Source organism: Molossus molossus, unplaced genomic scaffold, assembly GCF_014108415.1.
Source record: "Molossus molossus isolate mMolMol1 unplaced genomic scaffold, mMolMol1.p scaffold_m16_p_13, whole genome shotgun sequence".
Lineage (NCBI taxonomy): Eukaryota > Metazoa > Chordata > Mammalia > Chiroptera > Molossidae > Molossus > Molossus molossus.
Window position 1 is genome coordinate 18019599 of NW_023425348.1, and position 65751 is coordinate 18085349.

Consider the following 65751-nt stretch of genomic DNA (forward strand, 5'->3'; position numbering starts at 1 on the left):
CAGAAAAAGACACTACAAAGAAAGAAAGCCACAGGCCAATATCCCTGATGAACATAGATGCCAAAATCGAAAAAAAAAAAAAAAAAAAATACTAGCAAATTGGATCCAGCAATACACCAAAAAAATTACTCACCATGACCAAGTGGGATTCATCCCAGGAATGCAAGGCTGGTACAATATTCGCAAATCAATAAACGTGATACACCACATAAATAAAATGAAGAATAAAAGCCACATGATCATATCAATAGATACTGAAAAAGCCTTCGACAAAATCCAGCATCCATTTCTGATAAAAATGCTCTGCAATGTGGGAATAGAGGGATCATATCTCAACATAATAAAGGCCATATATGAAAGACCTACAGCCAACATCATACTCAATGGGCAAAAACTAAAAGCATTTCCCTTAAGAACAGGAACAAGGCAAGGATGCCCACTTTTGCCACTCTTATTTAACATAGTACTAGAAGTCTTAGCCACAGCAATCAGACATGAAGTAAAAATAAAAAGGATCCAAATTAGAAAGGAGGAAGTGAAACTGTCATTATTCGCAGATGACATGATAATATATGTAGAAAACCCCAAAGTCTCCCTCAAAATTTACTAGACTTAATTAATGAATTTGGCAAAGTAGCAGAATACAAAATTAATGTCAAGAAATCAATGGCATTCTTATACACCAATGATGAACTCACAGACAGAGAAACTAAGAAAACAATCCCATTTACCATTGTGGCAAAAAAATGAAGATACCTAGGAATAAACTTAACCAAAGAAATAAAGCACCTATTGGCAGAAAATTACAGGTTATTGAAAAAAGAAATAGAGGAAGATATAAAAAAGTGGAAGCACATACCTTGTTCATGGATTGAAAGAATTAACATCATTAAAATGTCCATTCTACCCAAAGCAATCTATAGATTCAATGCAATCCCCTTCAAAATACCAATGGCATACTTTACAGAATCAGAACAAATACTTCAAAAGTTCATATGGAACCAAAAAAGACCTTGAATAGCCACAGCAATCACGAAAAAGAAGAACAAAGTTGGAGGGATCACATTACCAGATTTCAGGTCATACTACAAAGCCACTGTAATCAAAACAGCCTGGTACTGGCAAAAGAACAGGCATATAGACCAGTAGAACAGAACAGAGAACCCAGAAATGGACCCAAGCTAATATGCTCAATTAATATTTGACAAAGGTGGCAAAACATACAGTGGAGTAAAAACAGCCTCTTTAATAAATGATGTTGGGAAAATTGGACAGCTACATGCAGAAAAATGAAACTAGACCATCAACTTACACCATACACAAAATAAACTCAAAATGGATAAAAGACTTAAATGTGACTCATGAATCGATAAAAATCCTAGAAGAAACTGTAGGCAACAAAACTTCAGACATCATACACAGCAGAATTTTCACTAAGGCAACAGAATCAAAGGAAACAATGAACACATGGGACTACATTAAACTCAAAAGCTTCTGCACAGCGAAAGATACAATCATCAAACCGGAAAGGCTACCCACTGTATGGGAGAGTATAATTGTCAATGATATGTCAGATAAGGGGTTAATTTCTAATATATATAGAGTGCTCATACAACTCAACAAAAGGAAGACAAAGAAACCAATTAATAAATGGGCAAAGGAACTAAATAGACACCTCTCCAAACAGGACATACAAATGGCTCAACATCGCTAATCATCAGAGAGGTGCAAATTAAAACAACAATGAGGTATCACCTCACACCTGTCATATTGGCTACGATCAACAAATCATCAAACAACAAGTGTTGGTGAGGGTGTGGAGAAAAGGGGACTCTAGTACACTGCTGGTGGGAATGCAGACTGGTACAGCCACTATGGAAAACAATGTGGTGTTACCTCAAAAAATTAAAAATTGAACTTCCATTTGACCCTGTGATCCCACTTCTACGAATATATCCTAAGAAGCCTAAACCACCAATCACAAAGAATATATGTACCCCCATGTTTGTAGCAGCACTATTTACAATAGCTAAGATCTAGAAACAGCCCAAGTGTCCAGTAGACGAATGGTTAAAAAAGCTGTGGTACATATACACAATGGATTACTATGCAGCTGTAAGAAAGAAAGATCTCTTATCCTTTGAAACTACATGGAGGGACCTGGAAAGTATCATCCTAAGCGAAAAAAAAGCCAAACAGAGAAAGAGAGGTATCATATGATATCACTTCTTTGTGGAATATAATGAACATAATAGTCTGAGAAATGGGGTCGTCCCAGAGACGTGAAGTGGGGTACAGACTGACAATCCCCAGAAAAGAGGGTGGTGGGGGAGAGATAAACCACAGAACTTATATGCATGTATGCATGAACAATGGACATGGACAACAAAGCTGGGGACAGGGCAGGAAGGGTGGGGGAGGGCGGAATCAGTGGTGGAAAAAGAAGAAACATCTTTAACAAAAATAAATAAATTAATTAATTAAAAAGAAACAAATAAACAATAAAAATAAATAAATGAATTTGTGTGTTAAAGGATGGTAACTTATAGGGAAAAAAGAAGAGATAAACTGGAGCAGAGTAAGGGGTATCAGGAGGGTTGAAGGTGGGGGACAAGTGGAGGTATTAAGTAGGGTAGTCAGTGTCGTGTCCCTTGAGGAGGCCTTTTTGAAGCAGCTGTGAGAAGACTAGTCAGGACTCGAAGGAGAGGACCTTCTGCCTGTCCTTCACTATGCTGGAACCGTGGGGCAGCCCTAGGAGAATCTGAATGTGTTATGGCATCAGAACTAAGGTTTGGTGACAAAGAAGTGGGGACAGTCTAGGGTGCGTGGCAGGTAAGTGGTGGATATCGGTACCTTTCATACAGACAGAAGCTGTGGGAAGATGATTAGTTTCTGGGGGAAAGATCATGAGGTCTTCTGTTCATCCTGGAACTTAGGTCAAAAAGACATTCCTCCAGGTGTTTTATATGTAGGGACGTTATCTGTGAGATTTATCTTTAATTGTGTGTTTTTTTTCAATCAATACATAGGTGTTTTTAACAGTTGATTACTCCTTATGTAACCTGTGAATATAATAAAAAATGAGTATCTGTGAAAGAAATTCTATAGAAGTCCAAGATCATGCCATTCAAGTTATTAGCCTTTAACTACCTCTTTTGGTCTAGGGTTAAATTTTAGAATATTTAGGCTTTAGGCTAGGATGTATAGAGTGATTTCAGTCATGCCAACTAATGTTGCTTTGATTTCCTCCTATTGCTCCCATTCTTTTGTCTCCATCACTCCATAGGCACCTAGTTGTCTCTCTGGAGCCTTGTGGACTAAGTATATAATCTGTCTTCACTTAGCAGTTACCATCAAAGATAGTTACCATAATCCGCCCCTAGGTCTCTTCTTCTCCTGTGTAAATAACACTAGTTCTTTCAACTGTTCTTATAAATCATGGCATATTTCTCAGAGCCACTCCCAGTCCCACCACACTGGTTACCTTCTTGCAAAGATATTCCATCGTGTCAATGTCTGTCTTAAATCTCCAGACATGGTCTAACAACACAAAATGCAGTGATCCTGTTGCTATTAATGCAACCCAAGGTTACATTAATGTTTCAGTTAACATCAGCATATAATTTTCTTTTCTTTTTTTTTTTTTTTTATCCTCACCCGAGGACATTTTTCCATTTTTTGTTCAGGTAGAGTGGGAGGGAGAGAGAGGAACAGAGAGAGAGAGAGAGAGAGAAACATCGACGTGAAAGGAGCACATCGAGTGGCTGCCACCCGCACGACCGACCAGGGCCGGGGACAAACTGCAACCGAGTTACGCGCCCTTAGTGGGAACCGAACCCGGGTCTCTCTGGACCGCAGGCCGACACTCTAACCGCTGAGCCAAACCGGAAAGGGCAGCATATAATTTTCACATGGTCAACTATCATACCTAGTTTCTGCCATCATATTAACAGTGGGGAGGTTACAACCAAGGACAGACCCTTTCACCCACTACGAGACACAACCAAACATTCTTTGGAGGTAGATGTTCAATAAGCAATGCATATTCTAAACCTCACTATTATCCAGGTATTTTCATCTTGTTTTCAAAAAGTATAAAAGAATTTATCAAATTTTAGAAGCAGCACGTTTATGTCATCCCCTATTCTATTGGAATTTTTTGATGAAGCAAATAGAACAGTTTTATGAGACTCCTCCTTGAAAATCCATGCTGACTTCATGTGACAAACCTTGCTTTTCTAAAGCTACATATTTAAAAATCCACTCTAGATTTAGATTCAAGTTGACGGCATATTGAATAATCTGTAACTTCCAGAATTTATTTATTCTCTCATTTTGAATTCAGAATATTTTTCAAGTTTCACCACTGTCCATTACCACAGGTGTAGGGGGAGGGCAGTGCTCTGGTGATTGAGAAACCATGGTGTGAGACCAGGTTTGCTCCTAGCTTGCTGTGTAACTCTGAGCAAGTTTCTTGACCCATTCATAAAAATGTAAGGGTTTGGACTATAACCAGTAGGAGTGCTTCTTGCTCAGTTTCTTTAATAATAAACTATCTTTTGATAATAAGCTATTACATTTTTCTGATTTTAATGTATAGTCCTCGAGTGAATTGCTTCCCCTTGTTAATAATAGATGTGCCACCCTAAAAAGTGGTTTAATATCCAGGTTTGTTTTCTTTAAAAAAAAAATTATTGATATATAATCCACATACTATAAAATATACCCACATGAAGTGTACTATCTAGTGATTTGGGGCATAATCACAGAGCTGCCACCACTGCCACAGTCTAAGTACAGAACCTGTTCAGTGCTCATTCTCTCATGGACTTGAGTGGCAGCACACTCGGGAGTCTGGACATGCTGGAGTGACAGGCTGAGACCCTTCTTTGGACTGTCTCTCCCATTTCTAGATTGTGTGGCCTCATTCAGAAGCATAGCTGGTACGTAGGATAACATTGGCTTGCTCAGTAGGAATGAAAGCTCTTGGAAGTATCCATAGACCTTTTTCATGGGTTCACTATATGCTATTCACTGTTTTCACAGGTAGTAGAAATTACATGACTGTTGCAGTAGCCTAAAGAAATGGACTCTGTATATCACAGGTACTATCCCCTATTCTTCAATCAAAACACACTCAAGTCTCTCAACTCATGAACAAATTTATTATTTTTTTTTGAAATATGTTTTTTAATTGATTTTTAGAGAGAGAAGAATGGAGAGGGAAAGAGAAAAATATCGATGGGAGAGAAACTTTGATTGGCTGCCTCCTGCACGCCCCCCACTGGGGATTGAGCCACATCCTGGGCATGAGTCCTGACTGGGAATCAAACTGGTGACTTCTTGGTGCTCAACCACTGAGCCACACCAGCCAGGTAATAAACATTTATCAAAGCTACTATGTGCCAGGTTCTGGAGATTCAGGAGTGGCTAAGACAGTCAAAGTTTAGCTACTATGTCTCTTAGAGTCCAGTTGGAGGAGAGAAGCAAGAAACAATAATTAAAATCATATAATTTCAGATAGAGATAAGCACTATGAAGCAAGTAAAAAAGGGTGATGTAATACAGTTACTAAGGGGTGTACAATTATGCAGTTCAGAACCATTTTCATACCTGTTAGTTCAGTCAGGCATCACAACCTTTCTGTGACATGGAAAGGGCATGTATTACTATAATTCCCATTTGATCATTAAGAAGCCAAGGTGCAAAAAGGTTGGGTGACTCCAAGAAAGCCTCATAGCTAGTGACCGAGAGAGCTAGGACTTGGGTCTGGTTGTCCAACTCCAAACCAGGATGTGTTCTACTACGCCGTTCAGGAAATAAAAATGGTTCTGCAAATTATGGTGCGTCAATCCCCTGGAACATCATGTCAGCATTACAAATGGTAATTATAGAGACGTGATTATGATATAACAATAGGGAAAGATACAAAAGTACATATCTATCATGTATAAGAATCTATACAAATAAGAATGCCTCTATGTACAAGGACTGGAAAGTGACTCACAGAAATGAACATAGTTTTGTTTAGGGGTGTTTCTTTTTCTAGTTTCCTAAATTTAAATTTAAATAAGTTTGTACCTAAAATAAAATTAAGACACTAGATGAAAATTATTTTGACTATAACAAAAACTAGTAAATTGTAGTTTCTATAAAGATCAGTTATATTCTATATTTTATGTCTATCTCTCTATACTTAGTCACCATAACAGTGGCAGGAGTAACAGAAACATCTGTTGAAAACGAAGTTTATAGAAGACAAAGGGTCAATTACTTGATCCTCAAAAATGGGTTTATGAATGGCCAGCCTCCTAATGGAGAAATCACCTGGATCAGAAAGGAAACTCTCAAGGACAATATCCTTTCTTGCAAACAAAGAAATAGGAATGAGAGAGCCTTTCTGTTCACAGAACACGCCTGTTTCCTGAGCAGAGGCTTTGCAATCACACTAAGACTATCCAACAAAAGACTTGCCAGCTGAAGCCTCTCACTGGCCTCACTGGACAATGAGTGCAATGTGTAAATGGAAATTCTAGTGGCACACAAATAGATGCCACACACGTGGGTGCTTCGAGGAACCTTGAATACAGGGACAGTTTCCAAAGGTGGGCAAAATGTAGGGAAACCACCAGAGAAGGGGGACAGTGCAGTGGCCTGGGGCATTTGCAGAAAGCTGTTGTTATCACCCCCAGGCTGAAGGGCCAGGAGCCTTGAGGAGAGGGCTGCCTATGGGGGAGGTGGCCTTTGCCTTCCCCAGTGGGATTTTGGCAGATTAAATAACTTTCCTTCATGCCTCTGCCAGTTTGACTCTCTTCTCAATGTTCTTTGACAGCTGAGCTCAGCAGAAAGCAAGAGAGGCAGGAGTGGTCTGGTGTGATCCTTACGGGTTAGTCCTCTGCTGGCACAGAGCAGCAGGAAACTAGTGGAGAGTAGATTTGGGGTGGGGGGTGGGGCAAAGATAAGACATGAGGGAAGTAGGGGAAGATTCATCCTGTCCCCTCCCTTCTTCACCACCCCCTTCCCCCTTCCTCCTCGACTCCTCCATTCCTACTACTAGGTACTTGGTGGGGTGTGGAAGGAAAAGCAAGGCAGTAAGGGAGTAGAGTCCAATACTCAACTATGTACAATCTCTGGGTCCTTATGACATAAGAGACAACTGCTTTGCACCTGTGGCCTAAGGACATGGGCTCTGAAGCAAAACTGTTGGAGTTCAAATCTCGCCTCTGAAATTTACTGTGATTCTGTGCCTCTTCCTGTTTTTCTTCACTTGTCATTTAATTCCATTTAAGAAAAAAAAAGTACTTTAAGAGTACACAGTAAGTATTACCAGTTTCTGTCTGTAAATGGGGATTATTTTTCCTATTTTTTTTTATGCTGTTATGAGAATTAAATGAGATAAAACATATGAGAGGACTTCAAAGATTATTGAGCGACATATAATAACATCACAGGCTTCCACTTTCCCTTTTCCTATCCCTCTTTCTCTCCCTTCTTTTTACATCCATTGAGTAAATAATCATAGAGCCAGTGGGGATCAAATAAGGTCCTTGTTATCCTGTGGCTCACATTAAATGGGGCATGAGGATGATAAGAAAACAACCAAATCAATGGGCAAGGTAATGTCAAGTGGTGGCAGGTGCCAGGGAGAAAATACAACAGGCAACTGGGATGGAGAATAATAGTGGGCATTTGGGTAAAGGAAGTACTTAGTGTGGTCAGGAAGGTCTTCTTGGAGTGGGAATTTGAGTTGAGACAGGAATGATAAGAAATATTCTGGCATGGGAAGACTGGGGAAGAGAGGACTTGGTGGAAGATCTAAGCTGTGGGAACAGAAGTGCAGAGTCTCTGACACAGGAGTGAGCTTGGTATGTTTACAGAACTGGGAGAAAGCCTGACAGTTTGGAGCCTGGGAGAGGATGGAGAGAGATGGTCAGGAGTTGCAATTGTAAGGCACTGAGTAAGGGCACGTCATGATCTGAATCTGTTTCTTAATCTTGCTTAGACAGTGTCAAGGTCTGTGTGAGGATAAAGGTGATATAGGAAATCATCTAGTGCTGCTCTGCAAAAAGAGCCACCCCTGAGAGCTGAGACAATGGGAGAGACGCTTCCCAGGGAGAGGACACTGGAGCTGAGCCTTGAGAAGGAGAAATGGCACGTTTAGGAAGCTGGAGGCAGGGCGTTCTCAGCACGAGGCGAAGAGCAGCTGGACATGGAGAGAATGCACAGATCATTTTTGGAGAACAGAAAGACAGAATCTGGTCATCAGCACTGAAGGTGGGTGCTTGGAGTTGGTTCTCAGATCCAGGGAGCAGATTTGCAGGGCTGAGTCTGAGAGCCGAGCCCTCACCCCATCTTCCAGTACACATGCCAGTGTGTGCAGTGACCGTGGAGTTTGACTGAGATCTTAGGCTCTTGGACAGAGGCTAGTTATGTGCCCACTGGGTCTTGACTTCTTTCACACCCTCAGTTGATCCCCAGAACATGCCAGTCACCATCCAAACGAGGATAAATTATTATATTTTCAAACAGTAAATGAGAATTTTAGCTAGTGTCACATGGTGAAAAGAGCCTTGGAATTTGAACCTAGTTCTGCTCTTTTAGCTTTTTAAACTTTTGCAAACCACTTAATTCCTCTAAGTCATATTTTCCCAGTTTGTAAAATGCACACATTACCTACTCTCCAGGATTGTTGAAAGTATCCAGTGACATAATGTATAAAAAGCTGTATTTCCGTTCCCTCTGCTCCACCTTTCTGTAGCCATTTTCCATGTATAAGTAGATTCTGAAGCTTCCTGGATATTGTGTTTCTGTCCAAGAGGCCATGCCAGAGAAGAGCAGGTTTCCTATGGATTAAACCTAGCTAGCTCCTCTGCCCAGTAGCCTTCCTGCTGGTCAGATATCTGAAGCAACGTGTTTATTCTCCAGAGTAACAGCAGATGCTCATATCAACAGAAGGGAGAGAAAGGGTCAGACATTTTAGAATAGAACACAAGGTCAAGGAGCCCAGTTTGGCCAGTGAACATGACCTCTCACAAATATTTTGGAAACCCAGTTGTAGAACTGGATCATTGGCTCATAAACTCTGCTTCAGGTACAGTTTATCCTGTCCCAAGAACTTACAGAATGAAATAATGGATGATCTTCATGGAGGAAATATTATATCCATTGGCATGGAATGTTTTAGTCTGGTTGCTTTTTTTTTTTGTATATTTGAATGGATTCTTGCTGCACAAAATATTTCATTCCAATTCCAGCTAAGTGAGTTGCTAAGGTGAAATTGTTCTTTGTTCACAATTAATTCCCTTCATAAACACACTGGGGAAAAGAAAAAAAAAAGGCCCTAGTAGATATTAGTGTTTTAAATGCTGTGACTTTGATTCAATTTAATTTTCTCCCCATGGCTTTAGATTGAAGGACTTCCAAATCAGGAGTTGCCTCTGGTAAACGTAGTTGCTTTCCCCTGATAAAGGAGCGTGAGCTCAGAAACGAGGGCTGCAAAGTGCAGGCAACCTGGGCTGGGTTCCTGGATCCCGGGTCTAGGCCTGGTCCTGTGACTGCCAGTCTGCTAACCTCTTCCTTAATACCCCTGTCTCTTCATTATTAAATATAGGAAAGGTAATCTCTAAAAGCTTTTCTAGCACTAAAAGGTTACATTAAACAATCGTGGCAACAATATTCAGAGATTATCATTCTTGCAGAGTTCTGGAGTACTCTGGAGGGGAAGGTGATTTGCTATGTTCACCAAGTACTGACTGTGACTTTGGGGAACAGAATAAACGTCCCTGAGCTGTGCTTTCCCACCTGTCTAGCAGAAGTCATTGTACATTCTCCGGGCCACCTCTCAGAACTATTGTGAGGATTGAAAATCAAAATAAGGTAATGAATGCAAACAGCTAAGCTAAGGAACACCCCGGAGAGGTGAGATGTTGAGAGTCTCTCGATGGGAGTGTGAAGTTAGGGCTGGGGTGGAGATGTACAGGGTAACTGGTGAGTCCACAGGATACCAGGAAAAATGACAAAAGCTGCTTTCTGTGCTAGAAGCTGCATGGCCAAATTGTCCTTGCCACTGTGACAGCCACACAGAATGGAAGATTCAAAGTTGCTTTCACATGAGTATCTGAGTTGACCATATGCTCTAAAACATGGGGCCCCTGCAGTCTGTCTTTAGGGGGCAGTCATACTGTTTGGTAGACTCCTCCCTCCACTTCATAACCTTGCCCCTTGTCCCCAGGTGTGTGTAGGTAGAGCAGGTTATTGAACAACAAAGGTACTGTAGGGTAAAAAAATCTCAAAAGATCAAGGAGAAATGTGAAGGATGCTTGTGAAGAGGAAGATGTTCTCACTCCCTCCAGCCATTACCCATCTTTTCTTCTCCTCCTTAAGAGGAGCTCTGTGTTATGTTAGTCCTTTGTGGTTTACTATGGGGGTGCTGTTTTTCCTTTGGAAGAGCCATACAATTAGGTATATTCTTGTGAGCAGGAGTATGGTGTCTCCTGAAGTGGTGCTCAGCCTTATTTTCTTGGATTTGGACCACTAGGATTCTAGGCTAGCTTGAGAGCATTCCCCAGGGCAGCAGTCTTTCCTCACAGGAAAATGCCCTTCTCTGCTAACTTTAGAGATCAGAAGATTGTTTATTGTGGGAGGTGGTGAGTCCCTTGTTCCCTATGAGCCACCTCTCTACCTCTCTATTGATGTCCTTCCTGAGTCACAGTCCCATCTGTCAGGGTGGAGACTGGGTGGCAAGAATAAAAAATCAGCTGTTGTCCATTCTCCATTCTTTGTCCAGAATCATCATCATTGGAGCAGACACCATTGGTTACATTTCCTGTTTCCTCTTTGCTGACAGAGCCCAGATTTTGTTCTGATATCCACCATCCTTTGTACAGCCATAAGCCCGGAGAAGGTGAGCCTATCTTCAGGTTAGTGCATGCTGATCATGGTATTTCATTCTTCCTATTAGTGATGGGTTTGTGCATAGCATGTGACTCAGTCCTGGTCAGTAAGATATGGGGTGGGGGTTACTCCTGGGAAAGGTTTATCTTGTTCTAAGAAGAGAGAGAGACATGGGAAGCAAGGATCCTTTTCTTCTGTTGGACTTTGTAATGCCTCCATGTGCTCACTGGGATTGCAGCAGCCACCTTGGGACCATTAAGAAAACTGGCCCCAAAACAAAGCATATCAGCTAAGGATGGCAGAGAGTAGAAAGCTGAAAAGAACTTGGGTCCTTAGCAATATAATCAAGCCACAGAAATAACCAACCCAGAAGCCACACTACTTCTGGATTTCTTTATTTAATATAATTTTTTGATTGATTTTTTTAGGGAGAGAGAAAGAGAGAGAGAGAGAGATAGAAACCTCATTGCGAGAGAGAAACATCAATCAGCTGCCTCCTGCATGCCACCTCCTGGGGATCAAGCCTGAAACCCAGGCATGTGCCCTGACCAGGAATCACCAGGACCTCTCAGTCCATGAAATGACGCTCAATCCACTGACACACCTGCCGGGCTGGGTTTCTTGATTTTTAAAGCGAGGCAAGTGAGGGTTCTCTTTCATTTGCAGCCAAAGGAACTGGACCTATATACACATTGGCACCAATGACATGTGGACTATGGGATCAGTTATCTGTTCTTCTCAGGGCTAAAGGCAATGTGCTAGGTGTATTAGGTGCTAGGTGTATTGAGTACATGATGACAGAGCATGGTGAAAGAGTTCATTGAATTATCAACTGTGGTCATGTGAAATGGAGTGCCAATTAAAGACAAGGCTTTGAGAGACCTGGTAGCAGCTACCATGCAACCTGACCAAAACCTTGATAAAATCATGTTATATAGGCCAGGATGATGGCGTTTGTGTGAACTGGACAACTTTAAGTGGGAGAATGTCAAGCTCAAATTTCTAATTCAGGTTCAGACTCAAAATCAGAAATTACCTAAGTCTAATTTATCTAAGGTTGAAAGTCTGAAACCAAATATCAGACTTGATCCTACAGATTTCTGAATTACAAAGCCATTGTTATTACTGCTTTACTAGGTTTCTTATGTGAAGTGAGGGCATGCACTGAAAAGAGGTATGCTCTCAGAAAATATGGAGACCTATGGGAAGAGCAAGATGGTGTATTAGTGTGGCTTCTTTAGAGAGAGATTTACTGTAAGAAACTGGCTCAAGTGAATTCCAGAATGGTAGCAGAATGAATGGAAGCTACACAGACCATCTCCCGGGACCAAATTGGAATCACAAGTAAAATAAAGACAAATCATTGGTAAAAAGCAACAAAAAAGCAGCTTGCAAGGACCATATAACCAGGGACACTGAATCAATCCTGGTAGGATTGTGGAGGCATGAGAGGGGGGCTGGGAGCCCACAGAAGCAGTGGTCTTAGCTGTGAGCAGCACCGTTGGGGTTAAAATCCCAAACCGGTCCCACAGCACAGAGGGCTGGGAGAGAGCAATAAAATAGCCACAGCCACTCACCTTGGGCTCTGGCAGAGGGAGGGTGGGTGGACAGGATTAAAACAATGTGGGGACACTTGGGATTTGGAGGGTGCTCAGAGCATTTACTGAGTTGTGGCCACACAAGATGGTGGCCATCTTCTTCCCAGGGCTCTGGGGGAGGCAGTGGCCCCCTCCTCCTTCAGATATTCAACCCCACCCAGGTGGGACACTGAAATGCAAATTGAGGCTCCTTAACAACCAGCATCTGCCCCATCCTCTGGAAATCCTCTTACTGAACACCTGAGGAAGTTTTTCATTCAACTGAGAAACCAAGGCTCTTCAAGTTACCACGACTAAGCCTCCAGGTAAAAAGCTATAGGACAAATGAACCATTCATGGGCTTGCAAATCTACCCAGGAAAGTAAGACTTGACATTTGTGTTTAACGTGGGTCCTCCCATGCTCATCCAAACCCAGTACAGGGAGCCACAAACTGAAGAACACCAACACCCACAGAGAGAGTTTGGCAGCTTCCAAAATCCACTGAGATAGCCAAATGGTGAAACAAATAAACAAATCCCAAATGAAAGAACAAGAGACCTCTACCAAAGATGAGATAAATGAAATGCAGTTAAGCAAGCTATCAGAGGTAAGGTTCAGCACCATGATCATGAGTAAAGACATCAACCCCATGAGTAAAGACATAGAAACATTAAAAATCAACCAATTGAAAATGAAAAACCACCAAGAAGAAATGAAAATGACATTGCAGAAATAAAGAACACATTGGAAGGAATAACCAGCAGAGTAGAGGAAGCTGAGGAGCAAGTCAGTGAATTAGAAGACAGGGTAGAAAAAATCAACCAATCAGAAAACCAAAAGGAAAAAAACAATTAAAAAACAGAAAGAGAGCTTAAGAGAACTGTGGGATAACTAGAAACATAATATTTGCATTATAGGAGTCCCCGAAGAAGATGAAAATGGGCAAGGGTTAGAGAATATATTTGAAGACATAGTGATAGAAAAGTTTGCTAACTTGGTGAAAGAAGAAGGCATTCAAGTTGAAGAAGCACAGAGAGCCCCAAGTAAGAACACATACAGGCCCACACCAAGACACATAGTAATTAAAATGCCAAAAATTAAAGACAAAGAGAGAATCCTAAAGGCACAAAAAGATAAGCAACAGGTTACCTACAAAAGAATCCCCATAAGGCTGTCAGCTGACTTCTCAACAAAAACACTACAGGCCAGAAGGGAGTGGCTTGAAGTAATCAAGGCCATGAAAAACAAAGATCTGAATCCAAGACTACTCTATCCAGCAAGGCTATCATTCAAAATAAAAGGTCAAATAAAGAGCTTCCCAGACAAAGAAAGGCTAAGAGAATACATTAGCACCAAACCAGCACTGCAAGAAATGTTAAAAGGATTTCTGTAATTAGTAGATGAAATAGGAAAAAAAATATAACCACACTAAACAAAAATGGCAATAAATAAGTACATATCAATAATCACCTTAAATGATTGAATGTTCTGATAAAAAGACACAGAGTAGCTGATTGGATAAGAAAGCAGGACTCATATGTATGTTTTTTTCAAGGCACCCCCCTCACAACAAAAGACTCACATAGGTTGAAAGTGAAGGGATGAAAAAAAAATCTTCCAAGCAAATGGAAAGAAATGCTGGGGTAGCAATACTCATATCTGATAAAATAGATTTCAAATGAAGGCCATAATTGGAGACAAAGAAAGTCACTACATAATATTGAAAGGATCTATCCAACAGGAAGATATAACCTTGGTAAATATATATGCACCCAATATAGGAGCACTAAAATATATTAAAAATCTACTGGAGGACTTCAAAGGAGAAATCAATAGCAATACAATCATAGCAGGGGACTTCAACACCCTGCCGACATCACTGGATAGATCCTCTAGACAAGAAATTAACAAGTAAACAGAGACTCTAAATGAAACCAAATGGACTTAATTGATATGTACAGATAATCCCCCCCCCCCCCAACTACAGAATTCACATTCTTCTTAAGTGCTCATGGGACATTCTCAAAGATAGACCACATGTTAGGGCACAAACTAAATCTCTACAAGTTCAAGAAGATTGAATTCATATCAAGCATCTTCTCAGATCATAGTGGCATGAAACTACAAATCAATTGCAACAAGAACATGCAAAGACATTGGAACACATGGAGGCTAAATAGCATGTTTTTAAACAATGAATGGGTTACCAAGGAGATCAAGGAAGAAATTTAAAACTTCCTGGAAACCATTGAAAATGAGCACACAACACAAAATCTATGAGATGCAGTGAAAGCAGTTCTGAGAGGGAGTTCATAGCACTACAGGCCTACCTCAAGAAACAAAAAAATCTCTATTGGCCTATCTAACCTCACAACTTAAAGAACTAGAGTGCAAACAAAAAGTAAACCCCATGGCAAGTAGAAAAAAGAAAATAGTAAAGATCAGAGCAGAAATAAACAACATAAAGACAAACAAACAAACAAACAAACAAACAAAAAAAACAATTCAAAGGATCAATGACACAAAGAGCTGGTTCTTTGAAAAGATAAATAAGATTGATGGCCCCTTAGCTATACTCACCAACAAACAAAGACAACCCAAATACACAAAATCAGAAATAAAAGAGAAGTAACAACTGACACCACAGAAATACAAAGGATTGTTAACTAATAATATGAACAATTATATGTCAACAAATTGAACAATCTAAGCAAAATGGACAACTTTCTAGAAATACATTGTCTCCCAAATCTGGACTTGAAAGAGATAGAAAACTTAAAACCACCAATAACAACTAAGGAAATTAAAGATGTAATCAAGACTCTCCCAGCAAACAAAAGCCCAGGCCCAGATGGCTTCACACGAGAGTTTTACTGAACATTCAAGGAAGAACTAACACCCATTCTCCTCAAACTATTCCAAAAAACTTAAGAAGAAGGAAGACTTCCAATCTCGTTTTATGAGGCCAGCATAATTTGAATTCCAAAACCAGAAAAACACACTACAAAGAAAGAAAACTACAGGCAATATTCCTGAAGAGTATAAATGCCAAAATCCTGAACAAAATAATAGCAAATCTGATCCAACAATACCGTAAAAAATTATTCACTATGACCAAGTGGAATTCATCCCAGGTATGCAAGACTGGTACAATATTCGCAAATCAATAAATGTGATACACCACGTAAACAAATGAAAGATAAAAACCACATAATCATATCAATAGATGCTGAAATATCATTTGACAAAGATTGACACACATTTATGATAAAAATGCTCAGCAATGTGGGAATAGAGGTATCCTATCTCAACATAATAAAAGCCATATATGAAAGACCTACAGCCAACATCAAACCCAATGGGCAAAAACTAAAAGCATTTCCCTTAAGAACAGGAACAAGAGAGATGCCCACTTTTGCCATTCTTATTTAACATAGTACTGGAGGTCTTAGCCACAACAATAAGACATTAAGAAAAAATAAAAAGGATTCAACTGCAAAGGAAGAAGTGAAACTCATTATTTGCAGATGACATGATATTATACATAGAATACCCTAAAGACTCCATCAAAAATCTACTGAACTTAATAAATGAATTTGGCAAAGTAGCAGGATACTAAATTAATGTCAAGAAATTGACGGCATTCTTATACACCAATGATGAACTCACAGAAAAAGAAACTAAAAAAAAAAAAATCCCATTTACCATCATGGCAAACAAATTAAGATACCTAGGAATAAACTTAACCAAAGAAGTACAGGACCTATTTGTAGAAAACTACAGGATATTGAAAAAAGAAATAGAGGAAGATATAAAAAAGTGCAAGCACCCACCTTGTTTATAGATTGGAAGAATTAACATTAAAATGTGCATAGTAGCCAAACAATCTACATTCAATGCAACCACCATCAAAATACCAATGGCATATTTCAAAGAACTAGAACGAATACTTCAAAAGTTTATATGGAACCAAAAAAGACCCCAAATAGCCACAGCAATATTGAAAAAGAAGAACAAAGTAGGTGGAATCACAGTACCAGATATCAGGTTATACTACAAAGTGACTGTTATCAAAACAGCCTGGTACTGGCAAAAGAACAGGCATATAGACCAGTGGAACAGAACAGAGAACCCAAAAATTGACCCAAGACATTATGTTCAATTAATATTTGACAAAAGTTGAAAGAGCATACAATGGAGTAAAGACAGCCTCTTTAATAAATGGTGTTGGGAAAATTGGATAGCTACATACAAAATAATGAAACTAGACCATCAACTTACACCATACACAAGAATAAACTCAAAGTGCATAAAAGACTTAAATGTGACTCATGAATCCGTAAAAATCCTAGAAGAAAATGTAGGCAACAAAATTTTGTAAACAGCAGAATTTTTACTGATACATCACCTAAGGCAACAGAAACAAAGGAAAAAATGAACACATGGGACTACATCAAACTAAAAAGCTTCTGCACAGCAAAAGAAGCAATCATAAAAATGGAAAGGGAACCCACTGTATGGGAGAGCAAATCACCAATGATACATTAGATAAGGGGTTAATTTTCAAAATATATAGAGTACTCATACAACTCAACAAAAGAAGACAAAGAACCCAATAAAAAACTGGGCAAAGGAACTGAATAGACATCTCTCCATATAGGATGTACAAATGGCTTAGAGACATATGAAGAAATGCTCAACATCACTAATCATCAGAGAAATGCAAATTAAACAATGAGTTATCACCTCATACCTGTCAGAATGGCCGCCATCAACAAATCATCAAACAACAAGTGTTGATAAGGGTGTGGAGAAAAAGGGACTCTAGTACACTGCTGGTGAGAATGCAGACTGGTGCAGCCACTATGGAAAACATTATGGTGTTACCTCAAAAAATTAAAAAATGAATTGCCATTTGACCCAGTGATCCCACTTCTAGGAATATATCCTAAGAAGCCTGAAACAACAATCAGAAAGAATATATGTACCCCCATGTTTATAGCAGAACTATTTACAATATCTGAGATCTGGAAACAGCTCTAGTGTCCATCAGTAGATGAATGGATTAAAAAAGCAGTGGTACATATACACAATGGAGTACTATGCTGTTGTAAGAAAGAAATATCTCGTATCCATTGAGACAACATAGAGGGACCTGGAGAGTATTATTCTAAATAAAACAAGCCTGGTAAAGAAAGACAAATATCACATGATCTCACTTATTTGTGGACTATATTGAACATAACAGTCTGAGGAACAGGGTAGACCCAGAAACATGGAAGTAGCATACAGACTGAAAACCCTCAGAAGTCATGGTGGGAGCGGGGGAGGGAAGAGATAAACCACAGAACTTATATGCATGTACGCATAACGATGGATATAGACAACAAAGCTGGGGACGGCATGGGGGAAATGGGGAGGAGGGTGTCAAGGGGGAAAAAAGGAGAAACATCTGTAACAAAAATAAATTAATAATAATAATAAAAGAAATTGGCTCAAGCTATTATGGAGGCTGCGAAGTGCTAAGATCTGCAGTTGGCAAGATAGAGACCTAGGGAAGCGATGGCATAGACCTAGCCCATATCTGAAGGACTAAGACCAGTAGAGCTGGTGGTATAGGTTGTGGTTTAAGTTGGAGGCAGGAGAAGACCAGTATCCAGCTTGTAGACAGGCAAACAGAGTGAATTCATTATTCGTTTTTTTTTGTTCTATTCAGTCCAACAGATTGGGTGAGGCCCACCCACATTAGGGTGGGGAAATCTGCTTTACTCAGTCTACTGACTCAAATGTAGTGTTACTAGAAACTCCGTCACAGACAGAATGATGTTTAACCAAATATCTGGGCACCTCATGGCCCAGTTAAGCTGACACATAAAATTAACTATCTCAGGTGTTTTAGAGTCCTCTAAGATCTCAATTTCCCCTGAGTCTTTCTTGCTCTGAAAACCTGAAGGAGCTTTTTCCTATCTAATCAGACTGTTTTTCCCTTATTAAAAGCTGTGCAATGACCTAGCAAGAAACCAATTCTCTTTCCCAATTGCACCAATATCCCCAACCCCTACCAGGTATCGAGTCATATCCCAGAATGTATCAGCGGGCCAATTACAACATTAAACCCGGAGGGAGATTATTTTTACACCAAATGCAATTGTAAGAATATGCTAATTAGTTCAGCAAAATCTAGTAAAGGTCAGTGGAAAGGAATTCTGAGCATACAAAATCAAGGAAAGATTAACTAATTCTAAATGAAACTGTATTTGTTTATATGCATGAACCAAGCAGACATTCTGAATTCAATATGTTGGCGCAATGTATTCTACAAAATCTGTGTGCCATACTAAATGAAAATAAGTAGCTAGTTGCTAGTAGTTCCTTGCTATAATAGTGAAGAAGGAATTCAAAGATATTAGGAAGATAGTAATATTAGAATAGATTTATCCAGGAAGGTTAACAAACCCACATCATAACTATGTGTCCCTTAAGAGGACCCAGAAGATTAAGAAATACATTGCTTAGGGGATCACTTGCATCTTTTCAAAGCAGTGCAGTGACTATTCTCTGTAGGATAGGGACACTGGCTTTTATTTTCCTGTGATATCTGAAGAGAAGTTATATAATGAGAGTTAAGAAAGAAGATATATAAAAAGCACTTTGGAGAGCCTAGAGACTTGATATAGTCACTGTGGGTAAAGAGGAAGAGAGCTAATTAGAAATACGTAGGAGAATTGCCCAGCAACATTGGGACCTGGTTGATGTTGGAATATACGAAATGCTGGTGGCATCAATCCACTTTGGGGTGTGTGTGTGTGCACTTTTCTAGTAGCACTCAGCAACAGAATTATAGGAGTTGAGAGTTAGGGTGGTTAGAATGATCTGTGGTTGATACTTTTCTAAATATGTATAAGAAAATGGCAAGTGCACGAGGGAGTTGATGGCATTGATAGTTCTAGTATCAGGTTATGAGGAAGGGGATGGACTAGGAGGGGAGGAGCCAGAAGAGAGCTGTCAGAAGGAAGTAGAATGATTAAAGTATTAGCTATCTTGATGAGTCTGAAAATGGAAGATTAGATGTGATAATAGAATGGGAGAGGTTGACTAGGTATTTACCAAACCTGTTTCTTCTTCCTTCTAGATGAGAGAGATTATTTCCCTGTTTTTCTTGTGAACTTATGTTCTGGACAGTAGACTATGGTTTGAACTGTTCTGTGTCCATACTAGACCCTATCCATAGAAAATTCCATGTGTAATCCTCCCCACCCTTTCCCTTGTGAACCTTGAAAGCCACATGTTGAAGATAGTGGAGTCACAAGATGAGTTAATAAGGAACTTTTGAGCTGCTTTCATAGGCAAGGTAAGACTTCCACAAGAACTCCTTCTTTCCAACAATTACACCTAAAAATCTGCCTATACTCTACCGAAACCACCTTTGTTTCGGGTCCCTCCCATTATAGTAGAAGAGCCACCCCCTCTTCCTAGCAAAACTCAGCCCCTTCCACTGTATTTGGGTTTCCATTTCCCCCAGCTTCTCAGAAAGTGTATATTATTATAACTTGTGTATTAAAGCTGTTCTTCCCTTTTAACTTTTAAACAGTGTCAGATGGTTCTCATTAACAAAAGCCAAATAAAACTGTTTCTACCTCCATGATCTCAATCTACACCCACTTGCCAAAAAATGAGTCCCAATACTTGGTGTTCTCACTTCCACCTCCATCCTCAACATTCTCTGGCTTCAGACTCCATCACACCAACAATCAGCTCCCACAAAGGTCACCAATGACCTCTCTGTAGTTAGCCCCAAAGGATGTTTTCAGTCCTTACCTGTTTGAGTCTTAGCATCACTCAGCACTGCTGACACTTCCTTCCTTTTCCCCTTGACCTTTGTGTTGTTGTCCCCTTGATTTCCCCCACCACCTGGCCTCTCCTTCTCTATAACTGTCTCCTCTACCACCAGTATCAGAATTCTCAGCTCTTCACCCCAGCCCCCTCCTCATTTCCTGTTCTGAATTTTCAGTCTAGGGTGGCAGTACTCAAACGTGACTGCACCTGGAAAATCACATGGGGAACCCTAAGAATCATATTAATTCCAGGGTCTCCCCACAAGATGTTTTTATGTAATGGTTTTTGTGAGCAACCCAACCATTTGGGATTTTTGAAAGCCTCCCAGAGCATTCTAAAGTGCAGCCCAGGTTTCGAATCACATCTTTTGGTTATGTCATCCTCACCATGGCTTTTATGACTACCTTGTTTCAGATGACTGAACAGTTTTTATCTCCACCCTAGAAATTCCAAGGAACCTTCCCACCTTGCCAGGCTCACCGCATATCACACACCCCTTGGCCCCTTGCCCTCCCTCACACTCATGTCTCAAATTCTCTTCTGCTCTGGCCTTTGTACCTGAAGCTCCCCCCTCCTGGACGGCTCATCCTCTTCTCCTTTATGTAGTTAACTCTTACTCTTCCATGCCATTTCCTCCAGGAGCCAACTCCGCAAAGCTCCATGTACATCCTTTCAAAGCACTAATCACAGTTATAATTTTAACTTTATTTGCATGATCACATTTAAATCTGTCTGCCTTACTGGGCTGAAGCTGCACATTTTTGTTGTTGTTGTTGTTGATCATTTTACCTATTTTGTGAAATATAAGATGCTGACTGTAAGACACATCATTATTTTATGTCTTACCAAAAAAGTAAAGACACTGACAAGTATAAGGTGGCCATTTATTTAAGACAAATATGGGTTTTAGGTTTTACAAAGTAAAACTATATATATATACACATACATACATACATATATATGTGTGTGTGTAAGTGAAACAATGTATTACTAGAGCATCACAAAATGATTAGTTTATAATAGGCACTTAAATATTTAAAAAGCAAAAGAAATCTTGGAGTTTCTAGTATCAGAGGCTTATGGAGATAATGGGAAAGAGTATTTGAAAGTTGGGGGATCTTGCTCCTTGCTCTTGGATGCAAAGACTGCTCAAAGGAGCTCATAATACAAAATGCACTTTTAAAAAATGAACGTTACTTTTTAGAGAAGTTTTATATTCATAGCAAAGTTGAGCAGAAAGTCCAGAGTTTCCAGATGTGCCCTGCCCCCACCCATGCATGGCCTTCCCAGGTGTCATCTTCCCTAAAGGGGTGCAGTGGGCCCATCAGAATCACCCCACACCCATAGTTTACATTGCCGTTCACTCTCAGTGTTGTACATTCGATGGGTTTTGACAAATGTGTAATGACATGTGTCCCTCATTATAGTATCACACAGAATAGTTTCGCTATCCTAAAAATCCTCTGTGCTATACCTATTTATTTCTCTCTCCTCTCTAAGCCCTGGCAACCACTGATCTATTTACTGTTTCCATAGTGACAAAGTGACAGTACAGTGGTCCAGGAACTCAAACCCACACAGTCCCACACTGCTGGAAAGTCCTTGCTTATTCACTCCGAAAGCAACACATTTCCAAACTGACCCTCCAGGAGTGACTGGCGTCCTAAAACCGACCATCTCTGAGCTATGATTTCTTCACTTTTTCACCCCCGGCCTCTCCAGCTCAGTCTTCCTAATAGCAGTCTTCTTGTTTAACATTATTACCATTTATTTCCTTTTAATCTCAATCTATAACTCAGAAAGATTGGAAGGAAAGGAGATGACATAGCCTCTATTTTAAAAAATTGATATCTTGTTTCCAGCAACACGAAAGCCACATAGAAGGCACTTTCCAAGAGAGAAGAGGTAATTCTGCTCCCTCAGAGACCTGCAGAGAAAATAAATCTGTGCGTTACTGTTGTTATCTGGAGTGAGCAGGGAGCAACTAAGCAGGGTATAGAATGAGAAAATTAGATACTTCTGAGTGAAGTCGTCTGTGTGATTTCATTAGTCTAGTGGAAGTGAATTACCAGAATTTGGGGCATTCATTATTCAAATATAAACATGAATGTGAAATACTAGGTCATCTGTGTTTTGGGGTTATTTTTCTTTCTTTTTCTTTTTCTTTTTAATGACCCATGCTAATACTTTCTACATTGAGGACCACAAAATGAAAATTTCTTTATTTTCCTCTAGGATCATCAGCGAATTTACCAGATAGATTAAAGAAATGTCCATGTTTCTCTGTTTACAAAATAATGCATATTATGAGCTCTGTAGGTAACAAATAATTGATTCTGTATTTATCTCTTTTTTCCCTCCCTCCCTCCTTCCTTTTTCCCCCCTTTTGCACACTGTGACTTCATGTGCATATTTGATGGGTTTCCTTTCAAATATAGAGAAGCATGTTTTTTTTTTTTACCCTCACCTGAGGACATTTTTGCATTTATCTTCAGATAGGGTGGGAGGGAGGAAAAGAGAGAGAGAGAAACAAGTGGCTGCCACCCACAGAACCCCAACCAAGGCCGGGGACAAACTGCAACTGAGGTACATGCCCTTAGTGGGAACCGAACCAGGACTTTCTAGGCCATGGGCCGACGCTCTAACTGCTGAGCCAAACCAGCCAGGGTGAGAAGCATGATTTTTAAGTAGCCCTTTTAGACATTTGAAACATGCAGAAAAGGCAAAAATTAAAAGGTAGAGACTTGAAACAGCAGGCAGGGGGGAAGCATGATTTAAACAGCTTCCAAGGTGCTTCATTTTATATCAGTTGTAAATGATCTTGCTTCATATCTGTGTCCTTGCTCTCTACTTTAAAGAAAGAAGTTTGGTAAGTCGTTCATTTCTTTTTTTCCATCCACTAACATTTAGTTATTAATCACACTGAATTTGGAGGGTGGGAGCAGAGAATAGCGATGGAAATCGAAGTTTTGTGGGTTTTTTTTTTCCTAACGCATTGTCCTGTGATTGGAGGGCGCTCTGTGTTTGCAAAGCCCTGTGATGCAGACTTCTGACTTCCCTCCTTTGTCAGCCCTGCTGAGGTAGGTCATATTGTAGAAACCAGCACCCTAATTCTCGAAGTCTTAAAGCAGCAAAGTTAGTTTATTGCTTAGGGACCATACCCATCTTAGAACATGAAGGTGAGCTGCTTATCATTGACACTGAGGACCAGGCTAGCAGAGACTCCATCCCAACACATTTGTATGAAAACAGGGGGGAAAGCCTGAGAGCATGGCCGTCATGCCTGGTCAGAGCAGGGCAGAGGGACAAGTTTGATGTTTTGTGGTAGAGAGGGGCTGAGTTTGTGAATAACCACACCATCTCCATGATCCCACACAGGCAAGAGACCTGAAACTCAGAGACTGAGACCTTGCACAGGATCGCTGGGGTAATTTGAGGTCTTCAGACCTCGGTGTTGGGTGTCACCAACTCCAAATACCTGACCTATATTTTTAGCTTCCTCCTTTATTCTGGAGGATTACCTGGTTCTTCACTATCAGTGAACATCTTGTGTCTTATAAAACCCTTTCATTTCAATGTTAAAATTTTATCTTTTCTTTTTCTAATCCTCACCTGAGGATACTTTTTATAAAAAACATATATCTTCAGATAGAGCTGGAGGGAGAAGAGGGAGAAAGAGAGAAAGAGAGAAACATCAGTGTGAGAGAGACAGACAGATTGGTTGCGACCCTCACAACCCCAACTGGAGCCAGGGACAAACTGCAACTGAGGTAAGTGACCTTGGCCAGAATCAAACCCAAGACTCTTTGGTCCACGGGTGACACTCTTATTTGCTGAGCCAAACAGGCCAGGGCAAAATTTTATCTTTCCTAAGACCCTCCATAGCACATAGATGTCATGCAATTTTTTGGCTTACACTGCCCATCTGACTCTAGAGTCACATCACTGAGAAAACAGCTGTCCGATCTAATTTCAGAGAGCTGCAAAGACTCCATGAACACCCTCCAACCCTGCTCCTTGAAGCATGAAACTTCCTTAATAGCTGTTATTATTAATAACTCTCATCAATTGAGGTGTTTTTATATTAAGAATTGTGCTAAATGCTCAGTTTTTACGATCTCACTTAATCCTACATAATGAGGAACATTAGTGTCCCCTTTACCAAATAGAAGTTCCTGGTTCTTTAGCTTTACCAAAGTAGTACAGTGATTGAAGGATTAAACACTGTTCTATCTGACAGCCAAATCCATGCTTTGACTCCCGTGCTCCAGTGATTTCCAAAACAGGGCGAAACTTACATTTAACAATAACAGAATTTCCGGGAGAGGGGCATAACCTTGGTAGAGCACCAGTGAAGCTCTTTGAGGACAGTCCAGTTTCAGAAGGGGAAGATTTAGACAAACTCTGAGGAAGACTTGGGAAAGCCACTGTGGGACAGAAGCAGGAAGTGGGAAGTTGCCTTATTAATTTCCTGTCAGAGTAACTAAGTACCTCACACTGGGTGGCTTCCACACAGATATTTATTGTCCTGCAGTTTTGAAGTCTAGAAGTCCAAGACCATAGTATCAGCAGGGTAAGGTCATGGTGAGGGCTGTAAGGGAGAATCTGTCCCATGCCTCTCTCCTAGCGCCCACTAGGCTCTGGCGTTCATTCCTTGGCTTCTAAATGGTCTTCTCACTATGTCTTTTCACACTGTTTCTCTCCATGCATGTCTGTGTCCAAATTCCTTTTTCTAAGGACACCGGTCATATTGGCTAGGGACCCACCCTATTCCAGCATGGCCTCATCCGAACTAATCACAGCCATGACAACCTTATTTTCAATAAGGTCAGGTTCTGGGGTCCTGGGGTTAGGACTTCAGCATTCGAGAGGGGCACAATCTGATCCATAACAGTCCCCAGTGAGGGACTCCCATACCTCTTTGTCACTGGATAAGGTTGCTGCTGCGAGACTCCCCCAGAGGCTGCTTGGAAAGGCAGGTGACACAGCCCAGGAGAAAGGAGAGGTCGCTGATGTCTAGTGGGGGTGGATTCCTACTTGTGACAGACATGAAATTGGAGAATTCTGACTCCATGGCCTTGGAAACAGCACAGATCGTTGAAAAATCCCGTGGTCATGAAAACCAGGCAAGTGTGTTCATTTGGAGAATAAAACAGTCAAATAAGGTCGCAGACTCCCCCTGCTACCCACTGAGCTTTGCCTCCCTCCCCTGTGTCCCCTCCTTTGTTGTCCTCCTGCTTAAAACCACAGCTCATACACTTTTTGCCTCAGGTTCTCTTCTCTACAGGAACTCAGGACCAGTAGTCTGCACTGCAGGGGAAAAGGCACTTTTAATCTAGGACTTTTTCCTGTATTTTATAGCCATTTTGTGTCTTTTTAAAACTCCCTACCCCTCCCTCCACCCTTCCTTGGTATGACATCTCATTCTCAAAATGATCATTTTTACTTTTTATTTGGGATAATTTACTGGGTGGAAAATCAAAGATACAATATTTAGGCAACACATTAGTACTCATGAAAGAGTTTTTTTATGTTCTCATTGTATATTTTCTGATGAAATACTTTTATTGTGCTCCCCCATGATGGCATTATTTTGAAGCTACAGTGAGTAGAGATAAACAACTGACAAAAATCTCTTTTAGCTGCTTTGTGCTCTCCCACCCCCTTCTCTCCGATGCCTACCAAATACATGAGAGACTTACGGATAAATCAGTTAAAGAAAATGCGGCTGATCCCTTTATGCTCAAAGGATTTCATAGAAATGTGTTATGTGCCCAGACAATTGCAGTTATTCTCTCTGACAGTTTGACTTTGTAAAAGTATAATGTGTGTATCAGTTTCATGCCCAGGCACTGGGGATAGGTCTCTGCCATTCAGACTGATAGAGGTTTATAACTGATGGGCATGGTGGCATGAGGGACTTAAACATCACACCTTCACCATAACAGAATATGACCGTGGCCAACCACTTCATCTCTGGGCCTCCAGTTCTTGGTCTGGCGAGGCACGGAGGAGGGCGCATGGCCGTCAAGGCACCTGCAGTACTAACATTCTGCAGGTTTTGATTCACATCCGTTGAGGATACAGTCAAATCACTGGTCTACTGAGTGAGGAAAAGAATCATTCCAATTTTATGTGTAAGTAGATCTCTGCTCACAGCTCTTTTGAGAGTAGATTTGTTAAGAGCAGCAGGGAAAGTCTTATTGTCTCACTTGGTATAAGCAGCCAGTTTGGCTAGAGGGGGTCCTATTCCTGGAGATGAATTGACTCTTACTTCATATAGACTGCAGAGCTGGCTACTTGGACTAGTGACAAATGAGAATCACAGCCAGATCTCAGAAGAGTTGTAACACGAGAAGGAGCCCTTTTTGACGTTTGAAACATTGTAGCCACGGATCTTTGCCAGGAGCATGCTGTAGCTAAAAGAATAAACCCCAAGTTGTTTGGGCCCTGGGGAACATTGGGGTGCTTGGTACCCAGGCAGCCAGGGAGCATGGCACTGGATATGGACAGGAACGTCATACACTCCTCTCCCAAAACACCCAGAGGTGGAAAGAGTGGCCAAGGTGGCTCCCAGAAACTCCTCACCTTTTTAAAAAGCGCTCTTAATTGTTTAAATTGATCAAACTTAAATCCTCCTGCACACTTATTTAACTTTCTCTTCTCTTACCAGCAGATGAGGCCTGTTAGTGGAGACTCAATGAACCACAGACCAGATAAAGAAATTGCATTTTCCTTGTGCATCTGAGATATGCTGTAAGCTTGATGAACTCTAAACCTGAGGACCCCACCATATATAAAAAGATAAAGCTAGTGGGGGCTGTGCAGGAAGCAGGTGACTAGCCAGGACCCCCCCTCTTTGAACTGCCAGTGTCCCCAGGCACCTCTGAAGGACAACATTTAAAACCACAGGCATTAAAGGTTTGTAGCCACAGGGTTCCTGGTGTCATCCTACTTCCCTTACTATGGCCACAGGCATGTCACCTTACCTCTTGGGCAGGGTTATGGTGAGGCTTATAGGAGGGAATGAATGTATTTAGAAGACAAGCAGAGGGCTGTACACATGCTTCCCATAGGGTGCTCCATACAGAAGGTGGATGACCGCATCACTGTAGGAATTATGGAAAACACCATGGTTGGCGCTTCTACAAATTACATTTTATTCACTTTGGGACCTTCCCAGTTCCTAACTGATTTAACCAAATAACTAAAATTACGGGAAGGTCAACTTGCTCTTATTCAAGAATCTCAGCATTTTGTCCTCAAAGAGAAGTTTTCACTTCAAAAGAAAAATGAATTCCACCATGTTCACATACAGTTGGCAAACATTTCTGTAGCCCTGACAAATGGCAAGGTTTGAACATAACTTCCCTGTCCCCTGTTTCATGCGTTACCACGTCTTGGTGGTGAGTAAACTGGTCTTGAGCACCACCACCAAATCTATTTTCTACGTTAGCAGAATTGTTCTCACACAATTTTTCACAAAATTTATTCACAAAATGCAAAATGTCTCAAGAGACAGTCTACCAGTAAAAAATGTTCAGTGTTCAGACACTATGGAGACACTTAGGTAAAGCAAACAGTTGTATTTCAGGTAATTTACTAACGCTCAGGCATTCCATGGTGGGCGGAAACAAGGGGGTGACAGGAGTCTTGGCCTCGCACTTCCATTAACAAGTGGCAGATTGGAACAAGCTTTATTCTTCTCATTTATAAATGGATTGTCATATCAACTTCCCAGACATTTGTTACATTTACTATCACAGGTAACATTATAAATTTTAAAGCGTTGTTAATTTTTATCGTATGGGCCATAATGACAGTCAGCAGCAGCGCGCGGATTTCTCGATGCTATTGCAGGTTAATATCCGGGAATTTCTTGTTGATTGCGTATATTCAGGGATTTCCCCACCCAGTACAGTTCAGGCCGGATTATTTAAGACAGGGCTGACCTTGGCAGGCAGTCCCTCTCCGTGACCACCAGGCATCTGCCTGGACCACCGCCTCGAGATGAGCGCGCACGGAGGGCCCCAGAGTGCGAGGGCCCAGGGCGGAGTTCCCGAGGGAGCCTGGGCGCTGCGCTGCCGCACCCTCAGCTCTGCTCTTTGCAGATGGCCCGGCGATGTCTTCTTGTGCTGTAACCAGGCAGAAGGCGCCTTCATTAACTTAGTTTGTGTATTGAAAGCTAAGGGGACAGCTCTGGCTGGTTTGGCTCAGAGGTGAGAGCGTCGGCCTGCGGTCCAGAGAGGCCCGGGTTCAGATCCCGCCAAGGGCATGTATCTTGGTTGCAGTTTGTCCCCGGCCCTGGTTGGGTCGTGCAGCTGGCAAACACTAGATATGTCCCTTTAATATCAATGTTTCTCTCTCTCTCTCTTCCTCTCTCTCCCTCCCACTCTATCTCAACAAAAAACGAAAAAATGTGCTCGGGTGAGGATTAAAAAAAAAGCTAAGGGGACAGAGGTTGTTTTATTCATCAGTCTATTTGCCAGCATAGTCCCTAGCACAGAATAAGTATTAAAAATATATGCCAAATGAATAAATAAAATAAGTCTAAGTAAATAAAATAAAAGAAGTTCAAAACTTGACAGTGTATCAAATTGTTATTGATTACTACTCCAGACCAGTTTCATACTATCTTCCTTAAATAGGCTATTTTTTCTTGTAAATGCATCCCCGATGCAGCCTTGACCTTGTCCATCGACACTAGGAGATGAGACCTGCTGCTCCAGGTGCATCTCTGTCACAGCACCTTGTGATCTAAATTGAGACTTTGTTTAATTTTGTTACCAGTTCATAGCTGCTCACTTAAAAATATCGGCTTTCTTTTGTTCTGGCTGGGTGGCTTAGTTGGTTGGAGCACTGTCCCATACACCAAAAGGTTGAGGGTTCATATCCTGGATGGGGCACATACCTAGGTTGGTTCAATTTCCATTCGGCTGTGTTCGGGAGGCAACCATTCCATCTCACATCAATGTTCCTCTCTCTCTCTCTCTCAAATCAATAAAAACATATCCTCAGGTGAGGATTTATATATAAATATATATATTACATATATATATATTTTTTTTATACACACACACATATACATACATATATATATTTTTTTTTACAGGGTAGCACCTTGCAAAATATTTTACTGTTTTCCTCCTAATGAACAATGTCCTCACCGGTGAGGGGAGGCTGTGAGGGAGTCTGATGCTGGGCCTCCTGCCTGGAGCAGCCCTCTGCTCGCTGGGTCAAGGCCATTAGCGCACTTACACTGTCTCCCTCTACTGGGTGACCACAGTGAAGGAAGAGTGTTCAGTTCCTTTATGAAATTTAACTTAACATTTATTTTCATTTTATTTTTTATTTTTTTAACCCTCACCCGAGGACATTTTTCCATTTTTTGTTCAGGTTGAGTGGTAGGGAGAGAGAGGAACAGAGAGAGAGAGAGAGAGAGAAACATCGACATGAAAGGGACACATCGAATGGCTGCCACCCGCATGACCAACCAGGGCTGGGGACAAACTGCAACTGAGGTACGCGCCCTTAGCGGGAACCGAACCCAGGTCTGATGGGACCACAGGCTGATGCTCTAACCGCTGTGCCAAACTGGCCAGGGATTAACATTTATTTTTAATAAAACACTGAGGGTACCATAAGAAGCTGATTGCACATTTACTCAGAAAACCATGGAGAGAGTACAAGAGAAAGAACAAGAGACAGAAACCTAACCATCTCTTTTCCTTATTAGATAAAGATGCTTTTAGGATTGTGTTAGTAGGTTTTTAGCAGACTTACTTTTAAACTTCTCTTCTCCCAAATTTTTATGTATTTATGTATGTATCTATGTATGTATTTATTTTTGTGAAGTAAGGGGTGGAGTTAGGGTCTGGTCTCCTGGGATGTCCTGCCCCACTCACCTTCCCATGGAAGTCAGAGAGGATGGAGACCAGGCTGGTCTGCAGACCATGAGGAGCTTTCCTGCCTCAAGACACCCACGGACTTGGGGGCAGGCAGTGGAAAGTCTCTGGCTTAGCTCAGAGGGCTCAGCTTTAACTAATGCTTAAATAAGTGAACTCTCCTGCTATTTCACAATATATCCTTCCTGACTCTCTCCCAGAAAAGAAAAAGAGGGGGTATAGGCAGCATTGGTTGGCTAGGGGCAAGGATAACTTTATTTGGAGATATGGAAGGAGCAGGTTTGCATGTGGGGCCCTGATCCTGAGGTGTTTGGACTCAAAGGTCTTATCAGGTCCTCTTATCTTTGCTTTTGTAGTTTTCTAGGGCTCTCTAGACACCTTCATATCAAGACTGTTCGGTTCCCTATATTTCTACCCAACACTCAACAGCAAAGTGTAGAAATTTAAGAATCTTGACTTAAACTATACAATTATATACAAATCACAGAAAGAAACTGTAAATGCCTCTATAATCAATGTCACTGGATGGCAAACAGTCCAAAAACCAAAGGAAGGAGAACTGCAAGCCAAGGTGAATTTGAAATAGCACCTGACCACAGACTCTAGGCCTTCTGCTCCTTCTATTCCCAGTGGGTTTCCTCTCTTCCCATATGTATTCACTTCCCCCGTTAGGCCTTCAGATTCTAGAGAATAAGAACTGTGCCCAAAACTGTACCATTAACATGTCTGTAAGAGTTTGTAGTTGGGCTTTCTTACTAGAATCTCAGCTCTAAATGGACTTGGTGTTTTGTTTTTTGTTTTTTATATTATATATTTTTATTTTTTTAAATTTTTTATTTATTATTTTGTTACAGATGTTTCCCCTTTTTTACCCCATTGGCACCCCCCTTCCCACCCTACCCCCACCCCATCCCGGCTTTGTTGTCCTTGTCCATTGGTCATGCATACATGCATATAAGTTCTGTGGTTTAGCTCCTCCCAGCCCCCGACCCCCTCTTCTGAGGGATGTTAGTCTGTGCCCTACTTCCATGTTTCTGGGTCTACCGTATTCCTCAGACTGTTATGTTCATTATATTCCATATATAAGTGAGATCATGTGGTATTTGTCTTTTTCTGCTTGGCTTCTTTCACTTAGGATAATACTTTCCAGGCCCCTCCATGTCGTCTCAAAGGATAAGAGATCTTTCTTTATTACAGCTGCATAGTACTCCATTGTGTATATGTACCACTGCTTTTTTATCCATTTGTCTACTGATGAACACTTGGGCTGTTTCCAGATCTTAGCTATTGTAAATAGTGCTGCTATGAACATGGGGGTACATATATTCTTCCTGATTAGTATTTCAGGCTTCTTAGGATATATTCCTAGAAGTGGGACCACTGGGTCAAATGGAAGTTCGATTTTTAATTTTTTGAGGTAACACCATATTGTTTTCCATAGTGGCTGCACCAGTCTGCATTCCCACCAGCAGTGTATTAGAGTCCCCTTTTCTCCACACCCTCGCCACCACTTGTTGTTTGATGATTTTTTGATGGTGGCCATTCTGACAGTTGTGAGGTGATACCTCATTGTTGTTTTAATTTGCATCTGTCTGATGAATAGTGATGTTGAGCATTTTTTCATATGTCTCTTGGTCATTTGTATGTCCTGTTTGGAGAAGTGTCTATTCAGCTCCTCTGCCCATTTTTTAATTGGGTTCTTTGTTTCCTTTTGTGGAGTTGTATGAACACTCTCTATATATATTGGAAATTAACCCCTTATCTGATATATCATTGGCAATGATGTTTTCCCATACAGTGGGTTGCCTTTCCATTTTGATGATTGTATCTTTTGCTGTGCAGAAGCTTTTTAGTTTGATGTAGTCCCATGTGTTCATTTTTTCCTTTGTTTTTGTTGCCTTAGGTGATATATCAGTAAAAATTCTGCTCCGTATGATGTCCGAAATTTTGTTGCCTACATTTTCTTCTAGAATATTTATGGATTCATGGGTCACATTTAAGTCTTTTATCCATTTTGAGTTTATTTTTGTGTATGGTGTAAGTTGATGGTCTAGTTTCATGTTTTTGCATGTAGCTGTCCAATTTTCCCAACACCATTTATTCAAGAGGCTGTCTTTACTCCACTGTATGCTCTGGCCACCTTTGTCAAATATTAATTGAGCATATTGCCTTGGGTCCATTTCTGGGTTTTCAGTTCTGTTCCACTGGTCTATATGCCTGTGCCAGTACCAGACTGTTTTATTTACAGTCGCCTTATAGTATAACCTGATATCTGGTATTGTGATACACCTACTTTGTCCTTTTTCAAAATTTCTGTGGCTATTCGGGGACTTTTTTGGTTCCATATGAACTTTTGAAGTATTTGTTCTAGTTCTGTGAAATATGTTGTTGGTATTTTGATGGGAATTGCATTGAATCTATAGATTGCTTTGGGTAGTATGGACATTTTAATGATGTTAATTCTTCCAATCCATGAACAAGGTATGTGCTTCCACTTTTTTATATCTTCCTCTATTTCTTTTTTCAATGTCCTTTAGTTTTCTGCAAATAGGTCCTTTACTTCTTTGATTAAGTTTATTCCTAGGTATCTTAATTTTCTTGGCACGATGGTAAATGGGATTGTTTTTTCAGTTTCTCTTTCTGTGAGTTCATCATTGGTGTACAAGAATGCCGGGACTTGGTCTTATTCATGACTGCATTCCCAAGGCCAGGGCCATAGCTATGCTCAACACATGTTTTTAAATGAATAAATTGCTGCATTTTTCTCTTCTGGAATAACAGAGTACCTGGAACATAGTAGACCCTCAATAAAGGTCTTGCTCCTTTGCATGATCTGTCTCCAGTTTGTGAACCAGAGAATGAGATTAACTGACTAAAAGACAATGGCTAAGGTGCCAGTCGCTGTGCTGAACAGATCAGAATACATTTTCTCCCAGGCCTTCATGCTGGCAATTAAAATAAAAGTGCTTTGACCTAGTCAGAGCCTCTTTTCATTTTACTTATGACATTTATGTTAGATACAGCCACGGATGGCTTTTAAATCCATTTCCTTTTCCACACAGTCAGCTTTCTGTGTCACGTAATCAGGAGTCAGGAAGCCACAATCCACACAAATTACTCCTCTCTGCTCTTCGAAAAGGGACAACATTCATCACTATAAAACAACAACTACCAGGTCGGTTCTCTGCTTCTCTCCTATCTTTGAGCAGTATCAGTACAGGTAATTTGAGGAGGCAGGCCGATTTCCTACACAATTCTCCTGAGATGAGGTCGTGTTGGGCACTAGTTCCAATGACACCCCTCTAGACCTCAGGTGCTTGTTCAAAATCTGGTTCAATATATCAAGAAAAGGCTTAAGCCCTGTGATATCTCTAAGTAGCCCTCATCACTTTATATCTGGTTTTTTAATTTTATTTCTAATTTGAAAAGACAGGTTGAAAAATTGCAGTAATCAGAGAAAATTTGGGCATGAATTCTCTTGAAAGGTTCCTAAACTAATATTTAACTAAAGCTTTAAGACAGACTTATTGAAAAGGCTTTTTTTAGTAGATAGAAATATGCATCTGTTGAGGCTTTGATCAGGAAAGCAATAAATGAGGTCTTTAATATTAATGTACAATATTATCCTTATTTATTTTTCTGGAAAGAAAAAATATATATAAAAACTTATTGATCAAAGAGACAGCTCTCTGCTCATTCAACTTAGTTCTTCAGAGAGAGAAACATGTTGAGTTTGAAATGTAAGATAATGATAAAAGAGGACTTTTATTCTCAATTGACACAAATGTTTTATACCTCAAACATAACAATCTTATAAACTTTTCTTCATAAAATTATCAACAACTCTTAGTTTGTCTTTCAAGGGGCTCCTCAGAACAGCACTGTCCCATGGAAGTGGGCTCGGTGCAGACCGAGCTTGTTCACAAATCCCCAAGTCCTCCAGCTCCAGGCTGGGACCTGCGTGTGTCTTATTCCTCATTCTATCCCAGCACCAGGTGGCATGATTAGCACAGAGTGGGTGCAAATGACCAAATGAATGATTTTCCATATCTTTCTTCATATTCTTCCCACTTACTCAAATAACTTCTTTTACCTTCCTACAAGCCAAATTTGACCATTTCCTGATTTAATGCATATGTCTTCTAAAAATTCTTTCTGGGCAAAATTCTATTCCCACTCACTGTATTCCTATTATTAATTTACAGAGAACTCTCTCCAAATACTTTAGGCCTTTATTCTATTTACTCTCAAATATTGTTTTCTAATAACTTTTCCTTCAATCAATTATGTGTTGTCTGAAGACTGAAAACATTTCTTATTTTTCCTCGCCTCTAGAGCCTAGCATAATGCCACACACTCAGTAGACATATCACAAACAATTAGTAACCTGGAATGTTAATGACAGCAAATCTTCAGACAAAATGTAGCACCAGTGAAATGTGGTGATAAACAGGGCCATAGTCACTTTAACAAGATCTTCTCCCTCATCCTCATCCACAAACCTCTACTTCCTCCCCACGCAGTCTTCTACATCATGAGGTCTTGATGTTCCGCAATGAGAATCTAATTATTGTTGACTTACTCTCAGCTCCGCCTCCTTATTCATGAGGTTGGATGAGCCAGCTCAGCTGTTCAGGATGACTGCGGGGTGAGCTACAGATTCTAGTAGAAGTCTGTGCTGAAGTGACAGAAAAATAAGAACTTGATTTCAAGTGCTTAATAAAACAGTCCAGCTCTGAAAATATAAAGTGACATTTATAGAAAAGAGATATTATTTTGTGTGTGAATGCGAATGTTTGAATGTCTGTACGAAACAGAATGATTCTAATCTTTCCTTAAAATGTAAGTATTTTGAGAGAAAATCTGATCTTATTTAGGTACCTGAGCAAGATGGGTGGGCTTATTTCAGACGGCAGCTGTGGGAGGCTGTCTCAGCCTGATTTTCCTCAAAGCAGAGCCTGAGAGAAGCTCTGTGCAGAGAGTTGACTTAGAAAGTGATCCCAGGGAGGAGAAGGGAGTGATAAGGGACCAAACAGAAAAAGGAGGGAAGTCAGTAGAAGGACAGATATTGAGTTGGTCACCATCATGCTCAATCCTCTGGGACGCACCAAGGAGCCTATGATCACACAGGAAATGGAAGCTTCTGTCCCCTGGGTCTTCACACTTTCAGAGAAGGCCAGGGAGCTAGCAGGGGAGGCACAGGGTAGGTGCTGTTAGGTGGAGCCTTCATAAAGCTGGCTGAGGCCTTCTTGGAAGTAGCTGCCACATCAGGGCTGGAGGGGGCAGTGCTCTGAGAAGACCCGGAGCCCTACACGGACGGCTGTGCTCAGGGAGCTTCCTCTGGGACTCACACTGCCTGTGGGCGGGAAGGACCCAGCAGTACAGGGGGCCTGGCCTCCCACATGCAGACTGTCCTGTGTTCTGAAAGGCCTCAATCAGCCATGGCCCAGACACAGAGCCTATTCCATTTTTTTTTATAAATTCAGGCTGTTATAACAAGTCTTTTCCCTCCAAACTAAGGCATCCACCCAACTTACAGCAGAAGTCATTCAGCGCTGCTTACTGAGAAGTCTGACTCCCACGCAACTTTGATAAAAGTCATCACATCTTGGAAACCATTCCAGTGTCAGTGTCAGAACACCCAGGCACCCACATGTCTCAGAGACAGGCACTAACAAGGGTACCATAGGACAGAAATCAAAGGATGCCCTTCAAGAGACTATGCATCCTCAGCCCACTGAACGGTTCAGTATTCATTGATTCCCCCACCCCAAATCCATCCAGTTGCTTATTTGATTATGTCCATCTACTCAAAATTAATTTTTAAAAATGTATCTAGTCCTTTTACCCCAGGCAATTCCACAACTATTTTATAATCAATAATATTTAAAGTAAAATCCATCTTCCATACCAGTAACTAGGAAAGATGATCATTGCCAAATAGCATCTAGAGTTCATTATTTTAATCACACAGTAGTAGCCAAATGAGCCCCAAGTGCAGAATATTAAAATTTCATGAACAGGCATTTTCTCTATCAGTCTCTATTCCTAAATTTTAGGGCAATTATACTTTGAAGCAAAAAAGTGAGGACCTTTATTCAAAGCCATTCTCTGCCAGGAGGAAATCACGTCCCTGCAATAACTCAGTCAGAACGCTGGAAGTGATATATGGTTGTAAAGTTTGCAGGTTGGTTGGTATCCTTCACACGTGCACTGGGACTCAGAAGAACCTGGTTGTTCTCTTCCTTGTTCTTCTCCCCGCCTATTCCCCCTTCCTCCGTATATGTTCATGAAATCAAATCCTGTATCCTAGTAAGAACATAAAAGAGCTTTGTATCTTCAAAAGTTTAAGGCATTATTAATCCCATGTAATAAACAAGGCCTCTGTGGCATCGGGATGTTGAATTACATGCCTAAAACAACTAAGAAGTGGGGTAGATTAGAACTCTTACTGTAGTATCTTTTGTTTCCTTTTTCCTTATGTTATGATGTCAGTCCATTTTTCAGGGCCCAGCTTTTGGGTTGGAAGAAACTAAAAATAAGTTTTAGTAATATCTGTTCTCATAGTGAACAACACTTGGCCTGTGTCTATGAATCCTTGTATAAGCCGAGCACTGAGAAGTGCTGAGAATTCCTTGGGAACAAGCAAGATGCAGCCCTGGCTGCCGACCCATGGGCCAGTGGGCTGAGTAGGCATGTGAACATGCAGTTACTGTGCGCCCTGGGGAGCGCCCTGATGGAGCTCAGGTGTTCTGGGACTCGGAGGAGACCACCTAACCCTGACCTGCTTTGGGGGAGAGGACAGGGACCTCTTCCTGGAGGATGCGATATCTAATCTAAGGCTTAAAGGATGAATGCAATTTTATTTGGTGAAGAAGAGACATGGAGGAGAGATATTTGGGAAAATTATTTTAGGAAAAGGGTAGAACATGTGTAAAGACCCAGAAATGAGAGACAGCAAAATGAGCTTTGGAAACAAGGCAATGATATTTAATATAGAGCACCAAAGCCCACCACCTAGGGCACAAAATCAAGAAAGAGCTCAGCTCACAGAAGCACCCACCACGGACTGTGTTTGGCTGACCTGCAGATTTAGTCTGCAGACTGGTGATGAGGCCCAGAGGCTCTGTCTGGACATGTCAGATCTCTGCAGCCCCATGAAGCCATCACAATCCTGACTACTGTCAGCTCCAACCAATTACGATTGTTCTGAGGATTGCTAATGGGCGGGGGAGAATTTTACAAGACCACAGATGATAGAGGCACTTGGAAGTGCCTTACACGGTGAAAATGAACTCGAAGTATATTTATAGACTTAGCAGAGATAGTCTGAAGCTCCTATATCTGAAGAAATAAAGGAGGAGTAGTTTAGCTCTCTTGATTTTCTGGAAGGGTCTCAGAGAGGAAGCATGTTTTTCAGGAATTTTGGTGGGGGGCAGTGAGATCACCCCTTCTGAAATGTGGGCCCTGGAGTAGAGTGCTCAGAGAGCTTCGGGAGCAGCTCTGCCGCCACCGCTGCCTGGGAGGAGCCCTGCACCGGCTGCTGAGCTGGCTCACCGACCAGAGCTGCACTCTGTTTACCTGCACGTGCACTGGGCAGGGAGAGGCCGGGCATCCCGGTGGGCCCATGCAGGTTCCACTCTGCACTTAAAAACACAAACAAACCTACAACACAAACAAAAAATACTTGCATTGCAAATATTTGCTCTTTTATATTAAAGGGAATTTTCCAAATTGGCCAATTCCCTTGACTGACTCTTAGTGGCACTTTGACATTTGTCCAGTGCCACATAACACAGAATAAACATACAAACAAAGAAACAAACTTCAAGAACTATCTTCAAGTCCTTACCTATGCCTGGCACTAGCACTTTTATCTTCATTATGTCATGTTATCCTCCCAATAACACCATGGAGTAGATATTATTTTCCCATTTTCTAGAAGAGGAAGTGGGGACAGAGGTCAGATGATTTCCTGCGGGTCACAGGGGAGAGAGCCTCAGGTAGGCAGGACCCAGAGCCGCCCGGTTCTGAAGACCGTGTGCTTTTGCTTACATTGTGCTGCCTCCCGAAGGGGCCGATGAGCTTTGGGGTCACATGAAACATGTTTTACGAGCCATCACTTTGGGAAGATGTAGCTTCAGCATCTGTTGTCAAACTGATAAAAATATAGAATAAATTAGTCAAAATTTAAGTTAAAAAAAAGTAAAAGAAAAAAGAATGCTCCTGATGAATGAAAATCCTGTTCCCATAACACAGTCCTTGTGGGGGGAGGAAAAAAAAAAAAAAAAGCATCACATCCTTGGAACTGTTTCAACTGATGACCTGTATATTTAAGAGATTTTTAATCTCACAGCACTTCAATGCAACAGAAGCTGGCAGTCACTGGAGTTTGAAGTAGTTGTGCTTCATCTGTGTCAGAAGGAGGGGTCTGAACCTCTGGCTGAGCCGGGGCCAGGGCTTCAGGGAAGGAGGCTTTGGGCCGCCACGTGTGTCCAAGGCCCCTTTCTTCCTGCCCAAATAAACAGCCTGTGCAATGTGATTTAAGGCGTCAGGGGCTGGGCTAAAACATCTGGGGGGTTTGGTCAACTCAAGGACAAAAGATCGCCCACACCCATTTATTTGAACACACCCATCAGTCAATCCAGCTACATGGCTGATCCTGGAAGTCCCACTTAAAAATAGTGTCTAAGCAAATTGGAACAGAGAAGAACCACACCACCCAGTGTATTTAGTCCAGCTCCACCCACTCACCCAGCATGTTCCAATAAACGTGGGTTCTGCTTTCTCTCCAACTTTCAGCCCTCCCCCTGCCCTCCCAATTCACTCTTTCTGTTTCGGGCAGTCCCCAGGTTAGACGTCAGCACATCACACAGTCTTGGTTCACTTGTATCCTTGCCAGATGGCTGGGACAGCAGTGTGCTGTGATCTTATCTGGTTTTCTTTTATACCCACACTCCTAAGCAGCCAAAGGTACCTCTACAGTGATTCCTTTACATTTAAAAACTTAACAAAGACAGCTCAACATTTTATCCTCTTCAAACACTTGTCACATACTTTTGAAAAGTAATAATTGTCTCCTTTTACATGGATGGAAGTAAACCACAAATGTGATAGTATTCATAGATTTTCCTTTTCACTTTGGTTTTTATCTGCTGACTATCTGCCCTCGCCTCCACCTCAAACAGTTCCTTTCCATCACCATCTTCTAACTGGTTTTTGTTAGTTCCATTGTTTTGTGCTACCACCTTTATCATATTATTATGTTGCCATAAATATGAGTTCACTCTGAGCACTTTAATGGTGAGGGCCCTGTACAGGTATACCATGTTTTATCTTCACCGTACCTTTTCTATGTTTAGATACACAAATACTTATATTTTTGTGTTATACACAAATACTATTGTGTTACAGTTGCTTCCAGTATTCAGTACTATAACATCCTGTACAGATGTGTAGCCTAGGAGCAGTAGGCTATACCATGCAGCCTAGGTGTGTAGTAGGCTATACCGTCTGGGTTTTGTAAGTGTACTCTATGATGCTCGCACAACAATACATTGCCTGTGACAAATTTCTCAGTCATTAAGCAATGTGTGTACTGTATTTGTTTTTTGCTATTGTACTGTAGGAGTTCCTTATATATTTTGGATATTAAGTCTTAATCAGGTATGTGGTTTTCAAATATTTTCTCTTATTCCATAGGTTGCCTTTTTTATTTTGTTGATTGTTTCCTTTGCTATGCTATGCTATGCTATGTATGCTTTTTCATTTGAAGTAATACCACTTGTCTATTTTTGTTTCTGTTGCTTTTTATTTAATTCCAGATTTAAAAAATAATTTCCCAGACCAATGTCAAGAAGCTGTTTTCTTCTAAGAGTTTTATGGTTTTAGGTCTTACATTTAAGTCTTTAATCAGTATTGAGTTGATTTTTGTATTTGATGTGAGAAAAGGTTCAATTTTATTCTTCTGCAAGTGGATATCTATTTTATCCAGCACCATTTATTGAAGATACTATCCTTTCCCCATTGTGTGTTATTGGTACCCTTGTCAAAAGTCAGTTGACTGTAGATGTGGGAATTCATGTCTGGGTCCTCTATTGATCTATACATCTGTTTTTATGCCAGCACCATACTGCTTTGGTTACTGTAGCTTTGTAATATGTTTTGAAATCAGGAAGTATGATGCCTCTAGCTTTGTTCTTCTTGATCAGATTACTTTGGCTATTTGGGGTCTTTGTGGTTCCTTATGAATTTTAGAACAGTTTTTTTTTCCCCCTGAGAAAAATGCCATTGAAATTTTTATAGGGATTGTATTATATCTGTAGATCACTTTAGGTAGTATGGACACTTTCACAATATTAATTTTTCCAGTCCATGGACACAAACATTTTTCCATTCTTTGTGTCTTTTTATTTTATGTATTTTGATCCTCGCTCTAAAATATTTTTGATTTATTTTTAGACAGAGTGGGAGGGAATGATGGAGGGAGAGAGAGAGAGAGAAACATTGATGTGAGAGAGACATGCCAACTGGCTGCCTTCTGCACAATCCCTACCCGGGATTGAACCTGCAACCCAGGTATGTGCCCTTGATTGGGAATCAAACCCACAACCCTTCAGTCTGGAGGCCAGTGCTCTAACCACGGAGCCAAACTGGCTAGGGCTTTCTGTGTCTTTTGAATTTTTCTTTATCAATGTTGTATAATATCCAGTGTAAAAGTCTTTTACCTCTTTGATTAAATTTATTTCTAAATACTTTATTCTTTTTGTTTCTATTGTGAATGGATTGTTTTCTTAATTTCCTTTTTGGATAGCTCATTGTTTATGTATAGAAATATAACTGACTTTTGTATGTTGAATGTATATCTGCAACTTGACTGAATTTGATTATTAATTCTAATAGTTTTTTGATGGAGTCTTTAGGTTTCCTATTGATAATATCATGTCATCTTCAAACAAAGATAATTTTATGTCTTCTTTTGGGATGGCTTTTATTTTTTATTCATATCTAATTACTCTGACTAGGACTCGAAGTACTATGTTGAGTAGAAGTGGTAAGAGTGGGCATCCTTGCCACATGTGTGCATGGTGGTGGTGTGAGGAGGACATGCTCCTAGTCCAGAGGGTGCAGCAGCATGGACTTTGAGCATCAGCAAAGACTACAGAGGTCTGCACTGGCAAAAGCTACAGGTATTCCTAGTGGTGGCAAGGTCTATTGAGGCTGTCCTGCTCTCTCTTTCCCTTGAGGCCATAGGTCATACCAAGGGGATTCCTCTTGGTGCTGAGGTTCAGGTTGGGGAGTGGAGGGATACTGATAAAATGCTCTCTCTGCTTCTCTATGTGGCCATTCTTGGTGTTTGTGCTCCACTGGGTTGTTGCAGTTCTTAATTGTACTCTGGAACTAACCCAGAGTGATTTTCAATTGGGGGTATTTGCTAACTTGTTTCTGTTGGGGTTGAGAAGGAGGGATGAAGTCTGGGACCTCATAATCCATCATCTTCTTATATTACTCCACATGCATTTTAAAAGAACATTATTCCCTCCCTCAGAAAAACTGATCTGGAATTTTGATTGGTATTGCATTACATTTATATTAAATTTATAGATTAATTTTGGCAAGAATTGACCTTTTTTTTTACAAAACTAAGTTGTCCCATTCAAGAGAAAGAATTATCTTTTTAGTTAATTAGAATTTTTTTCTATCCTTTAACAGAATAAAGAGGTTTTAATAGTTTTTGTTAATTATTATATACTTTATGACTTTTGTTACTATGGTAAATACTATCTAATTTCTTACTGTATTTTGGAGATAGATTTTGCTGCTATAAAGAAATGTAATTTATTTTTTGTGTGTTGACCTTATATCTGGCAACTTTGTTTATATCTCTAATTAGTTAGGGATTAGTTATTAGATGTGGAATTTCATTTTTACTGGTTTCAAATAGGTTTGGTTCTACTTGCTTTTATGTGAAACCAAAGTACTATCTTACAATCCAGGCATTTTGGCATTATTTTTTCTCTTAAGGCATATATTATTGCAACTAAAATTTGTCTCTGACAATGTATAAATCCACAAGAGAGACTGGAGGATAGCTGGACAGATGAACAGTTTCTTTATGGCCAAGGAAGATACAAATACTTAAGTATAAAACCAGAAATCACCCTCTGGTTTAGAGCTAATACTCAGAGAACCACTGATAATAATCCCTACAAACCACCTAATTCCCTTGCTTTCTCTAAATATGTCCTCCCTACTTTCTTCTTTCTAAAACTTTTAGGGCCACAACTTGAAACAAAAAAAGCCAAGTCAACAATGGGCTCAAATTAGTGGTAAATATTCTGATAATCAAGATAGAAGCCCTCTCCTCCAACTCTTCCTGGGATGTCAAAGTCCCAGAAGCAGGGCTCGCAAACCCTGGGAGGAGGAGGGGCTTTTCTTCCAGGAAATTGACCAAGCACTCTCAGTAGCACCAAGTTGTCCTTGGTGTCTATGTAGGCAGATTGAAGGGAAGAGTCATGAAGGACACAGAAGAGCTAAGTGATTTGTTCAATTTAGCAGGATAGAGGGAAGTCTGAGCTATCCTCTTAGAAACCGATCTGTCCTGAGAGCCAGTCCAGCAGAGGCTGTGGCATGTCTTTTCTACTTCCATAGCAGACTTTTAAATCTGAGTTATCCAGATAGTTCTTTTCAGTTATTTGCTTTATTTTGCTTGTACAGGTAGACCTCAAGTTGATAAAACACACACACACACACACACACACACACACACACACACACACACACTGATAGTTGTATAAAGCTGTTATTCTCCTGCAGTACTTTAAAGGTCCACCATTAGCAAGCACATTCCCAACATTTGGCCCCAAGCCCTGCACTCACTGCTTCCAGTAATCATTTGTTTCAGATAATTGTGCTGGTGGTGTACACTTTGTGATAGGTGCTCTGCCACCTCAGAAGACAAATTCCAAACTCTTCTGGAAACTATTTTGGAAGAGAAAGTTGAGGAAGGATTACCAAGGGGAATTTGGGAAGCTGGCCACCAAATCAGGCAACTTTTCTTCTCCAAGGACCTGTAACTTGTGCTCACAGTTTCAGTGTTTATATAGACACAGCGCTTGAACTCTAGCATTTTAAAAAGAAATTCAGCTGTACCAGAAAACTGGGATCAATGGCAGCCATATTGGTCTCCTTGGAAAGCAAAAGTACTCTCATAAAGAGACAAGGGACTCACCCCTTAACCATTCTGCCAGTCAGTTCTCATGAGTAAGGTTTACAAGTGTATAGAAAAACATAACCATTGTTCTAAATTTAGAACACAAAGGAGGACAAGGGAGAGAAAAAGAAAAAAGGATTAGGAGGAGGTGGAGGAGGGCATGAGAAGTGAAGAAGGAAGCTTTTCTTATACGTACATACCCATGGTAAATTTTAATTTACAAATTAGGCACAGTAATAAATTAACAACTGATAATACAATAGAACAATTGTAACAACATACTGCAATGAAAGTTATGTGAATATGGTCTCCCCCTTTCTCTCTCTCTCTTTCTCTTCCTCTCTCTTTCTTTCTTTCTCTCTCTCTCAACCAGTCTGAAAACCAAGACAGCTGCTAGGTGACTGACAGGAGGGCAGCATATCCAGTGTGCACAAAGGGATGATTCCTGTCCAGGTTGGGACAGAGCAGGATGGTGGAAGATTTCATCATGCTGCTCAGAATGAGGCACAATTTAAAATTTAAGAATTGTTTATTTCCAAGGCTGATGCATCTATTTTTATGTGATTTAATTGTCTTTTTGAAATTAATTAATTTATTCTTGTTACAGATGTTACTCCTTTTATTCCCACTGATTTAATTGTCTTGATGGAAACCAGAGGTCAAGACCACACCCTTGTGAGTGGAGGCAGAGCTTTCCCTGGGGGAAATGAGTGTCACAACTGACATCTTTTCTTAGATGAGGCCAAAGTCAGTCCTGGGACAGGAAACCAAGACAGTGACAGTGGAGAGGGATTGCAAGGGGGCACTTTCTCCCCTGTGGTGATGGTTGGTCTTGGGCTTTTCTTCAGGAGACATGCTATATGATGTCCTTCCTGGAGAGAAGAAAGAGGTTCCCTTCCAGATGGTGGCCATCTGGGAACAAGTCAGGAAGACCCTCTCAGGACCTCCTGGTCCTAGCAGTTCTGAACATCACCACAGCCCTAAGTCTGTTTTATCTTTTCCTTCTGCCATCTCTGACTTTCATCAGGGCTTTTCAAAGAGTTGTAGCCCACTGTCCACCATTCTTGGGAGGAATGAGCCTGAGGGCATAGGAGGCAAGGGGCAGTGTTCCAGAGCCTGAGCTGCAGACGACACGCAGGGAGGACTACAGGGGACATATTTGCCTGCCCAGACCACCCCCAAAGGTGGGCAGGACAATTCTGATAAAGGCTGGACTTTGTGTAGCCAGTGGGTCATTTAAAAGAAAGCATACACTCTTTTTAATGAATGTTCCCCAATTATTGTTAGCTCCAGTTTAGAATCAAGATTTAGTTAATTATCTCTCAGCAAAATATTTAAAAAAAACAATTCTACCATTATCGCTTTTGATGTGAAAAACTTCCTGCTGTGGTGGTCAGTTTCTCATAAGAATCATAAAAGAGCACACAAGCCCCCACCCTTGTTTCAGGAAATGGATGGCCACAGAAGACCCTTTGCCCAGACTCAACAACCCTTCCTTTTTTCAAATGTCTCCAAACTGCTCACTTGCCCCTTTGTGGCTAACCAAGGACAGTTGCTGACACCCAAAAACTAATAAGAAAATCTTCCCAGCTTCCATATTACGCTTCACAGAAAGCCTGGATATCAGAATCCTGCCTCAGTATTTATTTTCACTCTACAAAATGTACTCTTTTCTAACAACTTTGAACCCCTGCTGAAATGAAAGGGGTAGCATATGGGTTTCCTTGCTGCTAGTTTGTGAATAAACAGCTTGTGTTAATTTTGTCTCAGATTTAGTTTATCTTTACAAATGGGAAGTCATACCCCAGCCCTCAAATATGGCATTTACCAAATGAGAAATTTGGAGGAGAGACCCTGGAGAAATACAGGGTTTCCATGTCTGGTAGTTTCTGGTTGGAAGGGAGCCTGGAGGAAGAGGGAAAGGAAGGAGGGAGTAGGGGGGTACTTAGGAAAATGAGGCCTGGCTTACAAAGGAATTTGCATGCCTTTACCTCTTCTTGCTACATTTTTATTAGCCTGAAGGCAGAGTCATGGGAGCCCCCTGTGGGCAGACAGACAAGAGGTTTCCATAATGGTTCAATAGCTAGAGAGGTAGAAAGAAAAATGTTTAGAGAGAGAGGATGTCACTGGTCCTCATGGGGATAGTGAATGCAAACTTCATGACTGAATATAATTTTTTAACAATAAAATGTAGGCACTAGTTTAACACATTAAATCAAACCAAATTAATAAGTATTAAACATCTAGCATGTTCATGGTCTAATATACAACTGGTCATAAACACCATGTGATGGAAATTTAATTCACTTAAAGTGACTCTGGCTTCCCTAGAGGTTCTTACCAATATATCTGGATTCTAAGTTTGAGTTTTTCATAGAACCTAGTGAATAGCACCTCAGGGCAGGATATGGGATTCTGAGATGCTCTTGGAACTTGAGCTGGAAGGCTTCAGCTAAAGTGACTGGGTGTCCTAATTTAGAAAGATGTTTGAGTTCTATTTTTTTCCAAAGGTAATGAGTACTTGTTGACTTTATTCAACTTTAGGTAGAATATTATTCACCATTCCTTGTGTAACTAGATCATTTTCGGGCCTTAGAAAAGTGTACGTACAAATGAGTTTACATTGACACTAATGCCCAAATCCTGATGGCTTTTAGCTCCTCCTGCAGTACGTAGGAACTCCACGTCCTCCGTCTTCAGTCTTGCCATCATTCTCGATTCTCAGGGGTACTGTCAGCTCTGTGGCTGCTACCCTTCATGAGGACACTCTCAGAAATAGCCTCCTTTGGTGCTCACTGTCCTGGCCTGTCAGAGCAGCAAGTTGCCCTCTGGTGAATGACTCGGTGATCACGGGGCCAAGGAGGAGAGCTGGACTTCTCACCCATGAAGTGTTTGTCTCAACCTGAAACCATCCTGCTTTAGTCCAGATGCTCACAGCCTTTCACAAGAGCAGGTCGATCAGCTTTAATCTGGATTGCCTCACTCTTCGAAAACAATCCTTCAGGACCCCAGAGGTCCAAAGGGAACAAGCCATGTCGAAAAGAAACCATCCATCCCTTACTTCATTTTTTATTTTTCATTCCTCACCTGAGGAATTTTTCTACTTATTATCAGATAGATTTGGAGGGAGGGAGAGATAGAGAGAAACAGAGAGAAACATCGATGTGAGAGAGACACATCACCGGTTGCTTCCCACATGACTCCGCCGAGGGCAGGGGACGAACCGCAGCCAGAATTGAACCCAAGACTCATTGGTCCGCAGGCCGATGTTCTAACAGCGGAGCCAAAACGGCCAGGGCTCATTCCTTACTTATTTTTCTTTCACTTGTCCTCTTGTAGACAAGTACCCTTTTTTTTCTTTCAGAAAAGCACAAAGCCCCAGGCGTATCTGGATCCAGAGAGGTCACCAACCAGCTGTTTTCCTAAGCAGCCACACTGAATCCCAGCTTGACCTAGCTGGGGACACACTGCCTGCTCATAATATCAACAGAACCTCTGAAATTCAATAGGCAGGAGAGGAGAAGGTTTTAATGTACGTACATATTTGATTCTGGTCAGACCTACAGTGCCTGGATCTGTGAGGGTAGCAAGTGAATCTGTGAGATACATGAGGTTCATGCACAGATTGGTGAGCGCTTCCAAATTGTTGCCTGAAACTCTGGGGGAGCTTGTGTGGGGACAACTAGAACTGAGGTACTCCTCTAACCTCCTGTTCTCTGTCCAGAAAGCCTTCCTTGATCCTACTACCTGGATGTAACCTCTGTCCATTTCAACTCACCGTAGCTCGATGTGCTTCTCATCAGCTCACACCTTTTGTTACAGGACAGAAAGAGTTTGCCCACCTGTTGCCAGCAAACACTAGATACCGAGCACTGCAGGGAAGAAAAAGCGCTGTTTTATTATGACTAGCACAACCCAGGAGAATAGGAAGCTGGTGCTCAAAAGCCTAAACTCCCCAATCCAGGGTTTGGGAAAGTTTTAAGGGGTTGGGGAAACAGGTACGCGAAGCCCTGATGGAGAATTTTAATTGGAAGAGCTTGAAGCTTGGCCATTTATGGTAAAGGGGCATCAACACCATCTTCCTGGACAACCGACCCCTCACTTCTGAAAGGCCTTTAGTACTCGAGTTCTAGCTGTGCCCTGTCCTTTGGTTCCAGGTGCAGCTGCAGGTCCAAGTTCTCTCCTCTGCACATGCTTCAGCTGCATGACTTGTGGTTTTGGTCTGTTGTCTCTGAAAAGAAGCTCCTTGAATAAGATAGGACCATTTTGAGTTGGTTCTGTGGTTACAAACATTCTGCTTTAGGATTTTTGTGAACAGCCTCCATATGTACTGATTATGTAGTGCCTACAGCAGGAATCTCTTCCTGAGGTCAGAACTTTGCTTCTGGTAGATGTTGAATAGTACTTGTTCATTTGAATTACACTCTGTTTAACTGGATTTTGCCCCTTTGTGGCCAACTCTTCCTGGAATGCACTGGAGCAACGGAGCTCATTTTGTAGAGCAACATCTATCCCTCCCACCCTGCACCTCCACGGCACCTGGCGGACCTGGTATAAACTTGCCTTTACTCTCAGGGCCAGCTCTCATGGTCCATTGTGTTCTAGAAATGCTTTCAACCTCCCACTGCAACTCCAGCAGCCCTTCCAGGTCCCCTGTGCTGGAGGCCCTTGCCTCCACCAGCCTTTCCCACAGGGATGGAGCTGCTCACAGGAGCTTTCTATAGGACAAGAAAACTAAAAAAAGACAACTGGCTGAAGGAAAGATGAGAAATGCCCAAGTCAATCAACAAAGGGTCTCAAATTGGCAAATACCTCATTTTTCTTCTAGAATTATAATACCTAGTTTGGTGAAACAGGCGGTTTCATGCCCTGTCTGTGGGAGGGTAAGTTTCCATCACTTCTGGAGGGCAGTTGGTTCAAGTGTCAAGCACCTTTCAAATGTTCACATTCTTTAATTCAGAAATATTAATGAGGGCATGTTTCCTACAATTCACAGAAAAAAAAAGAAAGATAAATCTTAAAGGCCATTCAACCTTACTAGTAATAAAAAAAATGAAAATCTAAACACCAATTTTTTTTCTAAACACCAGATTGATGATAATGTAAAAGTTTGATCAAGTGGTGATGTATAGGGATTCACCACTTTGACACTGCTTGGTTGAATGCAAATTGGCTTCATATTTTAGGAAAATTCCTGGGATTACATGTTAAAATTTAAAATATACATCCTCCTCCCCACCCGGCCGTGTGGTTCAGTGGTTGAGTGTCAACCCATGCACCAAGAGGTCACTGGTTCAATTCCTGGTCAGGGCACATGCCCAGGCTGTGGGCCTAATCCCCAGTGCGGGGGGGGGGGGGGGCGTGCAGAAGGCGGCCAATTAATGTTCTCTCTCATCGATGTTTCTGTCTCTCTCTCCCTTCCTCTCTCTCTCTAAAATCAATAAAGAAAAAAAATTTTTTTAATTAAATAAATATCCTCTTTAAGCCAGTAATCCTAATTATAGAACTGCCCTAAGGAAATTAAACTATCAACATACAAAGGTATGTGGATATTTAATGCAGCATCAATAGTAACTCTCAAAATCTATAAACATTCATATCAATTTATGGGAAATGACTTAATAAATCATTATATTATAGAATATTATACAGTTATTTCCAGAGTTATCAAGCTCTGGAAAGTTGCTTGAGATTTATTAAGTGAAATGAACAATTTCAGACTTATATGTATGGTAAGATTCCATTTTTATTAAAATAAATGTATTCAGTTATTTATTCTTTTAACAAATGTTCTTAAGGCCTAGCTAGCGCTGTGCCAGGCACTGGAAATATAGTGGTGAAATACATGCTTCCTGCTTTCCTGTGTGCTATTGTAGCCTAGCAAATGCATAGAAAAGAAATATACTTCAAGAAATCATAGAAAAGAGGAAAAAGAAAATATAGATTTTTCTTTATATCTATGCATTGCTCAAATTGTTTCTATGAACCGATGTCACTTTTGTAATTAAATTTAAAAGTTCACACACACACACACACACACACACACACACACAATCCTAATGAGATCATCAGAGAGGCACCTGGGGATGTATCTACAAAGAGACGACACACAGTGGTTTTGAGTTTGGCTTTGGAATTACACAGACCTGAGTATAGTTCCACATCCGCCATTGACTGGCTGTGTAATCCTGAGTAAGGCATTTGACTTATCTGTGTCTGTTTCCTTCTCAATAAAATGGAAATCATAAGAATACTCAACTTGAAAGGTGATTTTGAGGATTAAATGAAATGATGTACATAAAGCAGTTGGCCTGGTGTTTGGCATGCAGTAAATAACAAATGGTAGCTATGAAAGCAATAAGGGTGTTCATCTTAATATTGTTTAAAATTGCAACCAACTGCTTAAATGTATAACAATTGCTATGTAAATAATGGACATTCATGTGATGGGATATTATAATATCATTAAAATTACAATTTCAAAGAATTCCTCATGAAATAAGAAAATAAAATTTTGTGTAGGCAACACAAACCTATATATTCATCATCATTCCCATGTTGATAAAACTGGAAAGAAATGTCTAGAACTTCCCCTTGCCTGGCTTCCAAAAGATGAACAATACAATCTCTTCAAGCAAAAAGGGCCTATGTGCTTACCCCTGAACAGAAGATCAGAAAGGACTGGTTGCTTGGTTTCCACTCTTCTTCATTTGGTTGAGGAGAACCCCCGGTGATCACAGAAATTGTAGCACTGTTAAATTGGGAAGGAAGACAGGCTAAATCTCTGTAAAGAGAGGTCAGCCTAGGTCAGGGGACTGGGGAATAGCAGGAGGGCAGAAACTCAGAAGGCTTTACTTGAGAAGGTGGAAATTCTGATGTAGGAATCTGAATTTTAGAGCTGGAAGGGATTTGGAGATCATCTAATTTCTTGCTTCTTAAAGTGTAGTTTGTGGATCACTCAGGAGCTTATGTGGTGACTTTTTGGGTGGGAGAAGTGGGACTATGGAGAGGAAAGAGTAGACAATGTTTCCTTACACACCTCTGAATGACTTAATTCGTTAAGTCTTACTCCAGAGCTACTGAATCAGAATCTGCATTTTAACAGGATCTCCAGGTGATTCTTTTGTGAGTTGTACTCGAGAAACAAATGAAACTCCCATTATTTTTAAATGAGGAGTCTGAGACTTTTAAGAGTGAAATGATATGTTTAACTTCACATGGGGATTTTAGTGGCAGAGACAGAACCAGAAATAGATCTCTTGTTCCCATTTCTTTATTTTCTCATCATATCTTGTGATCCTTCTCTACATACCCTATTTGATATACATTGTCCAATTCCCAACCCCCAGCTCATTCTATTCTAGTAATTTTTAGAGGTATGGTGTTTTATGTATTGTGTCTATCTTGCACTGAGACAATTATTCTTGCTGTGTGGCAATGGGTGGGTTCTAGGTCAGCTTCAATTGCCAGCATTATTGAAAGTGCCTTGGTCTAACTCCCTGGAAGTTTCTTAAATGTTCATTGAGATTGCACTTCAGTTCCTACAAATTTGCTGTCATCAGATCCAAGTGGTATTATGATCTAAAGGACAACTTAAAGGGTCGGAATCTCTGACCACAGAGTTAACCCAAACATCTTCCCTTTGTTCTCTGTCTTCTACCTAGGTTCTGCTCCCACTCTCTTCCACTGTCATCAAAGGTTTTATTGTGCTCCTGGATTTTGATCACAGATTTATTAAATGTTTAAGTGTATATCCCTTGAATTAAGGTTTCTCAGTAATGAGGTGCATTCAGAAGGAGAAGACTCTAATTTGGAGGAGTTTGACATCAGCCATGTCATCTCTGACAGGGTTAATCACTACTCTGGTTTTTCAAGCCCCAGACTTGCTGGACTGTGTATGTTAAGGTCAGCTGGGGTGCCCCAAATTAATTTTAAAGATATGTGACTGCTTGGAGTTCACTGAGTTATCAGCTTCCAATATTTAAGACATTACTCATTTGTTTTCCCCTCAAATTATGAACTGAAATATAAGTTGGCTAGAAATGTTTAGAAAATAATATGACATTGTATTAGAAAAGTGTCAATAGAGATTGCTGCAATTAGAAGCTAAGGCAAATTCTTGGAGAGAATCTACCTTTTTGAAACAACATGCAGGACGTGTTGGAAAAATCGCAGAGTATTGAGTTAATCCTATTCAATAAAGTTTCAATAGGTACCTCTTCTATATAAGACACCATTTTAAATGTTGGGGTTGGGAGGGTCCAAAAATGGGGCTCTAATGAAGATGTAGTGTAAGTATGAGGATAAAAGAAGTAGTCCACATCTGTTGTTCTAGGCAGACTATCAGAATCATAAGAGAGGTCTACATTCTTTGGAAATCACACAGGGAGACCTTCTGTATGAAGGGGTCAGGAAAGGCCAGGAATGGTAGTACTTGAGACAGGCTTTTAAATATAGAATTTAGAAAACCTTCTAATCTAATAACAATTTTTTTCTTTTTATTGAATTTATTTCTAGTATAACGTGACTTTTCTAAGTTATGTCATTGGGAGGTATATAAAGAAACATTATCTACTCTTTCCCCTCCATAATCCCACTTCTTCCTCCCTCAAAGTAATCAATGGCAAGAGATTGGTATATCCTTACTCATCTCCACATATCTAATCATAAATAGCTGTCTAAAACTTTACTTTGTTGTTATTTACTTATTTTTACAGAATAGGATATTATATACATTATTTTGCAATTTTTTTTTACTGATTTCCTTGTTATCCTCTCCCACCTCCTGCCATCTCCTTTTCCCTCTGGTAATCACCATACTGTCATGTGTGTCTATGAGGTTTTTGTTTGTTTGTTTGTTTGCATAACATCTTCTTTACCTTTTTTATGCAGCCCCCAATCCCCCTCTGACAGCTGTCAGTCTGTTAGTGAAGTAAGCCAGTTGGAGAAAAACAAATACCATATGATCTCACTTATATGTGGAATCCAATGAACAAAATAAACTAACAAACAAAATAGAAACAGTCTCATAGAGACAGAAAACAACTGTAGTGTTATTTTTTTTATTTAATATATTCCTGACTATTTTCTCAGTTTAATTCAGATTGATTCAACTCATTCCTTTTATTTTATTTTTTTAAATACGTTTTTATTTATTGTTTTAGTGAGAGAGAGGAAGGAAGAGTGAGAGAAACATTGATGTGAGAGAACAACCATCAGCTGCTTCCTGCATGCCCCCTACTGGGGATCGAGCCCACAACCCCGGGCATGTGCCCTAACAGGGAATCAAACCAGCACCTCTCAGCCCATAGGATGACGCTCAATCCACTGAGCCACACAGGCTGGGCTCAACTTATTTCTTCTAATACATACATAATGTTCTATAGAATGACTGTCCCAGAATTTGATCCACCATTTCCATAGTTATAGACATTCAGGTTATTTCTAGAATTTTATTGTTACATAATAGATCAAAAAGAGATGGAAATAGACAAAAAGAGATGAACTCAAAGAGTCAAAGAGGAAAGAAACATAACTTGGTGTTAAGCAGTCATAATCCTAATAATTTCTCTTCATAGTCATTGCACTGTCAGCAGTTGGGCTCATAAGGATCCTCTTTTTGACCCCTTATGGTTTCTGGGCTCTTCAGTTTTCACTGATGGTACCCATAGGCTTGCTATATTTCATACTCCACCAGAGATAGTTATTTCCTCTTTTAATCATGCCTTCTATGTACCCACACCCTGTTCAGAACTTGCCCATACCATTTTCTCAGAAGGCAGAGACCAAGGAAGGAAGTCACTTGTCCCTATGGTCACCACTCATTGAATTGCAGTGAACATGTGATTCAAGCTGGCCAATCAGATTCTATCTTCTGAGAAATTTATATTAGAGTCTAGAGACTGTGTGAGGTACTTGAACTGAGAAGTGATGTACGGCTGAGGTGGGGGCTCATCTGTGGGCCAAGTACTTGCCAAAACAGAAAAGGGCAAAGACTTGGAGAGGGCAAAGAATGAAGCCTTCTACAAACGTGCAGAGAGAGTGAGGGGAAAAGAAATAGAACAACAGGAAGTATTTCTGTACTTTCTATTGATTCTTCAATTCCTGCCTCAAGTTGGTTATGGGAACTGACTGTACTTTCTGACCGTGGGTTCTATAAGACAATTCTGTCTCTTTCCTTTAAGTTCCTTTTGTCTGAATAAGTTTAAGTGAGAGTGATTTTTTAAAAACTTGTGACCAAGTTATTCCTAAGACTTTGAACAGGTATGGAGTTAAAGGAAAGCTATTCTTCCCTCCAAATTTAAGCTAAAAGAGAGCATAGGTATCTTACTGGGAGAGGTGATTGCCTACTTTCTTCCAGTATAAAAAGATATATAGATTGTATCATTTATTAATACAGGATATTAATACAGGAAGTAATTGTCTGTTTTCAATAAATGAAATACTTTGAAAAAATCTCACAGTGTTTTAATCAATGAGTTTATTTGAGGCTGGTGGGAACTGAACCATCATCCTGGTATCCTGGAAAGCATGTGGACTTAGAATCAGAGATGGCTTGGGTTTTGTCACATCCTAGTTGCATAACTTTGGAAACTAGAACCTCACTTTCTCATCTGTAAACTGAATACAATATATAAGGTTATTCAGAACATTAAATGCAATACTATATGTAATGTCTGATATCATACTTGGCACATGATAAGCACTCAACAGTATTAATTCTCTCCATCTCTTTCTTCTCCCCATTCCCCTAGCTCTTCCTCCCACTGCTACTTAGGGGCCAACTTCCTTTTATCCCCCTCTCTTACAAAGTTGAAGCTGCTCCCCCTCTCCTCCTGGTACCATGGAGCAAAGTGCAGAGAGAAGCCTGCTGGAGACCTTGGTGCCCAGCCAGAGAGGAAGATAGTAGGGGAAAGCAAGAGTCCGAGAGGGGTGGGAAGAGGGGAAAAGGGCTGCATGTGTACCCAGAATCCTGTGCACATTGCTGAAATTAAAAGCCATCAGACAAAACCATTTTGGAACCAACCATTGAGCTCTTTTCCTACTACAGAGACCAACCCCACCAAATACTTACTGCACCAGGTGTTTGGAGACATAGCTGTAGATGAGGTCACATAGATAATACTGATCCCTGAGCTGCTTGTTCATTAACTAAAAGCCTTTCCCTAAGCAGTGTTCTAAGCTGACAGCTACAAATACTTATAGTTTAATGTTGACTACATATGGCACTGTATGTTGAAATTATGTAAATATATTACAAAGATTTGCTAGTCTTCTATCTTAAGAGCTGACAAACTAAAATAAGTGAATACAAATACAAATAAAAAGATACAAATACACTTGAGGGATAATAAAGAAAAGTAATTTTTGTTTTATTTTATTTTAACATTTTTATTGAATTTATTGGGGTGACATTGGTTAATAAAAGTACATAGGTTTTAGGGGTACAATTCTATAATACATCATTTGTATATTATATTGTGTGTTCACCACCCCAAGTCAAATGTCCTTCTGTCACCATTTATCCCCCTTACCCCTCTGGTAATCACCATACTGTTGTCTTTGTCCATGAGTATTTTTTAGTTTTTGTTCAATCCCTTCACCTTTTTCATTCAGCTCCCCAAACCTCTCCCCTTTGACAGCTGTCAGTCTGTTCTCTGTATATAAGAGTCTGTTTATATTTTTGTTTGTTAGCTTATTTTATTTATTAGATTCCACATATAAGTAAAATCAAATCATATGGTACCTGTCTTTCTCTGACTGGCTTATTTCACTTAGCATAATACTTTTCAGTAGCAAAAAAGAAGGAAAGCTTACCTTGTATGAGAGCATGGAAGAAAATTAATTTTAGAAAATTAGGCCATGAATAAAATTGTGGATTAACATTAAAGAATTATGAAGTTCTTTGCACCACTGGTCTCTGTGTGAAACAAGTGAGAGGCTTTTTTTTTTTAGTTTCAAGAATTTCCATTCTTAAAAGAAAAAAAGCCTCTGGAGGGACTAACACTGGGTAGGTTTGTCCAGGGAGGAGAGAAGAATACATGAGAGCCTTTACCACACTCATGTCCTGTTGGACTGAGTCATCGCTGAATAATACAGTTGACAGAGTAGCATCTATTCTTTTATTAATACAGACAGCTGTTTGTGCAAGGAACTTGGATTACAGATAATAAGAAGCCATAAGGCTTTTTGCTCATAGGAGCTCTCTGGGAAAAAGGCTAGTGGGGAAGACAAGCATATGTATAGGTAAATTTCACTAAAATTTTGAGTTATAGTAGAAATGTAACCATCCTCTGAGGGCACCTATAAGGCAGAGTTGTTCAGTCTGCTTAGGAGAATTGGAAGACTTCATAAAGAGAACATGAGAGCTAACCAAATCCTTTTATGTGCCTAGAACTGAGTATGTAATTGAAAATATACACATGTACATGCACACAGTATATATGATGATGATGTCCTTTCCCCTGCCCTATAGTGCATGTACAAATACATATGAGAAAAAGAGTCCTTTCAGGGAGAAATGAAAATAAAAACTCAACTTTATCTGTAGTTGGGGTTCAGATGTGAATTATGTAGAACACGTACTTGTGTGGGTGGACTTTCCCAGAAGCTCAATTTAGAGCAATAATAAGACCCCGGAAAGGGGAGTTATAGAAAGAAAGGAGCCAGGCATGGTCAGCCAGACTCAGTGATAACCCCAAGGTCAGAGGGCAGTGACGGTTGCAGGTGGCTGCATGCACACCTGTCCCAGTCTCATTTGTTATTCTGGAGCCAGGTGGGCCCACTGGGGACAAAAAAAGACACATGTGTGGACAGAACAAGCTGCACTACTGAATTATTAACACTTGGAGGCTCAAGGGACAAGTGATCATGATTTGGTGCCCACACCACAACACACAAACACGTACAACTGAACTATTATGAAACCATAAGGTGAGAACATTGATGTTCAAGAAAGACAAGCAAAAAGTTTTGCTGTAGAGCTCCTTTATTTATTTATTTATTTTTATTTTTTTATTTTTATTTTTTATCCTCACCCAAGGACAGTTTTTCCATTTTTTTGTTCAGGTAGAGTGGGAGGGAGAGAGAAGAAGAAGAGAAAGAGAGATAGAGAGAAACATGGATGTGAAAGGGACACATCGAATGGCTGCCACCCGCACAACCAAACAGGGTCAGGACAAACTGCAACCAAGGTACATGCCCTTAGCAGGAACCGAACCAGGGTCTCTCGGGACCGCAGGCTGATGCTCTAACCGCTGAGCCAAACCGGCCAGGGATGTAGAGCTCCTTTAAAATACAAGATTACCTACTGCATCCAAATGAAGCTTCATTTATTTGACCATCTGACAAGCTCATCTCTAAGTCCTATGATGTGCCAGTGACACTCAGAGTTTAAAAACTTCTGTTAGCTTCTCACTCTTTCCCTCCTCAAGCTAAGCAAAGGGCCTTTCTGAAGTGAAGGACACATGGAAGCTAAAATACTACAGTTGTATTCCTTCCCTATTAAATGAGGTAGGAGCAATGGGGAAGAACATAATTTCTGTGGACAGAGATAGGAAATTATTGTAAATGGAGCTGGCCACTGGATGAGAACCACTCCTTCTTAAGCATCCACTGCCACCAGACAGTTGGAATAGGCAGGAACAGCAGAACCTCTGAGAAATGGGGCATGAAGGGCCGCAATAAGGCTGTGTTTAAAAGCCGACATCCAAGTCCAGCCCTACTCCTTACCTCAATTTCCTCATCTCTAAAATGGGATGTCAATTGTTGTACTTATAAAATTTAATAAGGGAGGATTTCCAACAGTGGGAATATATAGCCTTTGGCTGAAGAAGAGACCCATGTCATGTTTGAGAAGATAGAAAAATACATCAGGGAGAATCTTCAGCTGCTGGTCAATAGGCCTGATGGCACCTACTGTTTCAGGCTGCACAATAACTGAGTATACTACGTGAGTGAAAAGATCTTGAAGTTGGCCGCCAACATCTCTGGTGACAAGCTAGTGTCTCTGGGGACCTGCTTCAGAAAATTCACTAATACCCACAAATTCCATTTGCATATCACAGCTCTGGATTACCTTGCACCCTATGCCAAGTACAAAATGTGGATAGAGCCTAGAGCAGAGCAGTCTTTCTTGCATAGGAACCATGTATTAAAATCTGGACTGGGTCGAATTACTGAAAAAATTTCTCAGCACCAGGGAATGGTGGTGTATTCTATGGCAGACATCCTTTGGGTTTTGGGGTGGCAGGAAAGTCTACACAAGACTGTAGGAAAGTAGACTCCAAGGCGATTGTGGTATTTCACAAGCAGACATTGGGGAATATGTATGACATGAAGAGACACTGACTTAAAACGGAACCATTGCAAGAACTTACAGCTGTGTGGAAGGGCCTAGCTTTATTTCCAGTGTCTGTGTAGGCTCCATGATCACATTGAATTTTGTCAGCACTGTGACCTCTCCAGGGACTTCTTAGTTTAATATTCTTTCTATTATGGACAAATGCAGGCTGGATTCTTATTAAGCAGAAATGGGTAAAAAACTGGAGTTTAAGATGTTTGCGTTTGTTACAAAACAGAATATTGTCTTATATTTTAATCAGAGGGTTTATTTTCACTAAAAAGTTCTAAATCATTGGAATCGAGGACAAGAATAGCTTACAATTGTTATCTATGATAACACTGTTTTCCAAACCCATGATAAGAATGAAACAGGATACAGAAATGGCAGCAGAGTGAATGGAAGCTACACAGACCACTGCCCAGGGCCAAACTGGAATTACAACTAAAATGAAGACAAATCATTGGGAAAAAGCAACAGAAAAGCAGCTTACAAGGACCATATAACCAGGGACACTGACTTGATCCTGGTAGGTCTGTGGAGGTATGAGGTAGAGCTGGGAGCCCACAGAGAGCAGCAGCCTTAGCTGTGAGCAGCAAAAACCCCAAATTGGCTCCACAGTGCAGAGGACCAGGACAGAGTGCTAAATTCGCCACAGACATTCACTTTGGGCTCCAGCAGAGGGAGGGCAGACTGGACTGGAACAGTGTGGGAACACTCAGGATTTGGAGGGCACACAGAGCTTTTGCTGAGTTGCAGTCGCACAGGACGGTGGCCAACTTACTCCTTCCCAGGGCTTGGGGGAGGGGCAACAACCCCTCACGTGAAGATTCAACTCTACCTAGGTAGGCCAAAGAAATGCAAATCGAGGCTCATTAACAACCAGCATCTGCCCCACCCTCAGGAAATACTCTTACAGGGAACACCTGAAGGAGTTTTTCATTCAAATGAGAACCCAAGGCTCTTCAAGTAACCCTGACTAATGGTCTCCAGGTAAAAAGCTAAAGGATAACTGAACCATTCCGGGGCTTGCAAATCTACTCAGGAAAGTAGGACTTGACAGTGGTGGTTAACGTGTGTCTCCTCATGCTCATTCAAACCCAGTAGAGGGAGCCACTAACAGCAGAACACCAACACCCATAGGGAAAATTTGGCAGGCTCCAAAGTCAAAATGGTGAAACAAAAACAAATCCCAAATGAAAGAACAAGAGACCTCTACCAAAGATGAGATAAATGAAATGCAGTTAAGCAACCTATCAGAGGTAGAATTCAGAGCCATGCTCTTGAGGAAGCTCAACAGCATGAGTAAGGACATCAACACCATGATATAGAAGCATTGAAAACCAAACAAGTGGAAATGAACAATGACATATAAGAAACAAAGAACGCATTGGAAGGAATAACCAGCAGAGTAGAGAAAGCTGAGAACCAGATCAGTGAATTAGAAGACAGGGTAGAAAAAAACCACCCAATCAGAAGACCAAGAGAAAAAAAAAAATGAAAAAAATAGAAAGACAGCTTAAAAAAACTGTGGGACAACTGAAAATGTAACAACATTCACATCATAGGATTTCCAGAAGAAGAAAATGAGCAAGGCTTAGAGAATATATTTGAAGAGATAGTAACAGAAATCTTCCCTAATTTGGAGAAGGAAGAATGCATTCAAGTTCAAGAAGCACAGAGAGCCCCAAGTAAGAAGAACCCAAACAAGCTCACACCAAGATACATAGTAATTAAAATGCCACAAATCAAAGACAAAGACAGAATCCTAAAGGCACCAAAAGACAAGCAACATGTTACCTACTAAGGAACCCCCATAAGACTGCCAGCTGACTTCTCAACAGAAACACTACAGGCCAGAAGAGAATGGCATGAAGTAATCAAGGTAATGAAAAACAAGGATATGAATCCAAGACTACTCTATCCAGCAAGGCTATCATTCAAAATAGAAGGTCAGATAAAGAGCTTCCCAGCCATAAAAAGGCTAAGAGAATATATTAGAACCAAACCGGCACTGCAAGAAATGTTAAAAGGACTGCTGTAATTAGTAGAAATAGGGAGAAAAATATAACCACAAAAAAACAATGGCAATAAATAAGTACATATCAGTAATAACCTTAAATGTCAATTGACTGAACACTCCAATCAAAAGACACAAAGTAGTTGACTAGATAAGAAAGCATGACTCATATATATGTTGTTTAAAAGAGACCTGCCTCACAACAAAAGACTCACATAGTTTGAAAGTGAAGGAATGGAAAAAAATCTTCCAAGCAAATAAAAAGGAAAAAAAGGTGGGGTAGCAATACTCATATCTGATAAAACAGATTTCAAAATGAAGGCCATAACTAGAGACAAACAAGGCCACTACATAATATTGAGTGGATCTATCCAAGAGGAAGATATAACCCTGGTAAACATATATGCACACAATATAGGAGCACCAAAATATATTAAAAATCTTCTGGAGGACTTCAAAGGAGAAATCAACAGCAATACAATAATAGCAGGGGACTTCCACATCCTGCTGACATCACTGGATTGATCCTCTAGACAAAAAAAATTAACAAGGAAACAGAGGCTCTAAATGTAGCACTAGACCAAATGGTTTTAATAGATATCTACAGAGAATTCCCCCTACCAAACTGCAGAACTCACATTCTCCTTAAAAGGACATGGGACATTCTCAAAGATAGACCACATGTTAGGGCACAAACTAAGTCTCTACAAGTTCAAGAAGATTGAAAACATATCAAGCATCTTCTCAGATCACGATGGCATGAAACCAGAAATCAATTGCACCAAGAACATGCAAAGACATTTCAACACATGGAAGCTAAATAGCATGTTATTAAACAATGAATGGGTTACCAAAGAGATCAAGGAAAAAATTAAAAACTTCCTGGAAACCAATGAAAATGAAGACACAACAACACAAAATCTATGGGATGCAGCGAAAGCAGTTTTGAGAGGGAAGTTCATAAGCATTACAGGCTTACTTTCAGAAACAAGAAAAATTTCTTTTAGACCAACTAACCGCACAACATAAAGAACTAGAAAGCAAATGAAAAATAAACCCTGGAGCAAGTAGAAGAAAGGAAATAGTAAAGATCAGAGCAGAAATACATGACAGAATCCAAAATAACAATTCAAAGGATCAATGAAACAAAGAGCTGGTTTTTCAAAAAGGTTAACAAGTTTGATGGACCCTTAGCTAGACTCACCAACAAACAAAGAGAGAGAACACAAATACACAAAATCAGAAATGAGAGAGAAGGAATAACCACCGACACCACAGAAATACAAAAGAACATTAACAACTACTATGAACAATTATATGGCAAAAAATTCGACAATCTAAGCGAAATGGACAAAGTACTAGAAACACATAGTCTCCCAAAACTGGGCTGGGAAGAGATAGAAAACTTGAACACACCAGTTGACAACTAAAGAAATTGAAGACGTAATTCATACTCTAGCAGCAAACAAAAGCCCAGGCTCGGATGGCTTCACTAACACCCATTCTCCTCAAAGTATTTCAAAAAATTCTAAAAGAAGAAAGACTTCCAAACTAGTTTTATGAGGCCGGCATAATTCTAATTTCAAAATCAGAAAAAGACATTACAAAGAAAGAAAACTACAGGCCAATACTCCTGATGAACATAGATGACAAAATCCTGAACAAAATACCAGCAAATCGGATCCAGCAATACATCAAAAAAAATTATTCACCATGACCAAGTGGGATCCCAGGGATGTAAGGCTGGTACAATATTCACAAATCAATAAACGTGATACACCACATAAATAAAATGAAGAATAAAACCACATGATCATATCAATAGATGCCAAAAAAGCCTTTGACAAAATCCAGCACCCATTTATGATAAAAATGCTCAGCAATCTGGGAATAGATGGATCATATCTTCACATAATAAAGGCCATACATGAAAGACCTAGAGCCAACATCATACTCAATGGGTAAAAACTAAAAGCATTTCCCTTAGGAACAGGAACAAGAGAAGGATGCCCACTTTTGCCACTCTTATTTAACATAGTACTGGAAGTCTTAGCCACAGCAATCAGACAGGAAGAAAAAATAAAAGGGATTCAAATTGGAAAAGAGGAAGTGAAACTGTCATTATTCACAGATGCCATGATACTATACGTAGAAAACCCCAAAGACTCCATCAAAAATTTACTAGACTTAATAAATGAATTTAGTAAAGTAGCAGGATACAAAATTAACGTCAAGAAATCGATGGCATTCTTAGACACCAATGATGAACTCACAGAAAGAGAAACTAAGAAAACAATCTCATTTACCATGGTGATAAAAAAAATTAAGATACCTAGGAATAAACTTAATCAAAGAAATAAAGGACCTATTTGCAGAAAACTACAGGACATTGAAGAAAGAAATAGAGGAAGATATAAAAACGTGGAAGCACATACCTTGTTCATGGATTCGAAAAATTAACATCATTAAAATGTCCATACTACCCAAAGCAATCTATAGATTCAATGCAATTCCCATCAAAATACCAACAACATATTTCACAGAACTAGAACAAATACTTCAAAAGTTCATATGGAACGAAAAAAGATCTCGAATAGCCACAGCAATCTTGAAAAAGAAGAACAAAATAGGAGGGATTACATTATCAGATTTCAAGTTATACTACAAAGCCACTGTAATCAAAACAGTTTGGTACTGGCACAAGAATAGGCATATAGACCAGTGGAACAGAAAAGAGAACCCAGAAATAAACCAAAGGCAATATTCTAAATCAATATTTGATAAAGGTGGCAAGAGCATACAGTGGAGTAAAGAAAGCCTCTTTAATAAATGGTGTTGGGAAAATTGGACAGGTACATGCAGAAAATAAAACTTAGCCCATCAAGTTACACCATACACACGAATAAACTAAAAATGGATAAAAGACTCAAATATTATTCATGATTCCATGAAAATCCTAGAAGAAAATGTCGGCAACAAAATTTCAGACATCATATGCACTGATACATCACCTAAGGCAACAGAAACAAAGGAGAAATGAACACATGGGACTACATCAAACTCAAAAGTTTCTGCACAGCAAAAGAAACAACCACCAAAATGGAAAGGGATCTCACTGTATGAGGGAGCATAATTGCCAACGATATCTCAGATAACGGGTTAGTTTCCAATATATATAGAATGCTCATACAACTCAACAAAAGGAAGACAAAGGACCCAATTAAAAAATGGGCAGAGGAGCTAAATAGACACCTCTCTAAACAGGACATACAAATGGCCAAGAGACATATGAAGAAATGCTCAACATCACTATTCATCAGAGAAATGCAAATTAAAACAGCAATGAGGTATCACCTCACACCTGTCAGAATGGCCACCATCAACAAATCAGCAAACAAGTGTTGGCGAGGGTGTGGAGAAAAGGGGACTTTAGTACACTGCTGGTGGGAATGCAGACTGGTGCAGCGTCTGTGGAAAACAATATGGTGCTACCTCAAAAAATTAAAAATTGAACTGCCATTTGACCCATTGATCCCACTTCTACGAATATACCCTAAGAAGCCTGAAACACCAATCAGAAAGAATATATGTACCCCCATGTTTGTAGCAGCATTGTTTACAATAATTAAGAGCTAGAAGCAGCCCAAGTGTCCATCAGTAGATGAATGGATAAAAAAGCCGAGGTACATATACTCAGTGGAGTACTCTGCAGTTGTAAGAAATAAAGATCTATTATCCTTTGAGACAACATGGAGGGACTTGGAAAGTATCATCCTAAGTGAAACAATCCAAACAGAGAAAGACAAGTATCATATGATCTCACTTATTTGTGGAATATAGTGAACATAACAGTCTGAGGAACAGGGTAGACTCAGGGACGTGGAAGTAGGGTACAGACTGACAGCCCTCAGAAGAAGGGTTGGGGGGGAGGGAAGAGGTAAACCACAGAACTTATATGCATGTATGCATGAACAATGGACATAGACAACAAAGTTGGGGACAGGGTAGCGGGGGGATGGAGAGGAGGGTGTCAATGGGGAAAAAAGGAGATATATCTGTAACAAAAATAAATTAATAAAAAAATGCAACAGGTTTTCTGATTTATTTGTCAATGCTATAAAAGGTAGGTATTACAGTATCAGAATAGAAGGCTATGTGATTTTAGAAATGAAATTTGGATAAAATAAAAAAAATTAATAATGACAAAACTGATGTTGGCCAATGATTATCAAATGTTTTCAGGGCAACGTAACCCACATTATACATTCCTTCCCCAAGTTTTTAATATAAAAAGATTTCAAATTTATGGGTGTTGTGCTGTATCACCCAGATTCCCCATTGAGAACTGAAGGGTTTATTCCTCCAGCAGCTGGATGTTGTTACCACTGCCAAGGTCATGCTCCCTTCCCAGGCAGCCCATATCTAATGACTGTTGGACACCCAGAGTAGGAAGCAGAGGGAATAAGGACCCCGCCTGCTCACCCTAACATGGACTAACGAGGGAGGGCCACCCCTGCTTCCAATCTCCCGTAGGATCAGCTCAGGTGAGTCCTTGTGTTTGCAACACAGTCCAACTTGGTCCTCTGCTTCATCCTACTTCCGTTTCTTCCCCTCACAGCGTGATCCTGGCAGCATTCCTAATACACCTCCTGCCTCAGAGTTGCCTTCCTGGAGAACTTCACTGGTGCCAATAGAAATATTGGACACATAAGATAATGCAACCTCATAGGCCCTCCACTGGCACTCAACAATTCTTAAGTTTTGCTTCCTCTCTCCAAATCTCCCTTCTTCTCCTCCTCTCTTGATGAACCATTTTTAAAATAAGTTGCAAAGAGTATGACACTTAGCTCCTAAATACTTGGGCATTTATTTCCTAAGAATCAGGATGCGTTCCCCCAAATCACAATGTTATCATCATACCCAAGGAAACTGACAGTATTTCTTTGATATTCATATTTTCCCAATTGTCCTAAAGTGTGTTTTATAGCTGTTCATTTTTGAAACAGGATTCAATTAAGGTTCATAAATTTTGTTTGGTTGTTATAGGATTTTAGTCTGTTTTAATCTATTTTATTTTTTTATGACATTGAGGTTTTGAAGAGTCACGCCAGTTTTCTTACAGAATGCCCCACACTCTGGGTTTTCCTGGTTGTTTCCTATGCATCATTTAACACTTTCTTATTTCTCCTCTATTTCTTATCGTCAGAGCACTTTCTGGAGGCTTGATTAGATTTAGAAAAGAACATTTCCTAGGTGATGTTTTATATTTCATGTTGCATATCGTCAATAGGTACATGCTCTCAGGCAACCTAACTATATATGATGTTCACTTTGATTCCTCAGTTAAGGTACTAGCTACCACATCTTTTCATTATAAAGACTTATTTTATTTTGGGGAATTAGTAATTAAAATGTGGATTGACATTTTGATACTGGTCAGTCTGCTTCCCAACAATCTTCTACCCTATTATCTTAGTGCCCATGGTTTTTGCCTGAAACAATGATTATATGGAGGATTGTAAAATACCATTTTTCTAATTCTCTCTTTCATTCCACTTTTATCCGCTGACATTCTCCTGACCCTTTCCCTCCTTTTCTTTGTGTTGGATACCACTGTGGACAGATGGATATTTTAAAATTATGATTGGGCTAGTGTGGGCCCCTCAAGCTGATTTCTGTGTTTTGGGCATGAACCTATTGATATCTGAGCACTTCCTGGTTTCTGGTGCAACAAGCGTTCACAGGCTCCCAGGTTCCCTTGCGCTTTCAATTCTCCGGCCTTAGAATCAGTCTTTTTAAATGAGCTCTGATCCCTGTTAGTGGGAAATGATATTTAGAATTCAGGATTCAGGGACTGGGTATGCTCATTGCTACCAACAAGAAAACATATTTAAACAAACAAAATCTTACTCAAATGCTCTAAAAAGTAAAACAAAAAAGTGCATTTTTTGATACAGAGTGGGA

General features: G+C 40.3%; 1 pseudogene; it reads left to right on the forward strand.

Moving 5' to 3' along the window:
- Positions 1-25356: 25356 nt before the first annotated feature.
- LOC118627816 lies at positions 25357-57780 on the forward strand (annotated as a pseudogene).
- Positions 57781-65751: the final 7971 nt, after the last annotated feature.